Source organism: Gastrolobium bilobum, unplaced genomic scaffold (assembly GCF_033153095.1).
Source record: "Gastrolobium bilobum isolate Gb01-03AN ecotype WA unplaced genomic scaffold, APGP_CSIRO_Gbil_v1 utg5629, whole genome shotgun sequence".
Lineage (NCBI taxonomy): Eukaryota > Viridiplantae > Streptophyta > Magnoliopsida > Fabales > Fabaceae > Gastrolobium > Gastrolobium bilobum.
The window spans coordinates 219,270-276,662 of NW_026897402.1; the positions used below are offsets into that span (position 1 = coordinate 219,270).

General features: G+C 33.8%; 4 protein-coding genes across 6 annotated transcripts; 1 reads left to right on the plus strand and 3 right to left on the minus strand.

Moving 5' to 3' along the window:
- Positions 1–2,264: 2,264 nt before the first annotated feature.
- Positions 2,265–2,828, minus strand: LOC133306652 (protein LATERAL ORGAN BOUNDARIES). Its single transcript, XM_061506980.1, has one exon. It carries the CDS (start codon positions 2,826–2,828, stop codon positions 2,265–2,267), a length of 564 nt encoding a protein of 187 aa, XP_061362964.1.
- Positions 2,829–19,227: 16,399 nt separating this feature from the next.
- Positions 19,228–22,772, minus strand: LOC133306659 (putative pentatricopeptide repeat-containing protein At1g64310). The gene is made up of 2 exons (XM_061506988.1): positions 21,012–22,772; positions 19,228–19,837 (listed from the first exon to the last, which is right to left on the minus strand). Exon 1 carries the CDS (start codon positions 22,739–22,741, stop codon positions 21,086–21,088), a length of 1,656 nt encoding a protein of 551 aa, XP_061362972.1. The 5' UTR covers positions 22,742–22,772; the 3' UTR covers positions 19,228–19,837; positions 21,012–21,085.
- A 6,015-nt stretch (positions 22,773–28,787) lies between these two features.
- LOC133306642 (histone deacetylase 6-like) lies at positions 28,788–37,639 on the minus strand. Of its 3 annotated transcripts, none has more exons than XM_061506964.1 (6): positions 37,016–37,639; positions 35,993–36,433; positions 35,749–35,891; positions 30,417–30,507; positions 30,215–30,336; positions 28,788–29,141 (listed from the first exon to the last, which is right to left on the minus strand). In XM_061506964.1, exons 1-6 carry the CDS (start codon positions 37,571–37,573, stop codon positions 29,087–29,089), a joined length of 1,410 nt encoding a protein of 469 aa, XP_061362948.1. In that variant the 5' UTR covers positions 37,574–37,639; the 3' UTR covers positions 28,788–29,086. The 3 variants fall into 3 exon arrangements, with proteins under 3 accessions (XP_061362948.1, XP_061362947.1, XP_061362949.1); XM_061506963.1 differs by having other exon boundaries at positions 28,788–29,144; XM_061506965.1 differs by having other exon boundaries at positions 30,215–30,332; positions 30,413–30,507.
- A 7,162-nt stretch (positions 37,640–44,801) lies between these two features.
- Positions 44,802–45,704, plus strand: LOC133306638 (uncharacterized). The gene is made up of 2 exons (XM_061506958.1): positions 44,802–45,467; positions 45,639–45,704. The coding sequence occupies exons 1-2, from the start codon at positions 44,802–44,804 to the stop codon at positions 45,702–45,704; spliced, it is 732 nt and encodes a 243-aa protein (XP_061362942.1).
- The last annotated feature ends 11,689 nt before the right edge of the window (positions 45,705–57,393 follow it).

Consider the following 57,393-nt stretch of genomic DNA (forward strand, 5'->3'; position numbering starts at 1 on the left):
AAAGTGACTGACAAAAGTGAAGGTAAAAACAGCAGAGGTTGTGAGCATTTAGCTCTGTACTCACTCAGATTGCAAAGACACACACACACATGAATATTCATAAATAAGATTGTGAGAGAGAGAAAGAAATCATCGAAGAAAATAAGGAATAATTTCATGATTTGAGGATCTCTTTTTTTAAAAAAGAAAGAAAGAAAAAAAACTTGGGGTTAATTTAACAGTTATAAACTTGAAGATTCATAACATAAGATAAGATATACATGCAATAAAATGACGGCTTGCTTTGTTTTGGAAGATGAAAGGTTTCACTGTTACTTAAGGGAACAAGGAGAGCAATTGCGGCTGAACTTGTAAGTTGGAACACTGGTTTCTCTTTTGCTTCAATTTTTTTTTTTTTGCCATATATATAATAATCATGAGGGGAAAAATTAAAAAACCCTGACCCAATTGTCTTCTCGGATTTCGAAAGGTTTATTGCTGCGACTTCTGGGATTCTGATCTCACCAGGATCGGTTATAAGAATTTTACCTGTCAAATCAAGAACATTTGCCTAGAAATAAACAATTTCATGAAAAAGAAAATGTATGAAGACTAATAAGGTTATTCAATTCCAATGGTTTAATTGATGAAGCTGCAAAACATTCTAAAAATGTTACAGAACTTATACTAAAATTATTGATGGAATTTTACTTAAGGGTTTGAGCCGCTAGTGAGATATTTTGTTTATCATTGTATCGAAGTCTCGCTCTTACTTTTTAGTGAAATGAAAAAAAGAAAGAAAGATGTGAGATGGTCGTTTATAAAAATATTTGTATTTATGGTCACTCTATCTTTAATACCATGCAAGTTGTTGTCAATGTAGCTGCAGTTTATGAGAGAGAGGGAGAGGGGTCTCACTGTTTCACAGCATATATTGTCTCGGGGTGAGTGTTGCTGGTTGATAGTAACAGTTTCGAAGGGCTAGCTAGGGTACTTCTTGGAAGAGAGACAGAAGAAAGAAATATAAAAGCTGAAAACCCTAAGCATGAACTACTACTACTACTACTTTATGTATTGGATACAATGAGGACAGCGACTGTGGCTCATTATTTCAGATAATTTTTTATTCAATAAATGAGAGTGTGGACTGTGGAGCTGAGCCTCAGTCTCACGGGGAAAACTAGAGACTAAAGTTTTTTAAACCAATAGATTCATCACACCACCTTTTTTCGCAGTACATGATGAAAACTACAACTCAAAACAAGTTTGTATTGCAGCAGAGACATAAGTTCAGACAACACTGCTCTCGTTTTCCTGTTAGTTGAGTTCATCAAACACAATCCCCAACACCCAATGTGTTTCCCCAAAAAACCTATACACTAGCTAGCACTAAGAAAGTTGTTGGATTATCAGAGACTTCAACATGAAAATTCTTTGCAACTTCATATTGTGATTGAGACTTGAGAGTGCCTACATATACTTTAAACTCAAGCGTAATATATATCTTGTTTCTGTGTCTTTGATTGTGACATTTTGCCAATAATTAACTCAACTCTCCTACAGTCACTGACTTCACTTCTGGTGCCTTTATTTTAGGGAAATTATGATCAATTGAGGTTGAGCCAGCCAAAGAAAAATTTACCACGGGAACTATTTAACGCTTAGCGAAGTAAACTAAATGGATGGTATACCAACTACGGTAATTAAGAAAGGAAAGCAATATTCAAATCATTGGTTTTGAACCAGCCATATAAAATTTGAGTAACAAGTTAAAATAACAAATAGAAAGTAAAACGGTGTGGTCCATGCATGAATAAGAGCAAAGTGGAAAACAAAGGCAGAGAATAAATAGGGTAAGTAGGACTATGAGAGTCTAACCCGTAGAGTTAGGCTTTAGAATCGCTCATTTATTCTTAATCATAAACAATGGCAGGGAATGTCAACTTCGCATGCACACAGCACATGCCTAGTTGCATTGAATACACAATAATAAGAGGGTCTAGTAGCCATACATTACTAAAATGCATGCTCTACCGACTTATTTATAGTCCTAAAGATTTTAGAAAAGACCTAGCAAAGTTCTTCGTAGGTTTTTAAACAATACATGTTCATAAAATTAAAAGCCTTGAAATTAAATTAAATAGAAAATAATAGACCTTCAGTTACCTAGCCATAAGAGTAGAAGTAAAGCTAAATAACCGAAGACCATAACTAGATAGATTTATATATATAATACCACCATGCCTAGCTAAAGAGGCATAAACCCTAGATGGGGCAAACATAACTCACAAGTTACCTCCTCCTTCTCCTCCTCCAACGTTGATATCCTCAGAAGAAGTATCAGTCCATGGAAGAGAATAAGGGGAGAAAGTGGTTGGAGATTGACGATAAAAACCACTTCCTTCATTACCAATTCTTGCATTAATTAATGGCCTTTGAGGAATTTGTTGAATTGAAGCGAATCCTGGTGGCAAAGGCATTGATGTTGCTGAAGGGATTTCATTGCAGGCATAGCGAACAAGATCAGCATTAGCAGCATCAAGCTCCTTTTGGAGCTTTTGAACTTGTCTCTGAAGGAAAGAGATGGCACCTACGCATCCATAAACTGGGTCTCTGACACGTGCCTCTGCTTCATAGGCAAGGGAATTCACTGCATCTTCCCTCTGGTGAGGGAGGAGTTCATTAAGGAGTTTGGTGACATTGCTAGCACCAAAAATCTTGTGCACGTTGGCGAATTTTTGGGGTTCTTCGGGTGGAAAGTAAGGTGCAAAGATGCACCCTGGCATGCATTTCCTCCTTAAGAATTTGCAGGCAGCACATGGAGAATTGTAAGAGCTTGATGATGCCATTTTTCCCTGCACCAACAGAAAGATTGCCATGAAATCAATTTAACAAACTTTCCCTTCTCATTCTCTAGTAAGCACCTTTAGTTTCAAATTTATTAAAAAACTGAACGGTCAGAAAACAGAAAATTGGATCTGATGCTATTTCAGTTACACCTTGGTCGTTTGTTTGTGTTAATTTTTTTTTTTTTTTAGGTCATAGTCATCAACAATAGCCACAGAAATTGGGCTGAGGGAATCATATTCATGTTGATTATTGATGCAAAATATATCAATAGTACTAACCGAAAAATATGTATATCTGAAAGACTTCAACTTGGGATAACAATAGACCTCTTATAATATACCCTTTCTTTAAGGCTTTATGATCCATCCCTTACAAAATTCGATCTTACACAGATCCTTCCCAAAAACAACACACGTATACGAGACTTTGATGGGTTTTTTATATATTTTTATATATATATATATATATATATATATATATATATATATATATATATATATATATATATATATATAAGACTATCTTTATCCTTTCTTTTTCTTTCACAAATTTTTTATTTATTTATTTTTTAAAACACATTTTCCTTCTTTCCTTTCTCTCTCTCTCTTTATTTTTTTCAATTCATGAGAAAAAACTCAGTGAGGAATTCTTAATTTTAAACTTGGAAACTCCCTTCATAGTGTTTTCTGAATTTTTTTCCCAGAAAGTTTAGTTTCTGGGTTTGTTTTATCTTCTTCCTCATTTATTCACCAGAAACAGCCATACAAATAGCGCAGACAAGAACACTTTATCTGTATCTTTCTTCTGCTGGAATTCAGCTGCATGATCAAGTAAAAAGTTATAATTTCATTGCGAAATTAAATCAGTTGAACCAGGGATCTGGCTGCAGCAACATTCATGGCTTCATCAGATCAAATGCATAAAATGGAAAAGCCCTACTAAATAGTGACTGCTCAAAAGGATCCATATTTTGTCTATCAACCGTTACTTTACTTAAAAGAACATAAAACAACGAAAAGAACTATATATGCATAAAGAAAAGGAGCAAAGAAGGAAGCTACATGAACATGATTTCACCTGTTTGTGATGTAGGTTTCTTTGATCAGATGGACAAAAAGGGAAATACCTTTTTTTTTTCCCTTGTGGAAGGCCCTTTAGAAGCTGCTCTTTTACCCTCACAAGACAAAATAGCCTTAGCCAATGAGAGATATAAGTTGCAGATTTGTCACAGGAGGAGCACCCTTAAAGAGGAAACCCTAATTGCAAGAGAGACTCAAAGGGAGAGAGAGCGAGAGATAAGGAGATAGGGGGGCAGGGAAACTGATAATTAAGTAGCAAAAGGTAATAGTAAGAGGGGGAAGGCAAACAGCATTGAGTGGATGGAGAAGGAATGGATGCAAAAGACAAAGGTAATAAATGGAGGTACCCCAGAAAAGAATGACTATGACCTTTCATCTAATAATATCATCAAAATGAACAAAGTTGGTTCAAGTGGTATATATTTGATTCTGTTTAAGTAAGATATTGGGTTAAAATTTTTGTAAATTCAAAAAAATCCTCTTTGAAAAAGCTAATCTATCATAATATAGATATTCTCGACTCGAATATAATTGCTTCCTGCAAAATATACATATAATTTATAAAATAAAAATAATATCATGAATGTGGGAATGTCTCCCATTCTCATTCCCTCTCACTCATGCACTCAAATTATAATTTTGGGAAAACATCAAACATGGTATTTAAACACAAGTAAAGGGCACTATAAGCAAATGGGCCATTAATGGTATTGCGAATCAATTGAATAGAAAGGGTTTATAAATAAACAGAAAACGGTCACATTTATAATCGACCAGGATCAATAATAATTAACACCTTAGCCTGCAAACTTAGGCAGTCTTCACTAACTAAATAATAATTTAAGAAGAAGCTTAATGCACTCTGAGGTAGCCTTTGGGACCGTACTCTAAGAAACAAAGTGACCGGAAGAAGTTGAATGAGGATACCTATAGGTTATAAAAAATAATAATAATAATAATTTAAGAAAATTTTTTTACGAAGAATTGAACCTTATATTATTAAAGTGTCTATATCAAAATAATATCAAATTTCATATATATACCTAGTTATGGAGACTTTCCTACTAAGCTATAAGACAAATTATTTTGAAAACCAAAGCTATTAATTCATGAACAACTTAATAAAATGTATCAAGTACCTTTGGAAAGGGTCAGGGGTTTGCTTTACCGTCTTCTTGTATAATTGCCTAAAAGGGTGTGCGTGTCATCTTTTCCATTTCAGGCAGGGATAGATGCCTTTTGTGCATTAATTCATCATTTTCCGTCTTAAGCTCTAAACAATGATGACACGACAGTTATTGTATTGTAGAAGATCAGCATGATATTGGTGGTGATTAAGTATTCAATAGGCCCTCATTACATATGCAATTATTTGATTACACAGATATGATTATTATGTTTAACAATATATACCAGATAGATTTGTTTATTTCCTAGTTTATTTCTTTAACTTTTATCCGAGTTATGTTAGGTTGGATAATAAAATATTGCCCAAGAAATAAACATTTAATCGTGGAATATGTATTTGTTTTGCAAACCTTAAATTGGTCAACAAAGTATCAGCATTTTCTCAGAAGTATTCATAATCATTTTAAAGTGTTAGAGAATAATATTTTTATATTAAAAATGTTCTTATCTAACACCTTAAGATTTTGGATTGAATTGATTCTTTACATGGCGGAACCTCATCACCAGCTTGCCTTAGCTGAAGGTTCAGCTTATAGTGACCCAACCAGACATTGAAGACTCATTGGTAAACTAGTTTATTTGACATCAGGCCTGACTTGAGCTATGCAATCCATACTCTGTCATAGTTCATGCAGAACCCGCATCAACAACATTTCAATGCTGTCATGAGTGAACTTCATTATGAGAAACAGAATCCAGGTAAGGGACTCTTCATGAAGTTCACTTATGCATTACATGTCAAAGCTTATTGTGACTCTGATTGGGCAAGTTGACCCATTACTCGTAGATCCATCACTAGTTTCTTTGTATTGCTTGGTGACTCTTATATTTCGTGGAAGACAAAGAAGCAAGTCACAATTTCAAGGTCATCTATTGAAGTTGAATATAGGTCCATGGCAACTGTAATCGCTGAACTTGTCTGGATAAAAAGTTTTCTTGCTTTCTTAGGAGTAACTCATAACAGCCCCATGTCTCTTTATTATGATAATCAGGCTTCTCTTCTTGTAGCAACCAACCCCGTATTCCACGAATGCACTAAACATATCGAGTTGGATTGCCATTTTGTACGTGAACATCTCTAAGCGCAAACCATCTCCACCTCATATGTTCGCTCCCACATGCAGTTGGCAGATGTTTTTACTAAAGCTTTGGGCAAGGGACCATTTCTTTCATTAGTCAGCAAGTTGGTAATTTCAAATTTAAAATTCAAAACAGTTGTCGCCAGTTGTTGCTGAGTCATCAGTTACAAGGATATGACGAGGCTGTAAGATTATGTGTTGAGTCATGGCTATTATGATAGGATTATGCGCTGAGTCATCTGATGAAGCTGTGATTAATGTGGCTATTATGATAGGATTATGATGTTTGTATTTCAAATTCAAATTGTAGATAAGTCTTCTATTTTTTACCTTTTGTAATATTTACATCTATATATGACGTTTCTTTGTACAGTGAAAGATGAATACAACAAAATATCATTTCTATTATGGTATCATAGCCTCTGTGACCCTGAGGTCAGCATCACTTGTGAAATTAAATAAGCATTAGGTAAAAAAAAAAATTAAACCTATGCAATATTCACATTTCAAGTCCAAAGGGCTCTTACACGATGGGAGGTGTGAGAGAATAATATAAACCATTAAAAAGTTGCTCACTAAACACCTTAAGATTTTATGTTGAATTAGTTCTTTATATAAAGTAAAGTAAGCATAAATAATTGGATTCTACACTGTTTAATTTATAGTAAGTCATTCTAATAAAATGTTGATCGTACACCCTAATACAACGAGCTACAATCTCTATATTTCATTAATATTTCAGGGTGAATTGCAAAGAAAAATGGGATCAATCTATTTCCATCGATCTGAAGACAACGTATATGTAGCTAGCTAGTATTTTATATTCAAGTGGGTATGGAACATATCTTATGTTGATGGTCGAGACTTGGGAAAACATGACACTCAAGAAACATGCCCTCTTGTCCGTTTAAGGCACTATAATATGTAGGCACTCTAGTGAAGCCAAAAATCTCTACATGTTGGAGAGACGAGTCATTTCGTATATCCGTAAATAACTCTAGTGCAGTTGAAGGAGTAATGCTATGTCACACCAAAAAATTGTTTTTGACGTGACAATATTTGATTTAGCCTTAACTTTTTTTATAGTATATTCCCTACAATCATTCCAAACCTTTTTTTTTTAAAGAAACTTGTAAGAATTGATTTTTCTCTCATTTAATTATTCCATGTTCTTAAAAATGTGCTCACGACATTTAGCATTTTCTGCAATTGGTGTTAGAGCTCTAAAGGTCAAATTTAAATTGGTGTGGCAACTGCTTTCAATTTTAGGCCTCTACCGGCATATATAATGTTTAAGCTTTTTGTTTTTGTGTGTATATATGTGTGTTGAGTGCCACAATTTTTTTTAATATTTTATTCTCATTTTTTAAAGAACTAATAAATCAATTTTGCATTTTGGATCGCTAATAGTCATGCTAACTAATGGTTATACTTGACATATTTTGTTGTGTAAAAACTTATGTACTTATTATAAAAAGGAGAGGTAACCCATTTTTACATCTACCTCTAAAACAATCTAGTATTCATTTAATTTTCGAGTGATAGATAATATAGATTTCCTCAATTATAATATTATTATGGGATGGTAGAAGCGACAACCGTGATAGCGACGTATGTATTTACATTAGCTGATAGCAATGGCAGAGTTCCCTTACCAACTCAGATACCATCACCATCATCACCTGACTGCCATATATGTATTCATATCTTTCTAATGATTATTTCTCCTTTATAATAGTTAAGTTCGAAAATGAAATCTAAGGATAAGGGAAAATATCACTGTACATTTCATACTTCGTGATTCAATCATTAGTTATAAATAATCCCGAAAATGACTTGAGGTATTGGATTATTGGATTAATTGATGGATCACACCGATTGAACTGCTTGATCTAGATTAATATATAAAATTTATATTTTATACATAAAAATCTATAAAATATTCAATACATATAAAATATTGTATTATTGGACTGTAAGTATATATAGATTTTGTAAGGATAAAAAAAGTCATATATGATAATCACATATAATATATTGCAAAAAAACTAAATAAATAAATAAATAAATTCAAGTATTAGATAACCATATATAATTCCTCTATCAAGTATCCTCATGTAATCATGTTTAATAATTATAAGGTATTTACTAACAACTTTTCTCCTAAAAATAGATTTGTAAGAAATTAATGTCCCTTGTTTACCAAAAATAAAATAAAATATGTTACCTTATTTTAATTTATTATTCTGCAAATTACTTCAATCTTGAAAGCTGAAACTTAAGATCATTGTAAGAAAATATACTACTAGCAATCAAAATTATAAAAGTTTTTGAAAGGAGTTCCATACTTTTTTTAGATAAGATGAGATAACTTTGATTTTTGATTTTTTTTATATATAAAAATGCATGATCTGTCAGTTTTCATGACCCAATAGGGTCATCAATTTTGATGGGATCTGATATTTGATTCGAACTAATCCGATAATCAATTTGTCCTGATCATACAAAACACTGGTTAAAAGTAAAAGGTTCAATTTTGTTTTTTAAAAATTATTTGTTTACTAAAAGTGGCAATATTATTGCTTTCTGATCGCAGTCTTAATCAAGCAAAGATGGAGTTTTGTTGTACAATAATAAATATTATACAGGGAGTAATTGGTGTAGTATCACACGCTCTTCCAATATGGAATTCAAGATTCCCATGAAATTGGTAAAGGTTTCATTGATTAAACCGGCGAAACCAAAGTTCTTGCATGATTGAAACTTGAAAGTGTCAAAAATAAATAAATTTTAATATAAATTAATGCCTGTTTGTTTTTCTAAAGAGTTTTTTAAATTAAAAATATATTTAAAAATAAGATTTTTTTTTTTGAAAAAAAAATAGTATATCGCTAAATTCTTTTTAAGCTTAAACCAACTCACGTAAGGATAATTTTCTTTTTTCTATGCCTCCCACCTACACTTCCCCTAAGCCCTCTCTCCACTATGTAAAAGCCCCGTATGCTTACTCGCTAATTATATAGAAAATCCCTATTTACTTATATTTCGGTGTACTATGGTGAAAATATTTCGGTGTAGTTAACTAGCTGGAGAAGCTAACTCTATAATTAGTTTTGAGTAATGAGTCTAAGTCTCGCTTTATGGGCTATATACCTAATTTGGTCTGAAGAATAATTAAGTTAAGCAAGTCAATGAGAGTTTGCTCGATTAGCAAGATCAATTAAGTTGTATGGAAATAAAACTTTTGGGTCCAATCTATTGTTATCAATAACTTTTTATTGATATATATTCGTACAAAATGTGGTGCGCTTTGTTTTGATTGTAGGTTAATCTTTCAATCTCTTTTCTTTTTTAAAAAAAAATTAAAGTTAATCCATTTATATATAATGAATGAATTTAATCCGTACATAAGTTTTACCTCTACTGTTAGCTATTGATGTCACTTGTATTTAAAAGACTTTAATTTTTTAGTTATATGTAAATGAGATCCATGAATAATTGATGTAAGATTTAACACATATATAAAATTATGCACCGGTGTAAGTCTTATCTATGTAATTAGTCATTGATGTAATTTGTATTTAAAGACTAAAAATGTAATTAGTCCATGAATAAGTTTTTTAATTATTCCACCTGAGCTTTTGGTAGATGAGAAATTTTTTATGCATCAGAATCATGTTTTCCATGAATATGCTGGAAAAATGAATTTCTCAAGAATGTTATCAAAAAATTGTTTGGTAGGCTAAAATATTACTAAGAATATTACGAAATAGTCATGTGAAATTTTTCCATGACATGGTAGTATTCTCGGATACCATTTTGGTTCAAGAAGCTTCAAAAAAAAAATTATCCAAGAATTTGATTTTCCTAGAAAAATTTCAACTATCCTTATATCAAATGTGGGTAAATAAGATTACTAATGTCAATTTTCTAAGAATTTAAAATTTGTTCCTGTACCAAACTCGCCCTAAAAAATCACATAACACACTATCAATGATTCCTCACATCACTTCAGTGGGATTTGAACTAGCCCCAAGCCTGATACTTAACCAATTGAACCAACTTTCTTTAATAAGACTTTAATTTATTATTCATACAAGTCTTTAAATATAAATGACATCGATCAATAATAGATGTAAGATTTACGTACGTATGTATAACTTTCATCCATATATATAGATATATAAATGAACTATGCCAAATTCACCTAGACAATCACACTATAAAGAGAAAACAAATGCGTGGCAAGAGAAGTGGTCCACTGCTGTTGCAGCTGCACTAAGTCCTTATCACTTTCCCAACACTTAGTTATCATCATTTTCAGTCCCCATTTTCGGACCCCATGTGTTGCAGTTGCAGATGATAACGATGAGATGACACTAGATTTTTTCTTCTGTCCCAGCAGTCAACAAGGCTTGATGACTTTGACACATTGTCCTCCTAACTCACTTGTGATGCTCACTTTCTTTTCCCAAAATAAATAAGGGAAAACAGTAGGAGAGTTGTTTTCTCATATTAGAGACTCTTTAATTTTCGTGCAATATTTTTTTATTTTTTTTATTTTTTTAATAGATGTGGATCTCATAAAATGTGTTTACACCATGAAATTTTTTTTCCCTACCGCATAAAAAAATCGAAACTCAATAAATAATGCAAATATCATATTCCCCTCTCTCTCTCTCTTACCAAGATATTTGTTTCTCTTATACATGCATCGTCTTCTTACATATGGAAACGTGCCACATTATGTTTTTTTCCTACCTACCGTTACAAAAGTTGATTGTGGTTCGCCAAAGAAATCAATTTTTAAATTTCGTGATTCACATTATTTTCATATAAATTGTTAAAAAGTGTGAAGTACTATTTTCGTATAGGACTGGAAAACCCTGTAACTGTATAGCAATTTAATTTGATCTTAGATTTTGTGTGGCATGATGAGAATGCATGACACGACCTCTCATTACTGCACTTTCCTTCCCTATATTCCTGGGAAAGATTATGATTCTAGATCAACCATATATTGAATGTCGTTGCTGATCTTTCCTTTCCATATATTCTCTGGAAACATTATATGACTCTCTAGAGAAACATTTTCTATGCAAAGGAATTAAACAGGATCTATGCCTACACATAAATTCTTTTATGTATTTGGAACAATAGTCATATTCCCCCCTTTCCACCAACACACTGTTAACTCCTTACTATACATACATGTGAGAGTGAGAGACTAATATACGGAGTACAGAATCATCCCACCAATGAATAACAGGTTGGCTCTGATCATTAGGTTTGCATTCAGATGACTCGTATTGTTGGTCGGATGCTAGTCAATGCAGTTTGGGTTTCATCCTATGAATAGTTATTATTTCTTAAGGTTTGAAAGCGTATTTATATTTGCTTGTAAATAAGAACTTTGTAGCAAGTGCGGTAAAAAGAATATAGGGGTATTTGATAAGGAAATTTTATTTTGTTGCCAGGAAGGTGGGGATGAGATTCAAATGAAATTAAACCTTGTTTGATAGGGGTTTGAAAAAAATTTGCCTAGGAAACTTATTTGCATGAAAATATGATTTGTGTAAAATTGAAGGCAGAGTACCATATGAGAATACCACCATGAGCTTGGTATTCTGATTTTGCCGCAAACCAAAAATTTGGGTGCAAAAATATGGACAAAAATATCCTTCAAATTGGATGGGAAAATGTGGATAAATTTCAACCTATTTTCCCAGTAATATTTCGGTCTATCAAATAACTTTTTTTAACTTTTCCAGAAAATTCATTTTTCCACCATATTCTCAATAATTGTGATTCCCTGGTAAAAAAAAATTTCTTCTACCAAACATCCCCATAGTGAAATATTGATGGATGTCACCTACATTGAATGAACTAGGATAAACCTGGGTCTCAGTGTTGTCTTTCCTTCTCTCTTTTCTGATTTGGAACTGTGTGTATGAAAAATATTTTTGGTGCTCACATTGTACCGAGTACTTGATACGTCTTTTACCAAATATAAGAAAAAGTAACACTTTTACATTACCCTTACTTTTATATTTATTTCCATCCATGTCTCATATATTTTTCATTTTTGGGCAAGTATGTACTCTTAGAGTAAAGAAAATGAGCTTGTGTGTAGTATTGTTCAATGTCAATAGTATTGTACTCATGACTAAAGTTGTGACCCACTTCTTTTGGTATTATTGTTATTTAGATAAATTATCTCCTGTAACAAAAAAAATAAAATGAGTGAGACTTTTTTCTTTTCTTTCTCTCTCTTTTCCTTAATGAATTTCACTAATTTTTTTGTGTTTTGCACGAGATAATTTGTCTCATCAATATGAGAAACACATTCCCAAAAGGCTCTTTTTATTTTATTAAGAGTGTAACTTACACTGGTGTAAAATAATCCTAACACACACACACACACACACACATATATATATATATATATATATATATATATATATATATATATATATATATATACCCAATGGCCATTACTCCCTATAATAGAATAATCATATGAGAATTATAAACAGAATGACTATACAAATATACAAAAAGAAATTGTTCACTTTTTTTTTTCCTTTTATTCTCATCCGCAGTCTCTCATCATTGAAGCAATTTTCTTCTAATTAGAAAAACGAAGATTTTCTTTAGTGGGAGTGGACTAGTGGAGCCTTAGCCTTGTGTTCCAAGTTCGATGTTTGAACGACGAGTACGAAAGTTTCATATCGTTGTGCAATCCAATGTATGTGTGAATGTGATAACCAAAATGAGTGACTGTGCCTTTATGTATGATTAATTAAAACTGTCCCTAATGATTAGAGGGACATATAAACATGGTCTACGTAATCTTGCTTTCCGAAAGAGCTACTCCTCTATCCAATAAGCTAAGAGCTAACCAATCTTTGGAAGGTTTCTCAGGTGTGGACTGAAAATTTAACAATATCCAGATTCTGTTTTAAAGCAAATTCATTTACGACTCATTTATTCAGGCCCTGCCAACAATACCATTTAAACGTTTGCAATTTTTTATGAATATTTGTAAACAACACATTTTTCACAATATTGAGCAGCGGTTACAGTGGATATATTTGAATGTTCGCCATTTTACGAAAGATAATTATGGCACGGAAGTGTATTACTTTTATCGATCATAAGGTTTTGAGTAATTAAGTAAACTTAGACGATTAAATTATTGGCAAAATCATTTCTGCCGCTGCAGCAGAAATGATTTGTCTAGAGATAATTAGGGTTGGGTAACTCAAAAAACAAAAAAAAATGATTTGTCCTCAGACACATATTTATTAGAAGGGATAAATAACAATAATGTTACAAGAAAAAGATTCCTGTAATGTAACACCAACTACAAATTTTTTTATTTTATTGAAAAGAGTGTCTATGGCGTAGTATTCTAGTAATTTTTTTAAAATAAAAAAATTAGTAAGTCTTATTTTTTGTCTCTACAGCATATGTTTGCTTTCTGACGCTTTGCAGAAAAACCAAACCCTAAATTATTACCAGAAACCTACTTGAAATATATAAGGATTTGAGCCAACGGTAAAAATCTATAAAAAAAGAAAATACTTTTACTCATCAACTGTTGATTTAAGTTTGTATAATAGGAAATGATTACTAAGAATTTCTCTCATTACCATTTGCATGTCTCCATTAATTGACTCAAGCAAGATAGAGTGATTAGTGATAGATGTTCTAAGGAGAAAAATTGATGAATAATTAGGATAGTATAAGATGGCACATTTCTAAGGTCTACTTAACTGCAAATACTATAGAGTCCAAACATTACCTTCAAATGTGAAAATGAAATGAAAAAAAAAAAAAAAAACCTTCATGGGTGGGCCACTGGGCCAAGAAAAAAATGCTAGTCCGTGATATAGAAAAGGGATAACGACGTGCAAAGTGCACTGCAGAGTAAGAACATTAGGAGCAATTGTAGAACGTCCAAATGCAAGACTGTAAGGATGGAATCTGAAGGGCACAGGACTCCCATTATTGTAGTGTGTGGAAAAATCATATGTAAGCAAACATATGATCCCGAGGAAAAAGCTGTTTCCATGACCAGAACCACATCAACTTTAACGTTGTGCAGCAAATACTAATAGCACCATTAAGATTTATTAAAATGTCCTGAAAGGAATTACTATTAGTATATTTACTTGACCAGCTGGTTGCTGCATTTACATTATATTCCCATATAAGAGAAGGGCACAAATATATATATATATAAACAGAATCCTTGCTTTTCTTGTAGACCCACTCAGTGGAGTGCCAGATCTCCTAATTTTACTTCTTTCAGCATAGGAAAATTGCATTTTGGAATCAAATTAACAAAAAGAGAAGCAGAATTATTTACTCTACTAAGTGGGTCGAATCATCTGTACAAAATTTTCTTTTCAAGGATTAAAAAAGTTCAGCATATGAATTGTTTACTCTGTCGTGTTTCTTTCCAATTGTGACCTTGTGTTTATCATACTAATGTTACATTGCTATTATGATATGAACAAATGTGAATGCTAACAATAACATGTAAATGCTAACAACACATTCTTTGACGTTTTTTTTTTTTTTCATACATTCTCAGTCATTAAGTGAATTTCAGGTGAATCTCACTAAATAAGGAGGGAACCAATTTATTTAGCAAGATCCGCATAAAATTCACCTAATAATAGATAATATGTTGAAAAGAGTGTCAAAAAGTGTGTTACTAACACTTCTCTTTCACATGATATGAATAGAATAAATATGAGCTAGAATGGAACAATCCTCCCTAATTCGTAGTTTGATAACTTTAGGAATGGAATGATTTTCTAAGCCCTTCAATAACTTGATACTGGAAATAAAACATCAAATGTAGTTTTTTTTTTTTTTTTTTTTTAAAGTAAGTTATAGGTAATTTCAGCTTTGAAAATTAATTTGTGGTATGGTAAAAATATATAAAATATATATCATTCAAAGAGTTTGAGCCATTTGATTAAGAACTGCATCTTGTGCAATTTTTTTCATAGATGCAGGGGATCTTTATTAAAGTTATCCAAATAGTATCAATACCCTAGTAAGAAAAACAAAAAAAATAACTATTCTTACAATGCTTAATTTTTTTTTTTTTTTATAAGTTATTAATAAAATGTTAAAAAAGAACAAACACAACATTTTATAGTTTTCAAAAAAACAGGTCTTACCAAACGAGTTTTTTAGTTTTTTTGTTCTGAAAACTAAAAGTTGTTTTGTAGAACAGTATTCAAACAGAGCCATAATTATTGGTTTTTATATGTGACTCAGAACACATCTCTGATGAACTACTTCACTAGTCCAAAACAAACTAAAAGCGTAAATGTTCGGAAACATTGTTTCAGCTTAGAAAAAAGACCCTTACAATGGAAAGAAGAATTTGGCATGTATTCCTGCCAGAAAATATAGAATTCGTCAATTTTGGTAAGAAGGAAGAAGAGATTAACCAAATAAAGTGGGGGGCGCATGGGAAATAGTGTACGGACACCGCATGTTAAGCCCTCAGTTGGGCGCCAGAGAACTGAACTGAGAACATGTGTTTAATTCTCTCCAATAATATCTTTGGGAAGAGTTTAAAACCCTAATCTCAGGACTTGTCTCGAATCGGACTAATTGCGAAACGATGAAACGATTGAAATATTTTCAAAAAAAATAAAAATAAAAGCAAGAGACCGAGAAGCTACTTATTTTAAGATGTTGGGTATCTAATAAGAGCCTGTTTGAATTCTCTTATTTTTAAGCCAGAAGCTACTTATAAGCTAAATCAATTCAAATCAGCCTAGAGAGTGTACATTTCAATAGTGTAAATTACACTTCTAAGGCATCCAACAAAATTTTGAATCAGATGAGGCTGAAAGACATTGTAAGCTTTCGAACCAGCATATATAGCACAAGAACTACTCAATACAATTGCATGATCAAAGAACAACACGATGCAGGAAGTACAAAATTGAAGCATCTTCCCAAGTAATAATAAATGTGTTACGATCCCTGTTAATAAAAGGTGTTGTGGTTAGTTATGGGAATAATATTCCCTTTTACTGATACGGGTGTGTTTTGTGAGGTGAGGCTGAAGTTGCTATATAAAGGGGAGGGAATCATTGTAAAGCCCTCGGAGAATCTTGGACACACTTGGGCTGAGAAATCAGAATTGGGAGAGACATCTAGAGCCTCTTGAATTGCTCGAGAAAACTATCTTTTCCTTCTTGCATTTTTACCTTCTCTGTATTTTTCTCAGTTTTGCTTCTCTGTATTTTTCTTAGTTTTCCAACATAACATGTACTGCTGTTGCTGAATTACCAGCCTTAATCAATACACACATTTCAGTTTTTCCTTCCATTTCTTATTTCTACATTTTGGTTCCTATCAAAATGCTTGGATTGAAGTCTTGAACATGTGTCTTGAACATGCAAATCTAACTAATAATAGTAATTGTCTCCTAAAAGGTTAAATGTAACACTGCATATAAGACATGATCTCAGCAAGTTATGTAAGTTTAGGATAGCAGTCCATTATATTCAAGGAAACAACCTGGGCTCAAAATCAATCAAGATATCATATTTCTTGACACAGAGCTCTAAAGCATTGCAACAGTGGATGGATGAGCGAATGAAATGTGGAATAAGATGGCTATGTGTATCCAAAATGTGGAAATGAGGGAGGTAGAAGAAAGCAAATGGAATGGATTTCAAGCAAAGGAAACATGGCGGTGGAATGAAGAGGTGCAGGAAGCTATTGAACAGAAGAAGGAATGCTTCAGATGTTTGCATAAAAGTCCTAATAATAAGAACTTGCAAAAGTTTCGTTTAGCTAGAAAAAATGCTAAGAAAGCAGTGCAAAAAGCTAGAGGCAAGGTGTTCGCAGATTTGTATAAAAATCTTGGGAGCAAGAATGATGAAAAAGGAATATATAAACTTGCAAAAATGAGAGATAAGGAAAATAAAGACCTCACCCAAGTTAGGTGTATCAAGGATGAAAATTTAAAACTTTTAGTAAGAGATACAGAGGTAAATGAAAGGTGGATGAAATACTTTAATAAGCTTTTTAATGGGGATGGCGATAAAAGCGAGGTGGTCTTGGAGGACGCTTATAATGATTTGAATAGAAGATTTGTGTGCAGAATCCAAGCACATGGAGTTAAAGAGGCTTTAAAGAGGATGAAGACCGGTAAAGCTTTGGGATCCAATGGTGTCCCTGTTGAAGGGTGGAGAGGCCTGGAGGATGTGGCAATAAAATAGTTGACCAATCTTTTATATAAGATTCTTCAAACAAATAAGATGCTTGATGTCTGAAGAAAAAGTTTGCTTGTGCCTATTTACAAAAACAAGGGTGATATTCAAAATTGTTCTAATCATAGATGCATTAAGCTTATGAGCCATACTATGAAGTTGTGAGAGAAAGTTATTGAACACCGCTTGAAGAGAGAGACCAAGGCCACTGTTAATAGAAAACTAGAATTGTGGAGAAGCACATTGGACTCTAAAGGATTTACGTTAAACAGGAGTAAGACTGAGTATATGAAGTGTGATTTTTCTCTAGTAGGAGATAGAGACCAAGATTCTGTGCATCTGTTTGCACAAGAAGTACTCAAGAAAGATGCTTTCAGATATCTGGGATTTTTGCAAAAAGGTGGAAAGATTGATGGGGATGTAAATCATAGAATCAAAGCAAGGTGGATGAAATGGCGTAGTGGATCTGGGTTTTTGTCTGACCGCAAAATTCCTCTTAAGCTAAAAGAAAATTCTATAGAGCAGCAATAAGGCATGCAATGTTATACGGAGTTGAATATTGGCCAGCACATAGGCAATATGAATATAAAATGGGAGGAGCGGAAATGAGGATGTTAAGGTGGATGTGTGGTTATACGAGGTTGGATAAGATAAGAAATAAAGATACTAGATGAAAGGTGGGAGTAGTACCGGTGGCAAAAAAGATGAGAGAGGATAGATTGAGGTGGTTTGGCACGTAATGAAAAGGCCCTTGGATGCTCCCATAAGAACAAAAGTTTGTTACCAAGAGCTTGACATAAAGAGAGGTAGAGAGACCGAAACTTAATTGGGAAAAGGTAGTAAAACAAGACTTGATGGAGTGGGATATAAATTGGTGGACGTTGTGTCTTAGGACGGAGTGGAGAAAAACTATATGCACAGTGGAGGATTAGACCCATTTTTATTCCTATGTTCCAGACGGTCCCTTTTTATTCCTTTTCCTCTTTATCTCCGCCCCCCTCCTCTTTCTTCTTCTCTTTTATTCCACTTTTCCTTTCAATCTTTTTCTCCTACCTATTTATTTATGTGGTTTTCTTTTCCTTTCTTCCTATATCCCTTTTTATGTTTTTTATTTTATTTATTTATTTATCTATTTATTTTTTACTTTTTTTATTTCTTACCTTCTTATTCTCTTCTTTCCTCTTATATATTCTTATTTGTATTTATTTTAATTTATTTTTCCTTGTAATTGTGTAATGTTTTTCTATGGATAATACATATATATATATATATATATATATATATATATATATATGCTTAAAGTTTTTTTTTATCACAATCATTTTGTATCATTTTTTGGGTTCATCTACCACCGACCCCAATTAATTTAGGATGAAGGTGTTGTTGATGTAAATATACTAAAACAACATGTTAATAGACAACAGCGTGAGGATCTATTTCTCTTAGCTGAAAAAATCTCGGTCATATACCTGCTAACATGTAGCTTATGACCCCATGTCAATTACCAAATAGTAATAATGATAAGAAATAACTACAGAAAGTACAGGAAGATAAATAAGCGATTAAGGATTGGAGGCTTACCTGGCCCAAAGAATTCCTACACCTTGCAGATACAATGTGACATTCTCTTCAACGCATTCACACAATACATGATATGAGGCCTGGGCGAAATGCAGATTGGAAATGAAGTATTCCTCCAAAATAAACACAAAACTTACAAAAAAAAAGAACTCGGCTGAATTTCAGATATTTTAACTTATTCTCAACTTCTTCATGAGCAAAACCGTACCCAAGAAAAAGGTTGCTCATAACAGACAGCATACAATGCAAATACCTTCTCGAAGATGTCAGTTAAAATACATGGCGTAAGATTTTATCATTTGAGGGACACTACCACCAACCCTAGTTATAAACACTACAAAATAGCAAAATATGCACAAGTATCGCAGGATTATGGGAATTGAACAGCTATCCTTTTCTTGCACCTGATTGGATAGTGATACGACACCTTTGAAGGTGTATTATAGGAAACGCCACAGGGGAATGATTGGCAAAGGTAAATCAACCTTACAAGGGAATATTCCAGATGACAGCACACATAACTGAATGGGTGCAATTCTGTTAGTAGAGAGAAAAATACCATATGCTGAGGTGGCTTTTGTTAAAAGGTGATAGAGGCATTCGAAGGGGGGATTGAGAATTGGAGTGGGAACTTAGAGAGCTCAGCATCTCCCTAACCTGCTGCACTATAGCTTCTTTTCTTTAACCTTTTCATACTGTAATAGGCACTATTGACTATTGAGTACTTTTACTTCCTTTCTTGCATTTCTGCCATTGTAGTTCTTTTTCTTCATCAATATCCAGAAGCCAAAAATTTCCTTGCGTTCTTTTATTTCTCAGATATCTGATCAAGACATATCACATAGTTCATATAAGTTAGTCAGATAAGGGAAAAAAAAAAATTACGTATTCAGGTGTAATTATGCATTGACAACAAATCCTTCATTTGAGGAAGAAAAACATCGTCTTCAAAATAGTTATTAGAAAAGAAAGAAAGAACAAGTTTTCAGAAGCACAAAATGACAATGATGTACATATTACGAAATTTCAAACATCCCTCCCTCCACAATTTTTTGTGGATGCCCTAACTTTGCAATAGAGCAACATCCCCGGGCCCTAAACTTTAATATTAAAAAAAGGTGACTAATTAACTACAAATCTCATGCAAGTCCAGGGTGCTGTTTGGATTTTGAAGCTTTAATTATTAAACTGCAAATTGCACACTTTCAGGTTATCGATGAAACATAAATTTTCTATATTTTCAAAAATTGAATGAATCCATTGCCAAGAATCTAGTACAGAACAGAACCCACTGAATTCCACTTTCATGGTTTCTGTTTCCAAATCCATTTGTCTGATTCCAATTGCTTTCATACGGAAAAATCACTTTAAAGTTGCTCATAAAGGAGCCAGATTTTAAGTTCTGTGGAAAAGAGAGTATCTTTTTTTTAGATATAATAAAAGAGAGTATCTTTAAATAGCAAGAGAAAATACATACAAACCACTTGAGTTGAGCCACTGAAAGAAATGCAGTTGAATTTTGAAAAAAAGAGAAAAAATCATTCATTTGTCATCCATGTGATATAAAGACATTAAAAAGTGTTAAAGCTGAATCGTATTCATGTGACTTAAAAGAGATCAGAACAAATGCTGAGATAGCTATAAGAAATAAAGTGAGATAAATAAAACAAATGCAACTCAGGCATGAATTTACACTAGCCTGTATATACATGGATCGGTAAATGTATAGGTTATTTTGACTCTGTTATGAACTCCTTCATGACAGATATTCCAATCAATTCAGTCCAATAAAGTAAAATGCAAGTTATTACTCTAAGTATGTCTTTACTATCTGACATAGAATTAAGGTGACATTCTCCCCAATTATTTGATTTTATAGATTAGAGTTCATTGCTCTCTGCTGCAAGACAATTCTCCAGACCAATTTTGTTCATCCCAGAAGTCAAAAAACGTCCAAGAAGGAAAAATATAAGGAATTATGTTTGACATTATAATACCTTTCAGAAAAGCTTCTCTATTTCTAACAGCTGTTACAGTGCATCAATTTTGCAGCATATCTAGTTTTTCAGAATTAGCAATAACTTCCTTCAATCCAGCTTAGTCCAGGCATTTTTCTCAGACTAATTTTATCCCTCAACTTCTTCACATCATCCCACCTCCCATCACCAGCATATACATTAGAAAGCATAACCCTGTAAGCATTATCAGCAGGATTACTTTCAAAAAGCCGCTGAGCTACTGTTTCTGCCAACTCAGAATTTCCACAAGAATTACAGCAGGATAATAAGGCTCCCAGGATGGCCTTATCTACTGGTTCTGGTAAGGATTGAGTGAGATTGTAAGCCTCTTCTAACTCCCCAGCACTTCCAAGAAGCTTCACCATGTAAACATAGTGCTCAGGCCTAGCTTTGATATTAAATTCATCTTTCATTCTCCGGAAAATCTCTCGGCCATGTTTGACGAGGCCAGCATGACAACAAGCACAAAGTAGAGCAGTGAATGTGGCTTCATCAGGCACCAATCCTTTCTCCAGCATCTTAACAAACATCCTGAAAGCCTCAGAAGTACATCCATGCAAGCCAAGACCCAAAATGACTGAATTGTAAGAAATTACGTTCCTTTCTGGCATTATCCTGAAAACATAAATTCCCAAGCGCAAGAAACCACACTTTGAATACATGTCAATGAGAGCAGAGGAGACCTTAACATCTGACTCCAATCCATGGCGAAGAACATAACCATGTATCTCATATCCCAGTGCTACATTCGCCGTCTGAGCTATAGAAGACAATACACTAGCAATCAAAACAGAATCTGCCTTCTTGTTTTCCATGTTTAATTTCCTAAAAAAGAGCAGTGCCTTATCATACTCTCCGGACTGAGAATAACCAGCTATAAGAGCAGACCGCGTGACCAAATCAGGATTAAAAATACTGCAAAAGACACTATATGCTGAAGCCATGCAATTACATCTTGAGTACATACTCACCAGTAAACTACCTACATGAGAATCACAATCGAGCCCACTCTTTTGACTCAAACCATGTAATCCTTGGCCAATGCTCAGCAAGTTAGGGTCTGCAATACCCATAAGCAACCCAGCCAGTGTATATTCATCAGGCTTCTTCCCAACAAGTCGCATTGAGCTAAACATTTCCATCCCTACATCCCAAACACCAGAGCTCCCATAACCAAAAATCAGTGAATTCCACAAAACTAAATCCGGTTCAGGGATCCCATTGAACACTCTATGCGCTTCATGAACAAGGCCCAATTTCGAATAAGCAGTGACAAGTGCACTGCAACAAATAGGGTCCAGTCCTAACCCAGAAGCTACAGCACCACCATGAACAAGTCTTAGCATTCCAAAATCAAAGTTATCAGAGCATGCACGAATAACACATGCATAAGTGTAATTATCAGGACTTATGTCAGCCCCAAGCATGGTTCTAAATAGAGAGAATGCATTGGCAAATCTTTGGGACTGCGCAAAAGCTCGAATCATGGAATTCCAAAGGTAGACACTTCGATTGGAAGTTTTGTCGAACATATGGTAGGCAGATTTAATGTCATTGTTAGCTGCATACAGCCTAACAATTTTAGTTGCATAAAAGGGGTCTTGTGAGAGATGGGTCTTCAAAAGCACAGCGTGTAACTGCTTGGTCCTCAACAAGGACTTGCAAATGTTGCTGAGTTCGGAATGGAGCCATTGAAACTGAGTCAACATTAAGATAACAACGTAAACTTGCTGTGTGGGTTACGTGCAACAATAACAATACATATACGCTTCATGATCATCATCAGTTCAAGAACTGGAACAAGATGACTTTGTCTGTTCTTTGGGCTTTGTCTTATGGTGGTTTTCTCTCTTCATTACCCATATATATATATGAAATCGACACTTGTATCGTTTCACGTAATATTAGAGAGATTATTGAATAAGAATGTAAAGGAATATATTGTCAACATTCTTCTAAATTTAATTAAAAATGCGTAAAAAAAATACATGGTTAACATATATATTTTTTGGAAAAAAGAATTCTTATATTGCAGTAGAACTCTTTTATCATGTTAGTGAGAGTTTGTTTTGCGCGCAATAATTTTTTTTGTTTTCTTTATTTTTTATGTGTGGGCCCCACCATGAATTTGAGTGTGTAGGAAACTTTCCTCCTCTCCAATAACATGAGAAAAACATTGCCCATATTTTTTAAGTTGTTAACATTCTTTAAAATTAAATTAATATGAATTTATGTACAAAAAAAAAATTAATATGAATTTGCTCTTATTTTCCAATTCTAAAATACACAATCAATTTAGTGTATCATTAGTCATATTATCATAATTCACTTCACTTTGTTTTACCTATTAAACTCGGCCAAAACTATTTCTGAAGTAGTGGCAAAAATAATTTATTTGTCACATATACAAAAATAGAGAGAGAGAATGGATACAACATTGGATCCTAGTAAAAATAAAATAAAATTAGTGGGTCCTATTTTTTGTTTCTGAAATGGCTGACATTACTTTTCTGTCGCTGCTGCGGAAAAGTAATGCTCTTAAACTTATTATAAGATGGAAATGGAGGTATGTATCCAAACAGGTGAAGTATATTGATTTGACGATGATTGAAGAGGCAATAGATGAAACAAGGCTTGAAAAAGTCACCGTACTAGCATTAGGTTAATTGAGGGTGAAAATGGGAGATTGGGCTCGATTATGATAGTGGAGGTGATTTGGCATAATAACAACAAGCTTGAATGATGGAAAAGATGATACTTTTAGCAAGGAGAGACCCTCTTAGCTTGAAAGATTCCTTCAAATTCCTTCTCAACATGAAGAGTGTGATGTCATAATCGTTTTAGCCCTGTGCACCCTACTATCATGTGAGGTTGCATGACTCCTGATGCAAAAAAGATTATGCGTTCATGGAAAATATGAGAAAGACACATGTATTGGGAGTCATATGTTTCATATGATGAGTGCGTGAGACCTTGTCAGGCAACCATTTAAACCAGCTAGGCAAGGCCATCTGGCCGGTCTAGAACACATATTAACTCGTACAACTAGCTTCCATAGAAAAATAACTTGCTCATTATAGCAATGCATAAAAAGTTTTCTTTGCCATTTAAAAAATCTCAAACTATGGGTTATACATATTACAAAGTATATTTTATGTTCACCAAAATTAAAAAATAAAATCCAATGATTAATACAGTTATTTAGTCAGTATATCGATTTTAATTTCATAAGTTCATAAATTAAAAAGTTTTACTAATAAAAATATATTAAAAAATAACAAATGTGGCATCATACTTGATAATTAACACTTCTTTTCTTATTTTTACTTTTGTCAGTATAATTTTTTAGTTTGGTAAATATTCATTACTAAAAGTAGGATTTTAATATTATTTTTTTAGGAGGGCAAAAAATGGAGAAATTCCTTATTAAGAACGAGGAAAAAAAACAAGGACAAGAAGATCAGTTAATATCCAATACACTACCAAAGTTTGGAATGATTAATGACTTAATTGTGCCTTAGGCACATCTCGGATAATCCTAAGTATATTTGTGTTCTGGCTTAATATTGGGTGATTAACTTTTTTGCCCTTGTTTTTTTTTTTAAATTATTATTTTGTCTCTTTTTTTAAATTATATATCAATCTGCTCTTGTTTGACCACGTTAATCGCAAGTTAATCAAGTAACTACAATTACTCAAGTAAATGACTTACTCCAGTAACTGACCCAATTACTCGAGTAACTCAGGCACGTGGGCAACTCAAATTTAGATCCACGGGTATTTTTTATTCAGACCAAGTTCTAATATTTTATACATGTATAAATGGACTTGGGATGAGTGTTTGCGGATCCAAAACAATCAAGGACAATCTCCATCCAAGTTTTTTATACCCTAAAATAGTATAAATTTTGTAAGGGCATAACTTTTGGCCTGATTGTCCAAATCAGGTGTTCATATTTTCATTTCCCGTAATTTTCAAGATCTACACGATGGTAAAGTAAATAGGCATAAATCTTTAAAAGCAATGCCATATGTACATAAAACTTAGTTTAATAAATTTAGTTTATGGTATAAAGAGCTTGGATGAGATTGTTCTCATTTGTTTTGGACCCTCGAACTTATACATAAAGTCGAAATATGTGTGCTTTGATGATAATTATTAACATGGCTTAATAAAAAAAATGAACCCAATTTAACATGTCATATTGACAATCAACAAAAAATCATGTTTTGACACTTTGAATTGAATGATGATTGCCCTCAATTGTAAATGACCCATAAACATTCATTCTAAATCTATTTATACATGTACAAAACATTAAAACTTGGTCTAAATCAAAATTATTCCTAGATCCGAATTTGAATTACCCACTTGCCTAAGTTACTCGAATAACTCGTTGTCAATATGATCAAACATGGGCAGATTAATACATAATTTTGATAAAAGGTCAAATTAATAAATAGATTAAAAAGGAGGCAAAGTGATAAAAAAAAATTAAATACACGACCACGATGGTTAATCACCCATCAACATTATCAATATTAGAGACCCAACTCAGGCCCAAAGAACCCTAACACTACTAAATGGTGGTAGCTCAGTTGGCATGGGAGCTGAGTAGGTGAGGGTGAGAGCTTGTGTTCGATCCTACCCAGTACCACCTTTGGGAAGGGTTTAGAGTCTTAATTTTGGACCCACCCCGAATCAAATTAATCGTGAAATGATGAACCGATTAGAATATTTCCTAAAAAAAAAAAACCCTAACACTCGCATAGAGACGATGGCACGTACCACATAAGGAGTCTTGTAAGCTATAGATAGCAGAACTTCCATGGAAAATACTCATCTTCTTCCATATAACTAGAGCATGCCTGAATATCTTGAAGAATACGAAAAAATTTACTATGCTCCAGGACCATCAATAATTGAATGATTCCTTTTGTAAAAATCCCCCGAAATTTCTTCCACTTTACTCCTTTCTTTTATTTTTATTTCCATGCATGTCCTAAATTTTAAAAAGCAATCACCCAATTGTTGGTGGTCCCGATGCATACTAAATTTTCTCGCAGAATACCCCCACCAATTTTCAAGAAGCACGTCAAAAGGAGCATTCCAAACCACCAACAACCAGACCAGGGTGGATCATCGTCATCTATGCAGCTGGGCCAGATATTCTAAGTTGATCACCATGTATAATACTTTACTCTCTACACTCTTCGTTGTCAGAGTTTTTATTTTTTTTTACACATTCATGAAAAATACTTGTTAAATCAAAATAGCTATGAAAGGAGAGAATGAATTGAGACTATCTTTTAAACTTTCGTCCTCTCAAAAGCTTTGGGGCTTGGAAAAGGTCAACAAAAGGGTGTAAGTGGGTCGGACCGGCCTATGGCCTAGCCTTTATCAGATCAGTCTCGACCTATTACATATAGTCAAATAAAATAGGTATGATCTTTTAAAAAAGTCTATTTAGAAAAGCAGGCTATAGGCTTTTTTTTAAATGTCAGACCTATAAACCTACAGGCTTGCCTATATAAAATAATATTATTCATAGTAGTATCAAGTGGTGATAGTTAAGTTGGTGCATGTGATCAAGTAAGTGGTGAAAGAACCTAGGTTCGATCCCCCACCAATACCATCTTTGGGAGTGACATAAGATATATTCCAATATCTACAATAGCATCATAATCAACATAGGATGGATTGATTTTGTTGGATCTGATAAAATATATCTCATCTAATTTGGGCATTTTGCTTCTGAAAGTAACTTAAATGCAAATCGTTATAAATTATTGTTGCGATTCATGGTTTTGTTTGAACGTTGAAATTGTGATTTTTGTTTTAACAACAGAAATTGAGTACTTTATGAAATTAATTCATGTTCTGCTTGGAGGTTAAAAATTAACAGGTTAACGGGGCAGATCAGACTATTTATTTTTTTATAAATGGATCAGATCAGGCTAACAGTTAGACTCGTACTATGCTATCGGACCAGGTCAAATTAAAATTTTTTGACATAAACTTGAACTTTTCGAGACAAAGCTCGACCCAACCCAACCCACTCTCATCCGCTATCAAAAGCTGACCTACCAACACAAAATTACATTATGTCAAATGATGAAAGAGTAAGGGGGTGTTTGGTTCAAGTTTTTGGAGAGGATTACCGGTAATCCTTCTTTGGTAAATGTAATTACCACGTTTGGTAGAAGGAATAAATTACGATTCCCGGATATCCAAGGATTACCGGTAATTTGATTTATAAAGAAAAGTCACTATTCAGATTACCAAAAATAATATGGTAATTCGGAATACCAATTAGAATACCAAGTAAAGGGAAAGCACAACAATAAATTTTGAGACAAAAATACCTCAATACACATAAAAATCTAGACCCAATCTATCAATTACAAAAGTAAAAATAGTTTGGGGTTATTTTTGTAAAATAACCTCATATTCCAAGTCATATTTCGTTCTAAACCAAATATAGAATCAGTAATTTTTACCTAATATTCCCGGTGATATTTTGGCGAACCAAACACAAAGATTCCAAGTAAACTCAATTTCTACTGAATTCCCATTAATCATGATTCCCGGTCACCAAAAAATTTCTCTTGTACCAAACACACCCTAACTTTCGTGGTGTACAGGTGACAATGATCTGGGTGAGGCTAATGTTTTTTAAGTTTGTGACAGGCGCGTTACCTTGTTTTACCCCCAAAACCTCATTTGCTTCGTTCAAAACATCTGGTATGTGGTGCAAACATGTTTGATATCACTATGAAACCAAATATGTTTGACTTCAAACTTAATTATAATTACAACTACCTACACGAAAAACATTTTGTTGCTTTTACAAATAAGAAAAAGGGAAGGTTATATTTTAAACTTTTTTTTTTCAAAATTTTAAAAACTATACTATATCTTACCAATAAGATACTTTTAAATAAATTTTACTAATAAGATATAGAGTAATTTATAAATTTATAAAAAACAAAATTATCAATGTAACGCTCCTCTAAGAAAAATCCCTTTAGTTATATATACAAAAATATAATTTTAACTTATTTTTATACTATTCTAAAAATACTCAAAGGAATAAAAACTGTATCCCTTTTGAAAATTATATATCCAAAAATATTTATTAGTACCATCTGGATAACATTCATTATATTAAAATCACTTCACTCACTCACTTTAAATCAATTTATCAAAATGCATATTTTAAAAGGAAAAGTTCACCAGTGCTCCTGTGATTTGCTTCAGAATCACCTATGCCCTGTGATTTTTTTTTATCACATATGCCCATGTGGTTTGCAAAAAGGTATGTTTTTTTATCACATATGTCCCTGTGATTTTTTATTTTTTACAAAACACAGGGACATATGTGATAGAAAAAAACCTACAGGAGCATAGGTGATTCTGAAACAAATCACTGGGGCATTGGTGAACTTTTTCCTATTTTAAAACGTAAATCAATTCATTCACTTACTCACTAAATTTTAATCAAAACTACAATATCAAATTAATCTAAAACTCTAATTCCAAACATACAGTAAATCAATTTGCATGAGACAGACCAGAAGAAATAATCAAAAAGAATAGAAAATCACTGAAAGGAAAGATTTGATAGTGTTCTGAAAAACTGCAGTGTCATCCAAATGAGATTTTTTACCCTTTTTTAGGTATGTTCCTCTTTTTAAAATAGCTCGTAGAAACAGCAAATAACCACAAAATTTTGGTATCCATAAAAGTTGGACAGAGGGTAGATCAGGAAATTCACATCTATCTTTTAAATACCACCATAGCACCAAATGCTAAGCTCCGCCAGAGCAAACATGCAAGGAAATGTTATTTTTGGGTGATTTCTGGAATCCTGCCACCACCATGGTAAAATTCCTTACACCGCCATTTGGCAACACTGCTTCCTACTTTATACATCAAAAGATTTAAACTCCAAAATATACACTCTCACGGAGAGGGAAATATGTAATATTATACAACTCAAACAGTAATAAGCTTCACATGCTAATCTAGAACTTGCTCTGTTCTATAAGTATTAAGATAACGGATGCACTTCTGGCTTATCTTCTTCCATCTCATCTGCAACACAACTGCTGCATGGAGTGTGTATATCTTAGCTTTTAACAAAAAGAACCAAATGGTAATCAAATTAATTTGCAAATGATCGTATGGCCTATTCAACAACATTTTCTCTTAATCCCAAATAAACAATGAACTTTGTCACCATAATTTATTAGACTTGTTGCACTTTCCAATCCGATTTATGTAATTAAGCAGATTACACCCTCGTTTAACATTTTCTATGGGCATATTATCTTTTTTATTCAAATTAAACTTTATTTAAAAATAATTAACATAAATTGTCAGAAAATACCCTTCTCTTGTTTCTCCCTCTTCATCGCTACATTATCTTTCTAGAAATTCCAGCAGAATGAAGTGCTTGCTTCATTCATTTAATCTATAACTTTTCAAGCTTCTGAGGTTGAAGGGCTTTGAAAATAATAGATTAGACAAATGCAAGATAAAACAAACTCAAATCAAATTCTGTTTTTGTTAAAAGCTCTGTTGTATGAGGTTAATTTAAGATTATAAGCAAGCACTGTGAGGGAAAATGAGAAAAATAGGAAAATGACTTATGACAATTTGTTGATTTTATTTAATATAAAAGAAAAAATGCATTAGAAAATGTGATATGTTTATTACATAAATAAGAGTAGAAAGTGCAGCTAGGCTGGTAAGTTAGGGTGGAAAAGTGCATTTGATCCTAAAATAAAACAGTTGAGTATCCAATTAATACGAATAGAATTGAACTTTTACATTAATTAATTGTTGAGGTCAAACATCCACCTATATTAAATGATGAATCTGTATTTATAAGACTATAATCAGGTCCTTGGCCTTGGCTTACACAGGCCTAACTACTAAATTAACCCTCAAGCTGATGGAGAAGCTCAATCTCTCATATAGTCAGCATTTACTATTCAGCTTTAAAAAAATAGGGGAATGTTATGTTTACAAACTTTTTGTTTACAAACTCTTACAAACTACACTATGTACTCCAAGAAGTACACTCATATGAGAATGTACTCCCCGGAGTACATAGTGTAAGTTTACAAGAGTTTGTAAATATAATCTATCCCAAAAAAATATATATAACTCTCACCTCATATGGGCAGTTAAGTTAGAGTTCTTTGAACTAGGCTTCTCATCTTCATCAGGATCAGAATCAAAATCTTCACCACTCCATATGCGACGTTTTGATCTTCTATCCATGTCCTCCTCTTCCTGAATCCGTTCACTGAATAATATTAAAAAAAAAATATGGCAGGGGAACAATATCTGCAACTAGTTTAACAAGTACCAACCTCTTCTGGAACTTTTATGGTTGATGGGGTTGTCTGAAAAGGTACACTGGGTGCATGGGGAAGTCTGGAAAGCTGTTCTAGTAATGTATTCCTGGAAAATCAATTTAAATAATCCATTTTAATCACAGTGAGCTCCAAGCAAATCCTAGCAATTATCAATAGAAGCATACAGAAAATCCATCAATGAAACATTTAACTATTACCATACATACAAAGCTCAATCTTAAACATAGCAGAATAACATTTGTTAAAAAAATTTAGTCTTTAGGGAGCTAGCATTTACTTGCTAAGGGAAGGGGTTTTTAAAGCTGGTTTCCCATCTTCAATGGGAGTCAGGTCTGAGCTATTGCTCAAGTGGCAGTGAACTACATTTACATCTAATATGATTTGTATATATATATTGAAATTTCATGCTGAAAAGCTCCACGTTAGCTTGTTGGTTGAGGTGAAAGGGCACTTGCATATAGATCATAATCTAAAGTTTGTAACCACTTTCCAATGTAACCCACTCCCCAACATACACACGGAGACTTATAAGGGCACTATATATGTGAGTAAATGGATGCCTTAATTCTGCTCGTGTTCAGTCCCAGGCCTTGGCACATAGTGTGACAACTTGCCATGATGGCTTTATATATTTGAAGTCTAGAACAATATCACATGCCTTCACAACCAACACGATCCCAAAATGGAAAGGGTCATCTTACATGCATAAACTATTGCTTGTTCATGCAAATGCAACCATAGTTATCAAATGTGGATTGCGGCCGACCTGAAAACACTATAATGCTATATTGGGTTGCAATATAACAATATAAATCTAAATATACCACCCACGTAAATACTAAAAAATAAAGACATTCATTCAGACATTCATAATTAAAATAAAGCCCCTATTATTCTCTGTTTCTAAATTCCAAAATAGAATTTGAGACCCAAAAAAAAATGACAGAAATAGGCTTCCTATCAATAATATCATCAATCATCAAAGCACTATCCCTCCATTTCTAAATGACTATCAGACCAAGTAACAACAAGAGAAAGATCACTCATCATGTTATAGTTTGTTATTCTAATATTTCCCTATTCTAATTGTCATTTTCAGTTCTGATCATTTGTCAATTATTTTTGTAAGAACTCACTAGGGGTATATCTATGGTAAGTTGGTAATGAAAGATAACAGATGAAAAGTCCAAACTGATGAACCCTACCTTTTGCACTATAATTGATGAATCTTATACAAGTTTTGATGATGCAAATAGACATGCAATTGAAGAGGCAAATGGACTACAAAAGAAATATACATGCACCTACTCATCCAAGCCAAGGGAATGAAGGAATTCGGCCAAGAACATAAACATAGCCATCAAGAGGAGACATAGGGTTTGCTTGAATTTTCTTTTAGAAACATGTTAACAATTCTTGTGTGGTTGAACTTTGATATCTTGAAGCATATCACACACTCACAAAGTTTTTCTAAAGAAAAACCCTGGTTTTGTGGAAAAAAACATCATTAGACAACAACCTAGTACAAAACAAAACGTTGTCCTAGGATGTAATGCACAAATCAAATTCTGCCTAAGCTTAGAGGAGTTGAATGGTATAGGTTATATAACATTTAGAAAACCCTAAAAAGACTTATAAGGTTTAAGATTTCAAAACCTAGGCTTTTACCTTTGAACATGTCTTGTTTTCCATGTCACCTTTGCCTTAACCAACTTCAACTACCCCAACTTCTTCACATGGCTGCACATGCACTTGTTCCCCTCTTAAATACACGGCCAAACAATCTCTAACCACCTTACCAACTTCCAAATTCATCTTGACCATTAGATTAATCCAAAGGTTGAGAAGTAAGTTGAAGTAATAATCAAGTAAGGTGAGCTCTAGAATTAGTTACTCTAGAACCAAGATTTGTTAGCTTTATAAGGAGGATTTTCGGTTGAGCCTCTCATCATTCAGAATTCACAAAAAGCATTCAAGAGATTATAGAGAGAAAAGCTCCAAGAAAACGAGAGAAAACAAGAGAAAGCAAGAGAAAAGGTGAGAGTTTTTCAAGAAACTCAGAGATCTAAGATCTACATCAACTTGCAACTTAAACCCTTGAAGATTAGAAGATTTTTGTTGATTACTACACATGCTTCAAGGTTTCGAAGTTTGTTGCAAAACAAGGATTGATAGGGCTTTGTATTGCTTGTTCCAAAAGGTGCACAATTTCCTATCTCAAAGCCTTCTATCTTGATTTGTTGTTCTTGATAGAATTGCATGCTTTGATAGAATTTTTCCAATTAATTCTGTATTGATTGATATTCGGCCAAGGGCTGGATTTGTTGATGTGCTTGGCTTTGGAGAAGGCCAAGTGGGTAAGACCTTGTGTGGTTCTTGACTAAGATCACTAAGGCATCAAGTTTTTAAGGTTTTGCTAGTTTTCGGCCAAGGAGGAAAAAGCTAGTGTTGTGGGTTGTTGATTGGTGAATCTTAACCCTAGTGATCATATCTTGGATAAGGTATTGATTGCATACTTGATTTGATCTTGGAGAAGATCAAGTTCAAGAATTGATTGTGGTCTTTATTATGAAGGTGTTCAAAGTTCAAGATTGTTGATTGGATTGGTGAATCCATTTTGTTTGTAACCTTTATTGTTCTTGGCATAGTTATCAAATGCGGATTGCGACATGTCACGGCCAACCCCGAAAAACGCTATAGCGTTATAGCGGGTCGGTTGCGGAAATAGCGGAATAGATATATGACAGAAATAATGACAAAAAGAAACATTTTTAAAGGCAAAGATAGCAGAAGTGATAGAAAGAGACGCGGATAGACTAAAAAACACTTAAATTTTTTCTGTTACGCATTTAAATTTAGAACAAATTTGACGTTTTGCCTGATGACAGCAATATGGCCGCAAATGCGATCGAAATGGCCGCTATTGCATTCCGGTGCGGCGCGGTGCGGTTTCTTGCGGTGAGGCACCGCAACGCCTATACGGCGCGGCTTGCGGGGCTATTGCGGCGCAATTAACTACTATTTGGATATTGGCTATAATTACAAGTTAATAAAGGTGCCCTAGAATCCTTGGTTAAGGCTAGGGGTGGATGTAGACAATTTGAGGAATCAAATTGCTAAACCACTAAAAAGATCCTTGTGTATATCTCTCTAACTCTATCCTCTCAATTGTTCTTGAATATCTTGATATATTGGACTGCTTGATCACATAAAGAACATATATTGGAAGGACATAGTGCTACTGTTCATTAGGACCATTGCAAGGAGATTTCATAAGGACTACAAACAAGAATCAAAATAAAAATCAATTTAACCTAGAATTTTACCTAAGTGATTACACTCTTCATAGCTTCGGCCAATACTGATTTAAATACCTAGAGTTGTTCTAAATTTTTGTTTGTGATTGATTTACTTTGTGTTTGATATTATAAGACCATAGCAAAAAGAAGAAATTGATTTGGATTTCGTTTGATAAGAAAATCAAGAATTAGGGTTTTTAAGAACACATTTTGACCTAATTTGTGTATCTTTGTACAATCTTGTGAAATTCTTTTGATTCCTATTAATCTTGATATAACATCATATTTGACCCCTGGACATTGTATTTGATGTGCATATTGGGTTGAATCTTGATCATTTGGTTGATTGGAACATAGAAAGAAAAACTAAGTTGAAATTGACCTAGTTAACCCTAAGTCTTGCATTCGGCCAAAAGGAATTTAATTACTATGCATTCTGTTTTTGTGAAAACTTTTACACTGTATTAAAGATCATATCACAGAGGTTTAGTGTGTAAAATTTCAAAAGATTTGAAGTTGATTTCATTAGTCAATCACCTAATCCTAGTTTCGGTTCTTAGGTTAAAAAGTGTAACATTTGTTGAACATAAAATAAACTAAGATGTAACAGCCCCAAACCCTGTAGCAGGATATTGTCCGCTTTGCCCCGCGCACAAGCACCGTAGAGCTCACGGTTTTACGTTTTGGGTTACCCCCAAAAGGCCTCCTACAAGGAAAGGTATCCACACCCTTATATAAGGCATGCTTCGTTCCCCTCTCCAACCGATGTGGGACATTACATCCTCCCCCACTGGGAATACAGCGTCCCCGCTGTACACACCGGTTCAGGGCCAGGCTCTGATACCACATGTAACAGCCCCAAACCCTGTAGCAGGATATTGTCCGCTTTGCCCCGCGCACAAGCACCGTCGAGCTCAAGGTTTTACGTTTTGGGTTACCCCCAAAAGGCCTCCTACAAGGAAAGGTATCCACACCCTTATATAAGGCATGCTTCGTTCCCCTCTCCAACCGATGTGGGACATTACATAAGGTACATTCTACATAATTCTTGTAAACACTTGATCTTTGGAGAGTTTGTTTTGCAAGATAGGATTGTAGAAGACCATCAAGGACAAGGGCAAAAGACTTCCACATTCACTCAAAAGAAAGGAGAAGATGCAAAAAGCTCAAAGGAAAGGAAAAGGAGTATTTCGCAACACTTAGAATATTTTTTGATTAATATTGTTTTGATTAGTTGATATCAAGGTGTTGTAAAAGGACTGTTCATAACTTCTATATTTCTTATCACTTCCTATCCTACACTAGTTGAGTAAGAAATTATGTAGGGGACGACTAGAAATTTGATAACTCTATTCACCCCTACCCCCCTTCTTCAAGAGTTACTTGTACTTAACTAGACCTAAGGCCACTTGTCCAACACAAACTTCTCTCTTCTCCTTCCCAATTTTTGCCTTTTTCTCTCGGCTATTACTCTTCTCCCCCATGTTCTTCTTTTTCTTTCTAACCTCATAATTTTAGCACTACAATATCCATGCATCAGCTTATAGCAAAAAGCAAGAGAATGTCAGAATCGATGCCTGTTAAGAGACAGGAGAGAGAGTGTGCGCTAAGGTTCATACTATAACCCGATTAAAGACCAAAAGACACATGAAAAAATAACAGTTACAAACTAAAAACAAGGGCAAACTTGAAATTCCAATGTTGTTTCCCTGTTGCAGCACAATTGCGATGCGACGCGCCACAATTTGGCCGCAATAGCTGCAACTCTTACTTGTTGCGTGCCCGCAACTGTAGCCGGATTGCGGGGAATTGATAACCCTAAATGCAACTATTCATAAGATTCTGAAAAGTCCATACATCATATTTGTAGAAAGGATGTGACTTAGCTGTAGAAATATATAGAGCATCTGAGTAGTTACATTCATAATTATCTATTGCCAGTATTTTTTTCCATTATTATGATCAAAATATTGAAATCAGAATTATCAATTGTAATTCAACCAAAAAGCAATTCATATAAAAATCACCTAATTTTTTCCATATCCTTGGGTGTGTTTAGGTTCTGGATGTTGTACGGCTCGACATGAAGAGTATAGTCCGGGCCAAAATATTCATAATATTCATTGTAAGGCAACTTATTATTAGGCTCCACTCCTACTGCTACTGCAGTCTAAAACAAAGAAAGAGTAAGATAGTAATCAAAAAGTAACATTAGACCATCACCAAAATGCACTATTCATAATCCTCGCGCAAGTAGAGAAAGAAAGAAACCTCATAACACCAACAACGAGCAACATTCCTAACTGTATATCCTCCCCCACCCAAGACCATTAGAGGAACATTGAAAGATCTAAGGAAACGAAGGCAATCTGCATGACCCTTCACAGACAAGTTGAAGCAACCCAACCTGTCACCAGACAAGGAATCAGCTCCACATTGAAGAACGACTGCATCAGGTTGATAAACGTCCATGACTTTTTGAATGATGGGTCGAAAAAGGGCATTGAAATTCTCATCATCCATTCCATCATTCAGTGGGACATTTAGAGCATAATTCTTTCCGGGTCCCACCCCAGTGTCTTTAATGTGCCCCGTTCCAGGGAAAAAATCCCCAAACTTATGAAAAGACACTGTCATCACTCTATCAGTAGTGTAAAATGCCTCCTCAACGCCATCTCCATGGTGAACATCAATATCAACATACAACACACGCTGGCCAGCAAAATAGAATAGATAGTGTGAACAATATATTCAGTAAAAGAAGAAAATACCTGTGATAAAAATAGCAAAAAAAAAAAAAAACACTGGTATTACAAGTAACAGAGGCATTTTTTGTACAAGCACTAAGTGGAAACATAATTTGATTCGCCAAAACAAAAACAAGAAGAGAAAACGATACCAGGAGTAATCTAAGTCATAACTCTGATGAAAAGCTTAACAGGCATCGAATAAATTAGGTCATCATATTCTTGTTCATTACAGAAGTTATTTTTCGTGGAATAAAAATAGGAAAGGAATGGTCACACTCATTCCAATTCGAATGTCTCAATTCCATTTTGTTTGTATGTTTTGGCATAAGAAATCAAACATTAAAATAGAACCATGACTATGACTAAGTTCAAAATTGAACCGATTTTGGGGACTAACACTAGCCACGAACGAAGAAAAACATCATTGAATACAAACTAGAAATGAAACAAGGGTGACTTCAAAGCATAGCAAAACAAAAAAAAACAAAAATGCCTAACAAAATTCCCAGATATTGAGAAAAGAGAAAAGAAAATGGAAAAATACCCTGTGAACTTTGAGAAGCTCGAGAATACCGAGAACAATGTCATTGACGTAGCAAAAGCCAGAGGCTTCCGCTTTCTTAGCATGGTGCAAGCCGCCGGCCCAATTGATGGCGATATCGGCGTCGGAGCGGTTAAGCCGAACGGCGGCACCGATGGAGCCTCCGGCAGAGGCCTGGCAGAAATCGAAGATGCCGTCAAAGACGGGACAGTCCTCGCCTACGTTGAAGCGCTTGAGCTGGCGGTATTGGGAGTGTGTGTTCTCGGAGAGGATCTCCGGGGAGACGGTGGAGAGGAATTCGACGTAGTCGTCGGAGTGGAAGCGGCGGATGTCATCGGGAGCGGCGGGGAAGGGACGGTTGATCTGCATGCGGCGGTGGAGGGAGTAGTGGACGATGAGGTTGTGGGCCATACGTATACGGTGCGGTTTCATTGGGTGACCCTGACCGTAGTAGTAATCTCCGATGGTGGGTTCGTAAAAGTAGGTAACCCTACGGTTCTTTGCGTCTGAACCCACCGAGGGTAGCGATGCACCACCCTCTGCCATTTCACCGCTACCCATGCTTCCAATTCAGATTCAATAAACCAAACCCTTCTTTTCCCTCCTCCTCTCTTTCCCTCCCTCTCTGAATTTCTCTCTCTATAATATAGTCCGTGCATACCATAAATTTTAAAATCTATATATATTAAAAATTGAATTTTAATTTTTAAATCGAATAATAGTTGCAGACAAGGCATTGAATGTCCCACTGCCCATCACATTGGTATCCAAAAAAAATCAACTGTTTTAATTGTTTTTTATGTTGGAATTAGTCATCTCATCTGAAATTCGAAATTTTAAATGATTTATCAATTAAATTTTGAAATTATGTATTTATTTTGCACAATCTGAAATTCGAAATTTTAAATTCAATAAAAAGAAAACTCTTTTCACAGACATGCATTCATGATCTCCATGAAAACAAAAATAAATTTCATAATTGTTGAAGACCTAATCGTCATTCAATTCACAATTTCGTTATGGTTATTTTTTTAAAAATATATATACAATAATAATATAACAAAGACATTATCTTTGCTATATAGACATTATCTTTGTTATATATTTGATTCAAATATCATAACAATCAAGAATCAAGAGAGCTGACAGACAAAATAAATTAAATCCCAAAAGCAAAACTATCATATCAGATAAACTATCATACCAATATTCTTTTAAAAATTGAATTTTTGAAATTTTTAAATGGTTTATCAATTAAATTTCGAAATTATGTATTTATTTTGCACAATCTAAAATTCGAAATTTTAAATTCAATAAAAAGAAAACTCTTTTCACGGACATGCATTCACGATCTCTATTCATGGAGATCAATATAAACAAAAACAAATTTCACAATTGTTGAAGACCTGATCGTCATTCAATTCACAATTTCGTTATGGTTATTTTTTTAAAAATATATACACAATAATGATATAACAAAGACATTATCTTTGTTATATAATTGATTCAAATATCATAACAATCAAGAATCAAGAGAGCTGACAGACAAAATAAATTAGATAATCAGGTGTTTTATTTGCTTTTTATGTTTGAATTGGTCGTCTGATCAGAAATTCGAAATTTGAAATGGTTTAAAATTTTGAAATTAAATATGGATGGTGGAAAAAGAATTTCTTTTAAAAATTGAATTTTAATTTTGTAATTGAATAATTAAATGACCGTTTGTGGTGGCAGACATAAAAGAATAATTAATTAATAAATATGATTTTGAAATTCGAAATTTTAATTGGATAATCAAGTGTTTTAATTGCTTTTTATGTTGGAATTGGTCGTCTGATCTGAAATTCGAAATTTGAAATGGTTTAAAATTTTGAATTTAAATATGGATGGTGGGAAAAGAAATTCTTTTAAAAATCGAATTTTAATCTTTAAATCGAATAATTAAATGACCATTTGTGGTGCCAGACAAGACATTGAATGTCCCACTGCCCATCACATTGGTATCCAAAAAGAAATCAGCTGATTTAATTGCTTTTTATGTTGGAATGCGTCATCTATCTAAAATTCGAAATTTGATTAGTGGGAGTTTAAATAATTAGTGGTGGAAGGGTCCACGCTGCTATCAAGGGTTCTTTAAGGGTGTGCATGACAACCATTCTATTCCCGAGCACTGTTTCTGAAAAGAAACAATTCTTTTCTATTTCTGTGCCTTGGAACAGTTTCTGTGAAAAAAAATGTGTTTGATAACATGTTCCATTTTTATTCCGAGAATAAGAATTGTGTTTGATAACACAACAAATAATATAATAAAAAATAATTCTTATTAAATATAAAAAAAATCGGATCAACTCTTTCCTTTCCATATGGAGTGGTTGTGGTGGCGGCGGCGGCGGTACGGTAGCAGTGGCGGTACGGCAGTTGTGACGGTAGTGGCTGCGACGATGGCGGTGATAATGGGGGCAGCGACGGTGGTAGTGGTGGGGATGATGGTGGTGGAGGTGACGGCAGTGGCAGCGATAATGGTGGTGGGTATGGTGGTTGGTGGCGGCAACAGTGGTAGCAGTGACATGATGGTGGTGGTGGTGGCAATGGTTGCAGCGGTGGTGGTAGGTGACAGTGGTGGTGGTGGTGATGGTGGTGATGGCTTGGTGATGGTAGTGGTGGCGTTGGTGTAATGGTGGCAATGGTGTGGTGATGACGGTAATGGCTGTGACGATGGTGGTTGTGGTTGGTGGCGGCGATGACGGCGATGGTGGTGAAGACAGTAGTGGTTGCGACAATGGTAGTGGTGGTGGCATTGTGGTGGTGGTAGTGATGGCGATGGGGGTGGTGGCACTGGCGTGTGATGGCGATGGTTGCGATGATGGTGGTGGTGCTTGATGGCGGTGAAAGTGGCGGCGGCGATGGTAGTTGTGGTGGTGGTGGCATGGTGGTAGTGATGGGTGGAGGTGTGGGTAATGGTGTCGGTGACATCGTGGTGGTGAGGGGTGGTGACGACGGCACTAGTGGTACGATGGCGGCGACGTCGATGGTGGCGACAGTCGTGTCGGAATGATGGTGGTGGTGATGATGATGGTAGAGGTGGAGAGTGATTGAGAGAGATAACTGTTTCTCATTTTGAGCCCGGGAACAAAAAAGCAGAAATTTTTTGATTTTTTTTTCTGTTCCCCAGCACAAAAATTAAATCGGTTCATCTCGGGAACAAAAAAATAAACTGGTTTTACCAAACGAGTTTCCTATCCATTTCTATTCCCGGGAACAGAAATTAAAAAAGAATTGATTCCGGGAAGGTTGTCATGCGCACCCTAAATGTCCGTAACAAAATTCACGAAGGAGAAGTTTATTTCATAAAAAAAATTTGGAGTTGGTTTGAATAGTGTGAGTTTCAGGCCAACTAAGCATGATTATCGTTTGTCCTTCAACTTGAGGACTGATGTAAAATCCACTATTGATTCTGCTATTCCCACCAATGGATTTGATTTTGTAGATTTTGACGTTATAGAGAAAGAGTCTTTTGATTCCCCTTATTTAGTAGGTTTGTAGATTTTGAACTGTCCACTAAGTCATGTTTTTGTTGTTTGTGTGACAATATCATATGTCTAACCATCCTTAATGTGTAGATGTCATCGGTTTAGTTTATGGAATATGGGAAGTTCGTGAGCATATTATCTCCGGTATGAAGACAAAAATGGTTGTCGTGGAGCTTGATAACCTCAAGTATCTATTGGTTATTTGTTATGTGTTATGTTCATTTGATGTAAAATTCTATTTTGTGATTTGTTGCAAAAACTGTGCAAGTAGGGGTCACAAGCTCGAGTGCACTCTCTGGGAGGACTACGTGGACCAGGTGCAACAAATTTTGGGGAGTAATCAATCTCCTCCAAACGTGATGATAGTTCAGCTTGCTAGAATAAAGGGTTTCAGGGGTGAGTTCACATAAATATTTGATTATGATTTCATAATGGAATGTTTTAGTTTATTTCCCTCCTTATGGTTTTGAAATTAATAATAAATTTTAAAGGAAAAATTGGAATAACAAATACAAAGTATACGACGAGGATAATTATCGGTCCCAGTGTACCAGAGATTGTCGACTTCAAAAAAAGGTGTGAGCTGTTGTTATTCCATTATTCTGCTCTTTTCTTTATTATTTATCGCCGATTATTTGTAATGTTGTTGTTTTTTAGGCTTTCGTCTGATGTCATTGATAGCGGTTACACGTTGTCTCAGTTATCAAGTCAGTCCTCATATTCTTTTGAGAATGATTTCCTGAAAGAGACGGAAAGGAAGTGTATCAGTGATGTTAAGAATTGCAGTGAGGTTACTACTTGCATTACTTATGGAACCATAAAATCGATTGAGAGCAAATATAAATGGTGGTACAAGTCCTGTAATAAATGTCCATATTCTGTTTATGAAGATTTCGAGAAATGGTATTGTAAAAACTGCCAAAAACATTTTGATGATTATTATCCAAAGTAAGATTTTATATCTATTTTTGTTGTTGTTATTATTAGATCGTTCATTTTATTTATAAATAACACAATCGGTGGTCATGTGTTGCAGATTTTGTGTGCAGTTGAGAGTTGTGGATCACACTGATTCTGCATCTTTCATTCTGTTTGATAGAGACTGTGTTGCTTTGTTGGGCATGAGTGCTGCGGATTTACGTGAGCAGCATTTCAAAAGGGTTTGTGTTCTTATTCCACTCATTTTTTTATTCATTTAAAGTTCTTATTAAAATTTCATTAATATTTTTTTTGCAGGGTGATGATTTCGAGCACTATCCTAAGGAACTTAATGTTCTTATTGATAAATCCATGTTGTTTAAAGTGAATGTGAAAAAAAATAATTTGGACTCATACAGTGAGCCTAGGTATCAGATTTCTAAAGTATGTATAAGCGAACCTGTAATCACATCCTTCCTTAAGACTGTTGTGGATACGAATGTGAGTTATTTTTTTATTAACATTATTATTTCTATTTAGGTTTTGCTGTTCTCATTCTGCGTTTCAATGGATTTGATTTTTTTCAAAATATTTGTTTTAAATGCAGGATGAAGGATTATTTGACAAGGCTTGCGACAGTGTCGTTGCATCAGCAGAACCGGAAAGAGCTACGGTATCTCGAAATTATTGCTTATGAATTAATCAAAAAAATGTTGCATGCAGTTTTATTGCAAAACATAAGTTAATTTCAAACAATATTTGTTTCTGACAAGGATGTGGAAAGTCAGACGTGTGATAGTGCAGACGTTGGTGATATTTCGCTATCAATGCTGACGCCGTTAATGAATCCTAATGATCCCCTTCAAGACGATTTTAATTCATCAGTTGTCCGTCCTCCTAAGAAGATTAAGCTAGAGAAAGAGTTGAGTACTTACCCATTATTTTTTTCTTTGTGTAGCTTTTTTTATTTATAATCGTGAGTGTGATGTGTCTGTTAATACGTCGTTATTTTTTTGTTTCTGTTTAGATTTGATGCTGTTCTGAAAGACGCGTAGCTGGAACAATGTCACTTGGAAGCTGGAACAACGTCACTTGAAAGTTTTTTGTTTTTTGTTTTGGAGATTGTTTGGGATTGAACAATATAATTGTAGTTTTTTATTGCTGTGTTTTGGTAATCACTTCCTCCGTGTTTAACTTCAAATAGGAGCGTTCCTGTAGACAAAGTAATGTTTATGCATATTCTGGAATACAAGTTTATCTGTTTGTCATTAGTTATTTTCCACAATATTTTCAATTGTTTTATTGGAATGATAAATATGTGGTTAATCCGGTAATTGGATAATCAGCTGTTTAATAAGTTTCAAAATTCGAAATTTTAATTGTATAATCAGCTGATTTAATTGCTTTTTATGTTGGAATGCGTCATCTGATCTAAAATTCGAAATTTGAAATGGTTTAAAATTTTGAATTTAAATATGGATGGTGGGAAAAAAATTTCTTTTAAAAATCGAATTTTTATTTTTTAAATCGAATAATTTAATGACCATTTGTGGTGGCAGACAAGGCATTGAATGTCCCACTGCCCATCACATTGGTATCCAAAAAGAAATCAGCTGTTTTAATTGCTTTTTATGTTGAAATTGGTCATCTGATCTAAAATTCGAAATTTGAAATGGTTTAAAATTTTGAATTTAAATATGGATGGTTGGAAAAGAATTTCTTTTAAAAATCAAATTTTAATTTTTAAATCGAATAATTAAATGACCATTTGTGGTGGCAGACATAAAAGAATAATTAATTAATAAATATGGTTTTGAAATTGGAAATTTTAATTGGATAATCAGGTGTTTTAATTGCTTTTTATGTTGGAATTGGTTGTCTGATCTGAAATTTGAAATTTGAAATGGTTTAAAATTTTTAATTTAAATATGGATGGTGGGAAAAGAATATCTTTTAAAAGTCGAATTTTAATCTTTAAATCGAATAATTTAATGACCATTTGTGGTGGCAGTTAAGGCATTTAATGTCCAACTGCCCATCACATTGGTATCCAAAAAGAAAACAGTTGTTTTAATTGCTTTTTATGTCTGAATTGGTCATCTCATCTGAAATTCGAAATTTTAAATGGTTTATCAATTAAATTTCGAAATTATGTATTTATTTTGCACAATCTGAAATTCGAAATTTTAAATTCAATAAAAAGAAAACTCTTTTCACGGACATGCATTCACGATCTCTATTCATGGAGATCAATAGAAACAAAAACAAATTTCACAATTGTTGAAGACCTGATTGTCATTCAATTCACAATTTCGTTATGGTTATTTTTTTTTAAAATATATACACAATAATGATATAACAAAGACATTATCTTTGTTATATAATTGATTCAAATATCGTAACAATCAAGAATCAAGAGAGCTGACAGACAAAATAAATTAGATAATCAGGTGTTTTAATTGTTTTTTATGTTGGAATTGGTCGTCTGATCTGAAATTCCAAATTTGAAATGGTTTAAAATTTTGAATTTAAATATGGATGGTGGGAAAAGAATTTCTTTTAAAAATCAAATTTTAATTTTTAAATTGAATAATTAAATGACCATTTGTGGTGGCAGATATAAAAGAATAATTAATTAATAAATATGATTTTGAAATTCGAAATTTTAATTGGATAATCAAGTGTTTTAATTACTTTTTATGTTTGAATTGGTCGTCTGATCTGAAATTCAAAATTTGAAATGGTTTAAAATTTTGAATTTAAATATGGATGGTGGGAAAAGAAATTCTTTTAAAAATCGAATTTTAATCTTTAAATCGAATAATATACAGATCACCGAAGATTCAACATGTAATATAAAACAAAATTCTACTTTGGCAGAGTTGTTGTCAAAAACAAAGTTAATCATTTGGGATGAAGCACCGATGGTACACAAATTTTGCTTTGAGGCTCTTGATAGAACACTTAGAGATGTTCTTAGCTGTGTTGATATGCCCTTTGGTGGAAAAGTTGTCGTTCTAGGAGGTGACTTTCGGCAAATATTACCTGTCATTCCAAATGGCAGTAGACAAGATATAGTTCATGCAACCATCAATTCTTCCTATCTATGGTCCCATTGTCATCTGTTATCTTTGACCAAGAACATGTGTCTCAATTCTGGAAGTAGCACAAATAATTTGTTGGAAATAAAAGAATTTTCTGAGTGGCTGCTTAAAATAGGAGATGGTGATCTTGGGGATGATGTTGATGGAGAATCTATTATAACAATTCCAGATGAATTGTAGATCAAAGGTTCAGAAGACCCACTTTCAGATATTGTTGATTTTGTTTACCCGAATCTGATGGATAATATATTATATCCTACTTTCTTTAAAGAACGTGCTCTTCTGACTCCTAAATTGTCCGATGTTGCCATGTTAAACGAGCACCTAATGGCTGTGATTCCGGGTGAAGAAAGAACATTATTGAGTTCAGATAAGGTTTTGAAACAAGACGGTAATTCATCTCTTGAGGATGACGAAATCTCCCCTGGTATCTTAAATACATTCTCATGTTCGGGGATTCTTGATCATAAATTAACTTTGAAGGTTAAAGTACCGGTGATGCTATTGAGAAATATTGATCAATCAAGAGGTTCATGCAACGGTACGAGATTACTTATTACAAAGTTGGGGAATCATGTTGTTGAGGAAATTGTTCTTACAGGAAACAATATAGGAGATACTGTGTTAATCCCTAGAATGACGATCAACCCATCGGGTCATACATTTCCAGTAAACTTCCAAAGAAGACAATTCCCCTTGGTAGTTTCGTTTGCGATGACTATCAACAAAAGTCAAGGACAGTCGCTGTCTCATGTTGGCATTTATCTTCCTAGGTCTGTCTTCACTCATGGGCAATTATATGTGGCACTATCTAGAGTAAAGAGCAAACATGAATTGAAGATGCTGATACTTGATGAAAATGGTTGCGTTACAAATACTACCTTTAACATCGTCTACAAGGAAGTATTTCAAATATTAGTGTAGTATACTTGGTTATTTCTACAAAGAGATAACATTATTGTTTGGTATCAGGTAAGATCTCAATTTTTTATCATAATTTTTTTTTTAATCTTCTTTGTTGATTTCCTTTAGTTGTTATGCCTATTTTTCTGCTAATTTTTTATTGTTATGCAGATTCAGTATTCGAGGCACAATCAGTATATTATTCCCTTGTCATTTTTCAGAGTCAAAGGTTTTTAATTGTAATTCTGAATTATTCATCTGCCTAAACTATATAATTCTTTTCAATAATTTTTTCTTTTCCAAATATTGTTTATATATTGTTTATGATTCATTTCGAACAGCAGCAAATACCAATAGTGCATGGCGGACGATATTTTACAACTGTTGTGAGTATCGGTTGGGCATATTTCTTATTATATTGCTGTCAACATGACATTTATATTTTTTTAATGGAGATTTTGCTGTCAACCATGGAATTTACTGTGTTTAAATTATTATATTCACTTTTTTGTTCCTACCTTAAAAGTTACACGTTTATGTCATACGAACAAACCGATTTTCTTATTAATTCGTTTATGGGACAAACAAACCGATTATTTTTTTCTCCGTGCATCGCACGGGTAATCAACTAGTTTAAAAGCATAAAAGATCAAATAACCATATAACCGGCAAAAATGAAGTTATCCCATCCCAATAATGAAAGAATCTTCTTGATTGGGATACTTTAATATCAATCCATCTGTTGGGATATTCTTTAATGCCAACCCACTAAAGACCAAAGAATTTGTCCCTTGGTTTCTACATTTTTGTATTATTACTTTCGGGCATGTTTGGTATATAGTATAGGATAAGGTCTGATAGAATAAGATCTGATAGTAGTATAAGGCCTGATTGTATAAAACCTGATTGAATTTTAATACTATCCAGCGTTTGGCACGGTATTGTATAAAATAATATATTATATAAGATAATATCATCTAGTATTTGGTAATGCACTGTATAATACTATATATGATAAAAACAAATATTTTTAATAAAAATAGCCTTTAATAAAAAATTTATATAATTCTTCAAAAAATGTCATATGATATTAACTTTTATAAAAATTTATTGATCAGTGTGTCCAAAATATAAATTAATTTTTATAAAAATAAAAATATTCAATATTTTAAAAATTAATATATTGAAAAATTAATTTTTATTTTAATAGATTAATATTAAAATAATATATTAATTTTTGAGAATTATATTGGTCAATGATATTAATACATCAATCTCTTATCAGACTTTATCCCTCACCTTTAGGTCGGATTAAGTTATATATCGTTTTGATGTATTAAGGGATTATGCTGTATAAGCTTATATTATACGATGGTCACACCAAACGACTGAAAATGTCATAACGTATAGTATAAGCTTATATTATCATGCCTTATACGTCACACCAAACAGGCCCTTAGGGTTTGTCATTTTAAAACATAATTTTGTGTCATTTTTAATGAAACTACGTCGTTTTGGTATGTTTTGTCATTTTTTTTAATTTATAAAATTAGAAATAAAAAGAAAATGGAGGAGAGAGAATGTTAAAACACATCAAAACGACGTAATTTCATTAAAAATGACATAACTTTGTGTCATTTAAAATGACAAATATTGTTATCAAAAAAAAAAATGACAAATATTTTTCCCTATTATTTTATTAGTGTTCGGTTTGTATTTTGTGCATCTTCTTACTGACAACTCTTCTGTGATATTTGTTAGAGACAGGCTATTGCCACTAGTAATTAGTTTCTTTCTATCACAAAAACAAAAATTAATTCCCTCCCAAAATCGAGACATGGAATCGGTTAATTTTTATAAATATGTTACCTTAACTTTTGCTTTTAACAAATAGATCCTCTCCGATTTTAAGAATAATCTCGATAGCTATATTTCTTATTTTCTTTAAGAATCAATGCATTTAAGATAAAAAAAAAATAGTATTCCAAACAGACATAATACGATAACATTTTCCAAAATTAAGAGTGTTGGTTACAATATTAAAAAATTAAATGTATTTTATCTATTTACTTCAAAAAAAATCGTGCTTTTTTTTAAAACAAAAGATGTTCCTTATCCAAACTTAGTGCTTTTTATTGATCTATTGAATATCAAATTAATTATTTTGAATAATAATAACATAAAAAATTACTTTTTGGTTGAAAAGTACAAAATTATGTGAAGGATGATGATAAGGAACAGGTTTATTACAATACCATATTCCGTTTCCCGTATTGATGGTTTAATGTTTACATAAGAAAAAAGTGTTGAAATTCATTAAGTAGTAAATTATATAACTTTTTTTTATGCCTATTTTTTATGATGACTAAATTATAGTTGATGGACTAATTTTATTTTGTCGCTTCAAATTTATATCTCCAAAGTATACCTGGTTACAACAAAAAATTGTGAATTAATTATTGTGAAAATACTTTTCATTCCATTGACCTGTGAGCTTACACATATCTCGACTAATCTAGATCTCCAATCAAGTCAAAATTAACATATTAACATAAAAATAAAAATAGTAATTAAGTACAAGTCATAATGCTTAAGTCATTTAATAATTATTTGTAAAAAAAATAATTTTCACTCATTTGATTATTCAATGTTACTATGTTAATTTTATACGCTAAAGATTTGAATAATTTGAATAAAATAATTAAGTTACGAGTAAGTTTAGTTGTTTGTAAATCATATTATAATTAAGTTCATTTAATTTAAATTTATGAAAAAAAAAGTAAGTGAAGTAAAAGCAATTCATCATACGAAAAGTTATGATTGAGTTAACAATAAACATTGATAATAACTATACAAAATACATCATGACATTGACCTATTTAAAATTGGCTAATAATATTAGCTTTGCGAAGATTAGCGCTTGTTACATTGATATCCTTTTTATCTGAAAATGACTCCAACATATCTTACTTTATGTAGTATTCTTCCATTCAAATAACTTTATTTTTCTAAGGAATTAATTATAGGTACGTTCCTTATTTTATGTTTGGATCTTACACAGGATTTCTTTGGGCGTTTGGTACAGGAGAAATTTTTATTTGTCCGAAAATCTCAATTTTCAAAAATATGATTTTTACATTCAGTTGACGATAATATCTGAAAATTTAAAATTTTAAAATTTTCAGTTTTCCAAAAATCCGAAAAAAAATTCGTGTACCAAACGACCCCTAAAAATAACAAAGTAAGGGAAGTATGTGTGATTTCTTAAATCAAAAGAGTATTAGTATAATAAGCGCTAATCTCAAAGCAAATAAGTGCAACTGCTCTACTAATAATTAATAAGTGTAAAGTCATTTGATAAAAATTAATGTATTTTTTATTGTAAAATATGTCAATGACCTTTGGCTTTCCTATGACTTTTGATATATTTTGTAACACACTAATAGTGTATTGAAATATAATTACTCCCTTATTGATGTATAAAGTCCTATATTGTATAGAGTCATATATAAAGACATGGGCAAAAGCACTCCATATACTACTAACATTTTGCAAAAATTTCTCTTGTTCAAAGCACATCTAGAAAGTTTTACCATACTAGAGCAGTCAAACGCGTCACCTGATTTGACGCGTTCAGTCCCGTCGACAATACTGACGCGACTTGGTTCTACGTTAGCAAAGTGGAGGAGCTGCAAGCCATGTGACACGATTTGGTTGAGTCCCGTCACATAAGTTGACGACACTAATCGCGTCAAACAACTTGACGCCACGTGGCTAATTGCGTCTCCAAATGTGACGGTACTCATTACCTATTGCCGTCATGTACATTGACGGAACACAGTCCACCGACGCAAAAAAAACAAAAGAACCATACTGCGTGGAAAGCAAATAGTTCGCCAGAGAATAAAAGGGAAAGCAAAGTACGAATAGAATCCGAAATAGTTTCGCCTGTGAATAAAAAGGAAATCAAAGTACCATGGAATCTAAAATAGTTTTGCCTGTGAATAAAAAAGAGAGCAGGTATACAGACAAGCGTGGTAACGAAATAGCAATAGACATGTGAAATTTTTTTTAGACATACGAAGCCCACATTTTGTATATATATACCCCCTTATTTTCATTGGATTGTTCAGTGTAGTATTGTGAATGTGTTTTTAGTTTTTACTTTGTGTTTTTAGTCATTATTTTCTTATTTTGGGTTCACATTTTATCAGTTACAATTTGTGATTTATATAGTTCAGAGTCACCCTGTGGATCTTATCATGTTATATTAATCACATGTCTATTTTAAGTCATAATACCAGGAATTAATTTGTATTTTATTTGCATAAAAACATTATTGCAATGGATCAATTTCGTGCATTCATATACTAGAAGGGTAGTAAAAGTATAGGTGCAAACGGTTTAAGTTTCGAAGGGAAAAAAAGAGCAATGTATATTGTCCGAGGCATGTCTGTTGTGGATCTGTATGGGAAGATCCGTCAGAAGTTGATGCTGCAACAAATAAGGTAATATCTTCAATTACAAGTAGAGTCCTGTGTGGAAACTGCAAACATGCAGGTAGTAAACATAATTGTGTGAGCAAAATCCTCTCCCAAGATCGTAGACAACTTCTTTTGAATTTATTTCTCAGGCCATAATAGGTATTGTGCATTCTTTAACTATTTTTTTTCATAATTATTTGTGTTTCTCAGTGAATGTAAATATTATTCCTAATGTACACATGTACCAATTGTGGCAGCAGACATAGTCAAGGCATCTCCTTCGGTACCCGTGATCATGATACAAGAACAGGTTACTGGTCTCTTTGGTTTTAACGTTTCTTACAGGAAGGCGTGGAAGGAAAAACAGAAAGCAATCGCCAAGATTTACGGTGATCGGGACCAGTCATATGCGTTCTTACCAAGAAAGTCCGTGCACATGCTTAAATTTTCCTCGGTATCTGTTTATCATATTCAAGATGGACCATATGTCATCAATCGACAGGTTGTTAATGGGGTTCGGGTTTTTCAACGTGTTTTTGGACTTTCAGTCAATGTCGTGAGGCGTCCAAATGGTCCAAGCCAATTATACAGGTGGACGGTATGTGATGATCCTCAAAAATTGAGGACCATTGATGGTTTGGATGCTCCTTAAATCCAAATTATTGATGTGTAACCTGCCCTTTTCTTCCATTTTCTCTGCAAGGAGCAGATAATTGTTATTTTGGGTTGGAGCAATACGTAATATGGGAATTAAGGCAGTACTAGAGCAATTTGATATGACTCTTCCTTTTATGCATTTAATAGATCGAACTACCTCTGTAGGAACCTTGAAGCCCAACCAAAGAAAGCCCAATTCAATGAAGGAGAAACTTGGAAGAAAAGTAAAAATGCAGCACCAAAAGGAGACAGGAAAACATGCTACAGTACACGAGCAGGAAAAGCAACCAATTGAGTGCTTCCATGTAAGCTTAAGCAAAGAATATAGGACTGCATCCTTACAGTGCAGATTTTGTGCAAAAGGAATGAAAAGAATGAGGGGACCACAACTGCAATATGGCTGATTTGGCAAGGAGCAGCGCTGTGATTGGAAAGGATTTGAGGAAAGCTGGGCCGTAGATTCATGGAGCGGCTGAGATTGAAAGCAAGGGCCTCAGATAAAAAGGAAAGAAAGCTAAACCAGGAAGATCATCTCAACCTGACGTCTTAGAATTCCTGAAAGTTTTTCTTTTCATTTTCTTTTATAGTTGCGGTTATGCTCTTTATGAGCTAATTCTCTTAAGTAGGTTAAAGGTGAGGTAGAAGTAACCCTCTTTGTCTTAGGATAAATTTGTAATGAAACCATTTTTTCCTTAATGAATTATGAGATGTTCCTTGTTTTAATGTTTTGATTTCGCAATGCCCTTTGGTTTGTAAACTCATCCCAGGCCCACTTGGTCGATGAAACCCTCACAAAGTAGTGTGGAGCGATATTAAAAGTCTTAGGATATTTTACTCTGAGTCAGAGGAATATCCAAAAAAGGGAGCACTGTCATGTGTAAATCATTTTTGCTAGCGATCCCTTCAGCCAAGCTATTCTGAAAAGGAAAACATGATCTCTTTGAGTTTAAATTCAATAAACTTCAAGAGTAATTTGGAACAAAAGGCCTTTGCTCCAGGTTATATTGGATAAACCATAATGGAGACAAGAGCATAGTTCAATTTGGAAAGCGTGTTACATTGCACGTTCAACCAAAGGGTGAAAATTTCGAACCTGGAAACCTACTTTCTTACCTTTTGTTTACCTTTCTTAAGGTTGTTGATATTCTGAAAACTAAAATCCAAGAAAAATATAATTGCTCTAAGTGATTTCTGGTAACCTTTGCATCATTGCTATCAACTTAATGATCTTTATTGTTTAATGAGATTTTAATGTTATTATTGTTCAATGAAGGCTAAGAATGACTCCCAACATTCAGCTACTTAGATTGGTTAACTGTGTTTAACTAGCTAGTATAAAGTGCTCTTCGGAGAATTCCAACCTAGAACATTTGTTCTTATTGCTCTTTATTTTGTTTTATTTTTAAACTGTTTCATTTTTAATGCAATTTTTACATTTGTTCCTTGATAACGATAATCTGGGGCTATTTGAAAACCCTATATTGCTTGACGCATGCGCTTGTACATCTTGCGTAGAGTTGCTCTTCATTTGCTTGATTGCTTCTCGTATTAAATTTATGCATGCTTTTGCTCCTGAAATATCCCAAAGCAACTCTCAGCCTAACAAGCAGTATGCATTTGTACGATAAATATAAAGGAATATTATTGATCACCACAGCCAAAGATGGAATAATGAGGTGCTGCCAATTGCTTTTGCAATTGTTGAAAGTGAAAACAAGGAAGCTTGGGAGTATTTTTTTGGCATATATCCGACTGTACGTTACTAATAAGACTGGTATATGTCTTATTTTGGATCGACACAAAAGAATTATATCAGCGATATCCAATGAGGTCATTAGTTGGCAACCTCTTAAAGCATACCATATGTTTTGCCTTTGTCATGTTGAGAGCAATTTTAATACACAGTTCAAGGACCAGTACATGAAGGATTATCTAAAAAAGCTAGGTAATATATTGAAATAGCTGCCAATTGCATTTTGTTTGCCTTTGTTATGTCAGGAGACTAATATCCACTTCTTTTTTGCTAATGTTGTGTATGGTTTGCAAGATATATTCCAAACAAAATCCACTTTGATGCTTTGTATACTGAGTTCAGCAGCATTAATCCTTAAGTGGCTGCATGGATTGAGGGCATTCCGAAAGAGAAATAGACTCAGAGTTATGATGTGGATGGATGAAGATATGGTCATATGACAACTAATTTGTCTGAATCAGTGAACATATAGCAGACTTGCTCGTTACTTTTTTAATATAGGGACTAAATCCCAGAAAGAAGCGGGGAACATAAAGCACTTTTTGAGTGTGATTAGTGAGGCCATGACAAAAATTTCAGTAAGGGCTACATCGATGCGTGTTTGGGAGTATAATATGGTGCGTACCACGTTTGAAGTTGACGAACAAGGCGATACATTCCGAGTTCACCTGAGTGAGGAAATGCCAATGTGGCAGGTTTCAAGCCTTCGAAATTCCATATAGCCATGTATTTGCAGCTTATGCAATGGTATCCCATGATGCTGAACAATACATGGATCCCGTATTTTCAGTGTACAATATTATGCACGTTTACTCTTCGCCATTTGAACCGATCAGTGGTGAAGAAGGAATACCGATAGTTCATGGACCTAAGATTATCCCAGATGTCTCAAAGTTGCGTGGACAGGGTCGCCCTAAATCTACACGCATTTATAATGAAATGGATAAGGTCGAGGACCAACCTAGCTCTAGTCGTACTAGATGTAGTATATATAAACTGTTTGGACATAACAATCGTTCATGTCCTACTAGGCGTGTTTAAAATTAACATATCTATAATGTATTGCGTATTTTAATATAATATCCTATGTATTTTTGTTTACTATATGTTGACTATCCAAACTTGGACAATATAACAGTCAAAAATTGGACAACATAACAACTGAAAATAGGACAATCCAAGGAAAATATCCCACCATCTATTAGTGTACCTGATATCAAGAAAAGTCCACTCCAAATACCTAATAAACAATCTATACAAGTCTCCCTAATGACGACATAACAAACAGTCCATACAAGTCGCCTTGACAAATAGTCTGTAACAGTCATGATTAAATATAGTAGTCAACAATATCAAGAGAACATAAATACAACAATCCATAGATACAGTAATCCATAAATACAATAATCGATAGACGCAAAAGCTACGATGCGGGGTATATGTAGGCTAGGGTCGCGAACGTGCATTACGCTCAGGGTTCCTACGGATTACACCAGCTCCTCGCTGTGCATCACGATCGTGTTTCACCTCGAATTCCTCCGTAGTTGTCCGTAGAAAGTCATCGCTGTGGTCACCTCCACCATCCTGTGAAACATGCGCTGACTAGGGCTGATCATGAGTGGATTGGGATGACTCGCCTAGAATGTACCCACTACGACGAGTAGTGTTATTGCTTGCACAACACTACTCGACTATCCATCTTGATATGTAGCGAATGCAGAAAATCCATATGCAGACTGGTATGAACTAAACAGTGGGAGTTGCAGACTTTGTGAAGTCGTTCCTTGGTCAAACAGTGATCTCATCCACTGATAGGAAGAAAGGTATTGTGTCTCTGTGTGTGGAGGCACTTGTGACGCACACTATAGGACATCTCTGGTTGTGTGTGTATAGGCATCTGGGGAGGCAACTGCACAAGGACATCTGGGTGAACCTATACAGGAATCTGGGCAGGAATATATGGAGTATCATGTATAAGCATATAGGGAGACGCTTGCTGCAGCATCTGTGTAGGGAACCACTGAATAGGAGTGAATGTCATAGTAGGCCGCATGGGTGGTCTATACATTCCTCCACTGTGTGGACCAATAGCAGGTAGATCAAGTGGCTGTTGATCAATGCGCGGTCGTCATCAACCCAGTCCATGTCCCTCCGCTGGATGTGGCAGTACCTCTAACGCAGGATCTGGGACATCTGCTAAGACTCCTATAAGTGCAGGGGGACTCGGCTCGGTGACCCATCCAAACTCTCTAACAGATCATAGTAACTGGTCACAAACCTCTTTAACCTAGTCACTGTCGCAATGAGCATCAAACTGCGGAGTACGCATCCCCTATATTGCCTCTACCCTATCAATCTGCAGCATAAAATACAACTTAAACATATCATAAAAAAAACCTATGGTAATGTGTATACATAGTTGTGTGACAAAATAAAGATCAGTACGTACAACACGGCCAATCTTCGCGACCTGCTGAGTAATGAACCATCTAGTGTGAGTAAAGAACCACATCATGTACTCGGAATTCGGGGACATAGTCCCCTCCCCGGGATCTGTAGTCTCAATGCACAGATGCTTGGTATTCCACAACTGAATGTGCGGGTCCATCTTTACCTCCCAATTCTCAGTCATCTTACCACGTAGAGTAAGATCATGCGCACCACGCAGCTGTCCAGAAGGTCTAGGGATGTGTTGTTGCATGCCAAATTGTCGCATGCAGCGATCAGGCGGGTGCGTCTCGATTGTGTGGAAAGCAAGTATAGGTGTGACTGCCCTCCACATACTCTGCATGTGAGCATCTACACCTAGGCTTTCTTTATTATAATTTTTATTTACTCAAAACATTAATTAAAATTATTATTTAACTATTGCATTACTAATTAATTACCTAACTAAATACGTTTTTATACTATAGCACCCTAATTTATATTTAATATTTAATTAAAACATTAATTATGTACTAATTATAATTATTACTATTTACTAATTTAATTACTACTTTATAATATGATTTATATCTTTGGGTATAATTACTATTTAATTAAAAATACATTGTACATTAGGAATTTATTAAAAGAAAATTTAACTTAGGATTTTTATTATATTCTACAATAGGATTTTTATTCCTATCAAATAATATAATAACTAATAACTAAATTAAATTAAATAACTAAATTTAAAAGACATTAAAATAAATACAAAATAAATTAAACACTATTAGTGTACCTGGGCAGCTGCACTAACGGGAGGCAAAAGCAGAGAAAAGAAGAGAGGCAACCTTTTAGAGAAAGAGGGAGAAATTTTTAGAGAGAGAGTGTGCAAAAACGAAAATACAAAGGGAGAAGCTGTCGTTGTGAGTATAAGGGTAGAGAGCCATTAATATATTTGACACGATTGGCACGTGTCATTTGTTTAGTGGACGGTGGTGATGCCGTCACTTTGTGTGACACGATTACATGGCGTCAATTTATTTGACGCGAGTGGTGCCATTAATTTGTGTGACAAGACTCAACCAGATCATGACACGTGGCCTGCAGCTCCTCCACTTTGCTGACATGGAACCAAGTCGCGTCGATATTGTTGACGGGACTGAATGTGTCAAGTCAGGTGACGTGTTTGACTACTCTAGTATGGCAAAACTTTCCAGATGTAGTTTGAACAAGAGAAATTTTTGCAAAATGTTAGTAGAACGGTGCTTTTCCCAAGGACTTGATTCCTATAGGAATAAAGTTGATGAACGAGAATCAGTATTCTATCTTACTTCTGTGTCTCTTTTCTCTTATTTTCTCTTGTCTTTTTTTTTTTATTATCAATTTTATAACATTTTTAACATAATTCACACAATATTATAGATGCATTTTTTCTTTAAATAATTCGAATCCGGAGTCAGATACGCGCATATTAACAATTTTAGAATCATCCGTGTATGTCTTAATTAACGTAAGCATACATTTTTTTTTCCTTAAATTCATGGCTTTAGTAGAAGTACATGTATTTATGAATATTTTTTGGTAGGGTTTAGAGTAGTGGCGGAGCCAGCAAGGTATTTTATACAGTGCCAAAAAATTCAGTTGGTGCCAAGATAGCTATGGTTGTATACCTACATCCAAAACGTGACTAATTTTCAAAAAATTTGAAACGTGATTTGCTACATTTATTCAGCTACGCTTGAAAGGTGGCTAAATTAGCCAGTGTCAAGGTACCTATAAGCACCAACGTGGCTCCGCCACTGGTTTAGAGTTTCTTCCAAGGGGTAAACTGTAACCCAAAATGATAATTTTGAATTACAAGACCTCATTTTATTATGTCACATGAGAAAAAAAAATTTGTTTATTTTGCATTTCTTGTTGCTAATCTTGCCATCATGCTGGTGTTGTTTATTGTTTATTGAATGATATAAGAATACTTTTGACGTATTTTCGATATAAATTCATTACTCTAACAAAAATTAACTATATGTATTGAAAAAATCTGTATCAACGTGGACAAAAAATAGGAAGGCCTTATACCATTAAAATGATGATGGGCCTTGCATAAGTAGTGTGACCTCAACAAAAAAACAAATTGATGGTTGTAATCTTTTGTGAAGCAATAAAATTTTCCTGCATGAGAAGGAAAGAACTTCTCGATACAATACAATATCAAATGTGAACTGTAACACACTAACACCTATAGAATTGCATGTAAGTACAATTCGTTAACAATTTAAAACAAAATATATGTTGGATGAATATAATAAGTTTTGAAAAAATCTGTGAACAAAATAAATAAACATATGGTTCTGGGAGAAAAATAAAGCCTAATGAAATTAAAGGAGACAATTTATAACTTTGACAAAGACTTCAAGAATATTATTTTGTTTTGACTATATTAAAAATTGCTTTTATGTAGAAAATTATTAAAACAAGTATGAAGTGAATTAAAACTTTTAAAATCCAAGAGAAGTTGGGTCTGACCATACATGGTTAAGCCTAGTCCAAGAAGTGCCTAAAGGATGATTATGATGGGATAAGCTTGGCTATTATTCGAGAT

Excerpts from the sequence above, each read along its gene's own strand:
- LOC133306652 (XM_061506980.1), bottom strand. The coding sequence starts at position 2,828 with ATGGCATCATCAAGCTCTTACAATTCTCCATGTGCTGCCTGCAAATTC.
- LOC133306659 (XM_061506988.1), bottom strand. The coding sequence starts at position 22,741 with ATGTTGACTCAGTTTCAATGGCTCCATTCCGAACTCAGCAACATTTGC.
- LOC133306642 (XM_061506963.1), bottom strand. The coding sequence starts at position 37,573 with ATGGGTAGCGGTGAAATGGCAGAGGGTGGTGCATCGCTACCCTCGGTG. Across the intron at positions 30,508-35,748 it reads AAGGATATGGAAAAAATTAG|GAATACATTACTAGAACAGC; the intron begins GTGATTTTTATA and ends TTGATTTTCCAG. Across the intron at positions 30,337-30,416 it reads CCATAAAAGTTCCAGAAGAG|GAAGAGGAGGACATGGATAG; the intron begins GTTGGTACTTGT and ends GAACGGATTCAG.
- LOC133306638 (XM_061506958.1), top strand. The coding sequence starts at position 44,802 with ATGGATAATATATTATATCCTACTTTCTTTAAAGAACGTGCTCTTCTG. Across the intron at positions 45,468-45,638 it reads TTAACATCGTCTACAAGGAA|ATTCAGTATTCGAGGCACAA; the intron begins GTATTTCAAATA and ends ATTGTTATGCAG.